At 51.0% G+C, this 59521-nt stretch overlaps 2 protein-coding genes across 2 annotated transcripts; both read right to left on the bottom strand.

Moving 5' to 3' along the window:
• Positions 1–16977: 16977 nt before the first annotated feature.
• SCN4B (sodium voltage-gated channel beta subunit 4) lies at positions 16978–34001 on the bottom strand. The gene is made up of 5 exons (XM_068555772.1): positions 33774–34001; positions 26426–26598; positions 25241–25469; positions 23608–23737; positions 16978–19205 (listed from the first exon to the last, which is right to left on the bottom strand). The coding sequence occupies exons 1-5, from the start codon at positions 33832–33834 to the stop codon at positions 19112–19114; spliced, it is 687 nt and encodes a 228-aa protein (XP_068411873.1). The 5' UTR covers positions 33835–34001; the 3' UTR covers positions 16978–19111.
• Positions 34002–46803: 12802 nt separating this feature from the next.
• SCN2B (sodium voltage-gated channel beta subunit 2) lies at positions 46804–57420 on the bottom strand. The gene is made up of 4 exons (XM_068555775.1): positions 57201–57420; positions 48432–48598; positions 47917–48127; positions 46804–47227 (listed from the first exon to the last, which is right to left on the bottom strand). Exons 1-4 carry the CDS (start codon positions 57268–57270, stop codon positions 47028–47030), a joined length of 648 nt encoding a protein of 215 aa, XP_068411876.1. The 5' UTR covers positions 57271–57420; the 3' UTR covers positions 46804–47027.
• Positions 57421–59521: the final 2101 nt, after the last annotated feature.

The raw sequence follows: 59521 nt of genomic DNA, 5'->3' as shown, positions 1-59521 counted from the left end.
TTATTATTGTTACCTCTGTGGCCACTGTTTATTAAACTGGTACATGAAGTCTTTGACATAGGCTGACTGGGCTGTTGAAAAGAGCTGAGCTAGGACTATTGAACTATGATCTTTATTCTTTGGCCTGGGTAGGAAAAGGTCTAGGGGAGACAATTATTCTCAAAGTAGAAGAAGAGGAGACATGGGGACCAGAGCTGATGGGTGAGGGCAACAGTGAACAGCCGACTGGGGAAGCCAGGGTCAGTGAGTGTGCTTTCCACACAGGCCTTGTCCCATTGTCTTCCTCCCCTTCCTTCCTGCCCTGATAGCAGCCACAGGCCAGAGATAACCTAGGACTGGGGAGAGAGAGGATTTGGGCATTCAAGGCTGACATTAAATCATGGCTCCCTAAGTGGCTGGAAAGAGGTATTGTACCTCTAAGTCCTAACTTCTACCTGGAGAACGCTGGGTGTGGTTTTTATCATTCATTTTATTTATTTTATTTTTTCATTTTTATCATTCATTTTAAAAAAGTCATTTGTCACCTGCCAGGAATGAGATGGTCTCCAAGCTGGGTTCTGAGGATATTAGCATGAATAAGTTCCTGCACTCAAAATGGTCAAAGAAGTAAGCCCCATGGACTTCCCTGGCAGCTGTATGGAGGCCCAGGTATCCTGAGGACCCTCTTGCTATAGTTGGGTCAAATCCTACATAAAATATACTTGTTAATGGCTTCCTACGTTCTTAGTAAATAATAGAAATCCTCAAAGGCCAAAAAAATCAAAATAAAATAAAACAAAACCATCAGAATTGTGAGCTGAAACTAAGGTGGATATCTGGGAGCAATAGCTAATATCTTGGGTTGCCCTGGGACAAAGACCTATATTAAGGCTGAGATCAGAACTAAACCCAGACTCACTGCAGGTAGGGAAGCTGAACCTGGGATTCCCACATGGAGCAGAGACAATTGAATGGGGTAAATGTGGTCCCAGGTGGCATCTAATGAAGGAGGAAAACATCCCAAATTTAGAGCCTCGGGATTCCCAGACAGAGATCCTCCAAACATGAGCTCACAAAGATTGGCCAACATTTTAAAAAATAAAAACCGCCATGGTTTTCTGTTTTCAAAAACAGAAAATAGAATCTCAAGAACTTTAGGTGTTAGAATTATCTATAATAATAACTAATAGAGTATTTCTATGTACTGGACACTATTCTAAGTGCTTCGTCATGTATGGATTCACTTAATACTCACACAAACCTATGAGATAGGTACTGTTCTTATCCCCATTTTAAGGATAAGAAAACTAAGCATAATGAGATTTAGTACCTTGCCTGAGGTTACATACTGGTAAGTTCAACATGAGCATTCTGACTCCAGAGTTCATGCTATAAACTACCACACTATCGGGCCTCCAATATGGTAATAATTTATAAAATATTTATATAAATTAAAAATGGATATTTTTCCACATTAAAATTTTTTTAATTGTGGTAAAATACACACAACATAAAATTTACCATCTTAACCACTTCTAAGTATACAGTTTAATGGTTTTGACATTCACACTGTTGTACATCCATCACCACCATTCATCTCCAGAATAGTTTTCACCTTGCCAAACTGACACTCTGTACGTATTAAATAATAACCCTATTTCTCCCATAACCCAGCCTCTGGCAGTCGCCATTCTACTTCCTGTCTCTACAAATTTGACTACTCATATAAGTGGAATCATATAGTACTTATCTTTTTGTGCCTGGCTTATTTCATTTTTCAGTGTCAGTTTTTAGCAGAAAGAGATAAGAAGACTTTAAAATATGAAAACAAGGCTATGAATAATGGAGGCTAGAATGATAAGGTCTAATATATCCAGTTAGAGCCCCAGCGGGAGAGAACAGAAAGAATGAAAGGGAAACAATATCCCAAAACTTAACAGCTGAGAATATCCAGAACTAATTAAAGGCAAGAATCCACAGATACAGTATATGCCACCATAGTGTATACCCATACAACCAAGGTGGAAACATTAAAGTAAATCTTCACCTAGGCATATTATAGTGAGTCTTCATAACACCAAAGATGAAAAGAAACACTTTAAAGCAGCTAGAGAGAAAACCCAGACCACTTACAATACCACAAATGTACCACAATCAGACTAACAGCAGACTTCCCCACAGCATAAAAAAGATAGAAGACAGTGGAATTGTATCTTCAGTGTGCCAAGAGATAACAGTCAACCAAGAATTGTGAATACTACAAAACTATCTTTCAAGACAAAGAAAGGTATTTTTAGGAAAACAAAAACTGAGAGTTTATTACCAACAATGTTCCTTCTCTAAAGGAACATTTAAAGTATATACTTTAGGGAGAGGGAAAAAGATGCTAAAAAGAAAAACTGAGATGCAAGAAGGAATAGTAAAGAATGCAATTGGTAAAAATGTCGATAAATCTAAACAAATTTTGTCAACATAAAATAACAATAACATCTATTTTGTGGGTTAATTTTTAAAAGTCTAATCAAAATACAGAATAACAATAGTGTGTAAGTCAGGAGAGGCTAGTTGGAGTTAAAATACTCTGAAGTTCTTAACTTTTCTCAAGAGGGGGTTTTAAATATTGATTAAAGTTATGATACATAAAGTGTATGTATTATATTCTGTTGGGCTGCATCCTGCAGGCCTACAAGGCCTGTACTTGCCCTGTTTTAAGACCAAAGAAAGAGCCCAGAGTCAGTGACAGAGACATTAATGGTTTCATGGATGGGGGAGCTAACACGTCTGAAGCAAAGTTCTGGAGCAACACCCCACTGTGTGCAGCAGATGGCAGGCAGGACATGGCAGCAGGCTTTGCCCCCGGGGGGAGGGGAAATGGCCAGTTATAGGGGGAATTGAGGTCAGATTGGCACATTAGTTACCAGGGAAACCACCAGAGGGGCACAACCCGCACCACCCCTTTGGATAAGAACAATTACTAGCTGGGGTCTGGGGCAAGTATGTAGGAAGGTCAGTCATGTGAGCAGGGTGTAAGTGAAGCAGGCACTGGTCGGGCAGGGGATGTACAGAGAGCAAGAGAACAGCCATCTTGAGTGGCTTGACCATACATATTCTAAATGGTCAAAAGAGTAACCACCAAAAGAATGGAAATAAAGTTTTTAACTTCAAAACAATCAAAACAAGAAATAGATTAAGGAAAAATAAACAAAATATCCAACAATCTCAAAAGAAGGAGGAGGAGAGCTAAAAGGAAGGAAAGCATAGAAAATGGAACAAATAAAATATACAAAATAGGATGCTAAAAACAAACATATCAATAATTACAATAAATGTTAACGTCACCAACTAATACATAAAGATAGGCAAAATGGATAAAAATATAAAATCAAGCTACATGTTATTTATAAAAGACACACCCAGAATGTTAAGTTACAGATCATTAAAACCAAAAAGATGAAAAAAGACATAGAAAGCAAGCACATAACCAAATTTAAGCTGGGGAAGCTATATAGTATTTTTTTAAATAGGGATTTAGGACAAAAAGAAAAAACTATTTTTAGGATAAAGAGAGTCACTACATAGTCATAAAAGCTTCAATTTTCACCAGGAAGGTATAGTAAGTTAAAACTTGTAAACAATAAGAAAAAAGAAATGAAAAAGACAACAACGCAATCCCTTTGTCACCACAGGAGTTACCTATCACACCAAGTCTTTATTCTGAAATAATATTTAAAGAGAAAAAAATTAAGCATTATTCTGCTTTGCCGTAGAAATCTACTTCCAGGTAACAAGATGGCTCAAGGTGGTGAGGGAAAGCTCTCTTTACAGAAAAATATAGCTAATTGATATAGATGAATGATAGAAAATCATTTTTTTGCATCTTCTAATGAAATAATTCACTCAAGCAAGGATCAATGGATGCTAAAACCATTAAGTGAAAGGTTGATGGATAACAGGATATTTGCATAATGCCCAAGTATCACCCTCGTGGATTCCTTGCTAATCTCAAGAGGAAAACTTAACTTTAAAATCAAGGGATCAGGCTGTCATCACCTACGCACTACGCTGGAATAACCAGATATTATGTGCCTACCAACGTGAAGATGAAGTACACCTCATGTTGCATCACTTAAAGGCAACTTATCAAACATGCTTAACTCAAAAGTTTACATCTAATTTCCAGTTTATAGGAAATATAAGAATTAGAGGAATAAGCTAAATGACACCATTTGGAAGCTAACAGATGAAACCAGAAGGTGGGACATTCTAAAGACTTAAGAGGGTAACAACCACATACAGGGTGTGGACCTTGATTGGATCCTGACTTGAACCAATTAGCAGGAAAAGACATTTGAGCTAAGGGCTAACTGGGGAAATACGATTTGGGTATTGGATGACAACAAGGAAATGTGAATTTCATTATAATACTATACTTAAGAAAAAATATCCTTAATTTTTAGAGATGCATGCAGAAGTATTTGGGGTAAAATAACACAAGTTATAGTTCAGGGGAAAAAAAACAGTTGAAGCTAAGATAGCAAAATGTCAAGAAGTACAAAATCTAGGTGATGGATATTTATTATTTTTCTACTTTTCTGTATATCTGAATTTTTTCTCAGTAAATAGGTTTTTTAAACTTATATAAACACAGTTTTAAAATAGCCTCAAAAACTGCTAGAACTACAAGGAGATATTGGTAAATCCACCATCATAGAGCAAACTTTTAGCACACTTCTCTCCATGATTGTTAGGGCAAACAGGTAAAATATTAGTATAGACAATTAAACAACATACTTCATATGCTTGATTAATAGACATGTGTAGAAACTTGCACACAATACTTAGAAAATAAGCATCCTTCTCAAGCACATTTATAAAAAAAATTAACTACATACTAGTCCATAAAGTAAGTCTCAACCGATTTCAAGAGCAGTATGGATACACCCAGTTTTGTGCTCCCATCAATTTCTGATCAGCCTTGCCTGCATTCCCCATCCACTCACCTCCAGGATGTCGTCACTGGCCTGGCTTCCTGCCCTGGGTGGCCCCAGTACTGGCCCCCTTTCATTCCCCTGGTTCCAAAGCCCTGGTAACTGCCACCACCTCTTCTCCTAACACCACATCGGTCTCCATCTCCCCTGGGGCCAGGGCTGGGCTTTGGCTTGGGTGGTCTTCATTGTACCCACCCGCACCCAGAGCCAGCAGACTGTACCCACAAGACTCTGCTTCCCCAGGGCTCCCTGAAAAGACTAACAAAACAGGGAAATTATTGTCTTTGGGATAAATGTTGAATAATGGGAAACAGGAGACAGGAAGGAATCAGCAGATAAATTATTCTACCTTCTTCCCCAAAATGAAATTATTCAGAGAAGCCCTAGTTCCCCAGAGACAGTCCCTGTGATTCAGCAAACAGCTGCGTGTTGCTGAGCCAGCTGTGGTCAGCTCTGTATCACATCACCTTTCTCTCTTTCCCTGCCTCGCAGCCCTTTCCCCCTAACGCCTGCTTCCCTGGGATTGAACCCCATAATAAAGCGTTAAGATTAAGTTTAACTTAGACAACTTAAGTTTTCTAAGAAACCTGGTCTAAGACTATCAAACCGATTAAGCTCTCTGACTGCAATGCTATTAAGTTATGAGACAACAGCAAACAATAATTTTTTAAATGTAAAATGCATATGTGATGTTAACAGCACTTCTAAATAATTCATAGGTCAAAGCAGAAATTATCAGGAAAAAATTACTTAAAATAGAAGGATAATGAAAAATATATAATATATATGCACACAGACACATGTACATACACATAGAATGTTTTAGGGTGACATTCAGCAGCTAACCTGAAAGTGCCTGTGATTTTACGACCTGGATTTTTTTTTTTTTTGGCTGTGTTGGGTCTTCGTTTCTGTGCGAGGGCTTTCTCTAGTTGTGGCAAGCGGGGGCCACTCTTCATCGCGGTGCGCGGGCCTCTCACTATCGCGGCCTCTTGTTGCGGAGCACAGGCTCCAGACGCGCAGGCTCAGTAGTTGTGGCTCACGGGCCCAGTTGCTCCGCGGCACGTGGGCTCTTCCCAGACCAGGGCTCGAACCCGTGTCCCCTGCATTGGCAGGCAGATTCTCAACCACTGCGCCGCCAGGGAAGCCCCTACGACCTGGATTTGTGCGGAGATGGGCCGACCTTTGCACTCGACACTCAGAGTACAGGTGGTTCCACAGAAAGGGGGCGGAGGGATCAAAAGAGAACCAGGAAGTTGTAACGTGACTAACACGGAGACTCTCACAGCTGACCCTCACCATCTCCGGAAGGGAGGGCGTGGTGAGGGGGTTGGTGGGAGAAAAGACCCGCCTCCTTCCCACAAGGAAGGAAGGGAACTGAATCCCAGAAAGATGAGCCTGACGCAGGAGTACTGGTCTGGTGCTCCCAGATCCAGTCCAGAGCTGTCTCCACGAGAAGGTCCCCATCTAAAAGCAAGCCATTACAGGGACCACGATGGAGCGCTGAGTGCGAACGTGGGCCAGGAACTGGGAGAGGCACCCGGAGGCGGGTGAGACGCAGCCCAGCTCGGTAGCGTGGTAGGGGAGCTCAGGGGAGAATTTAAGGATGGAGTGGGAAGCGCTGTAATACAGGTGTGTGCAAATGCCAGGGACAGTGACGTCTGAAATAGAGCTGGAGACCAAATAGGCTGTACGCATTACAGGAGGCGAGCGTAGCTAGAGGGAACAGCAATTACAAAGGAAGGGACAGGAAGAAGCCCTGCGTTCAGAGAACAGAGTGAGAGAGAAGGACAGAATGGGAAGTTGAAAGGAGAGACGTGTGATGACGTTGTAGTGAGGAGAAAAGAATCTGGGCTTTAGAGGCCAGCACACCTTGACTCAAAACTGTGTGTGTGTGTTTATTACGAATGTATTACATAGTTATAAAAATTCCAACAACACTGAAGAGTTAAAGAGTTAAACAGACATAGAGAACAGATTTGCCGTTGCCAAGGTGGGGCGGGGGGGTGGAGGAGGAGGGATGGAGTGGGAGGTTTGGGATTAGCAGACGCAAACTATTATAAATAGAATGGATAAACAACAAAGTCCTACTGTATAGCACAGGGAACTATATTAAGTACCCTGTGATAGGGACTTCCCTGGTGGTCCAGTGGGCAAGACTCTGTGCTACCGATGCAGGGGGCCCGGGTTTGATCCCTGGTGGGGGAACTAGATCCCGCATGCATGTCGCAACTAAGAGTCCACATGCCGCAACTAAGAAGTCTGCATGCTGCAACTAAAGATCCCACATGCCACAGCTAAGACCTGGTGCAGCCAAAATAAGTAAATAAAAAAATTTTTTTTAATCCTGTGATAAACCATAATGGAAAAGAATATAAAAAAGAGTGCATGTTTATGTATAACTGAATCACTTTGCTGTACAGCAGAAATTAACATAACATTGTAAATCAACTATACTTCATTAAAAAAATAAATAAAAATTTTTTAAAAATAAATAATGGGGCTTCCCTGGTGGCACAGTGGTTAAGAATCCGCCTGCCAATGCAGGGGACACGGGTTCGAGCCCTGGTCTGGGAAGATCCCACATGCCGTGGAGTAACTAAGCCCATGCGCCACGACTACTGAGCCTGAGCTCTAGAGCCCGCGAGCCACAACTACTGAAGCCCGCGCGCCTAGAGCCCGTGCTCCACAACAAGAGATGCCACCGCAATGAGAAGCCCGCGCATTGCAACAAAGAATAGCCCCTGCTCGCCACAACTAGAGAAAGCCCGCACATAGCAACGAAGACCCAACGCAGCCATAAATAAATAAATGAATTTATATAAATAAATAAATAACGAGTTAAAATTTCATCTTCAATTTCCAGCCCAATCCCCAATCCCCCTCATCAGAGGCAACCACTGATCTCAGTTGGATGTGTATCTTTCCAGACTCTCTTCTATACAAAGACTTAATACCTCTGTGTCTCCATTTCCTCATCTGTAAAATGGGACTAATAATAATGGCTCTTCCCTCATAGGGTTGCTGTGAGGGTTAAATTGTTACCAACCTGGGTCCTTGGAAATTGATAAGAGGCCATATGAGGAATTCAGGAAGGCTTTATTGGGGCTCATGCTGCAGCACTAGGGAGCAAAAACAAGTAACAGGTGCCCCTGCTCGCTGCCGGGGGTTGGGGGGGTGGGGAGGGGTGGCAAGCTGGTTCCTTAAATGGGGTGAGCGTGGGGGGAGATTTGTGGGTTGGGCCAGAGGGGGGCTTAGGTGGTCTGCCCACACTGTGTAGTACCCTGCTTTTGCTCCTGGCACCTTGGAAGTGGCATTTGGTTTGTGGCCTTTTTGTATCTTATCGTTCATACTTTGCCCCAACTGCACATGCATGCAGTTATTTTTAGTCCCATACAGTTTCTTTGTATTCTGTTGCTCAAGGACCCCATTGTCCAGGTGCAGGCACCCCAGTAAAGAGTCCTAGGCCCGAGGACCCAGCCTGTCTCAAAATGACTTGGTACACACATGCAAAGTACTAAGAGACAGGCCTGGTCCAGCAAGCACTCAGTATATGTTAGTGATTATCATTATTATTATTACTACTTACAACCATCCATAAATGGTTGACTACTTGTTTGTTTTTCAAATTTTACTGGATTTAAATTCTGCTACCTAATAGTTACATGTCTGTGGGAAATTTTTTTAGCTTCTCGATGCTTTGGTTTTATCACTGGTAAAAGGGGGTTTTATACCTGCCTTCCAGGAGTGTAACAAGATGTGACTATGTTGTAGGAAGGTGACTAGCAACTCAGGAACCAGATCAGTACTTGCCTTAGTCATGATTACACAGGGCTGGGGTCTCCCTCGCATCCTCCCACAGGCCTCCACACTCACTGCTTAAGGCCCTTTGACACCCAAAAGAAGAGGAGATCAAGGGCAGGACAAACCCTGGCATTTCTCACCCTCCTGCAGACAGTGCCCAGAGAAAGGATGGGGTTTGGACTAGGACTCAAACTTGCACAGAAATCACCTGGGAAATGTGTCTCAGTGCAAATTCTGATTCAGTAGCTTGGAGGTAGAGCCTGAAATTCTGCATTTCTAACAAGCTCCCTGGCGATGCTCATGCTGCTTGTCTGCAGACCACATTTTAGTATCCAGGGCCCACAACTCCTGTCCTTTCTGTGGTCCAACTGAAAGGCATCTACAGATGCATTGCCTGGCGAAGTCAGGGACCCAGAGAGCTGACCTCACAGTCCGTTCTGAACCCCATGGGGCTGCCCTGCCTCTGGGTACTCCCCGGCCTCTGAGGATCCCATTCCTTCAAGGAAAGAAGGGAAAGTCTAGATTTTCCCCAGAGAATAGACACAGCCTCTGCTCCCATGGAGTTTACATCCTAGTTAGAGAAGATATACAATAAACAAGTAAACAAATATATGTCTGCGCTTTGAAAAAAATAAAGCAGGATAAGGAGACAGTGTCTGAGCTGTGGAAGATGTTATTGTAGGTAAGATAGCCAGGGGAGTCTTCTCTGAGGAGATGGCATTTCAGCAGAGACCTGACTGGAATAGGAGAATGATGGGGAGTTCCCTGGCGGTCCAGTGGTTAGGACTCGGCGATCTCACTACTGGGGCCCCAGGTTCGATCCCTGGTCGGGGAACTAGGATCCTGCAAGCCAGCGCGTGGCCAGAAAAAAAGAAATAGGACAATGAAACCTGTGGATATCTGGGGGAAGAGCATTCTAGTGCAGGAACAGCATGTGCAAAGGTCCTGAGACAGGAGGAGGCCAATGTTTGAGGAACAGCAAGAACAATGATGCTAGCATGGGATGAGTCAGCAGGAGAGTGTTAGGAAAAGAAGATATCAAAGAGGCAACAGGGATCAGAACAGTAAGGCCTTCTAGGCCATTGTGAGGAATGAGTAAGACAAACTGGGAGGTTCTGAGGAAAAGAGTGACATCATCTAATTTTTTTGTCATTTTTTTAAGATGTCATTTACAGAATGTAAACTTCACCATTTTTAGTGTAGAGTTCTGCCAATTTTGACAAATGTGTGCAAGCACGCAACCATAGCTCTATCACCCCCCAAAAGTCTCCCTTGCCCTTTGTGGCCTTCCCCACACCCACCTATAGCCACTGGCAACCACTGATCTGTTTTCTGTCCCTACGGATTTGCTTCTTCCAGGTTGTCATTTAAATGGAACTATAGAGTAGGTGCCCCCTTAAGTCTGAATTGTTTCACTTAGCGTAATGCACTTGAGATTCATTCATCCAAAAGTATATGGAACTTTTGATTACTGACGAGTATTCCACTGTATGGATGTGACAGTTTGTTCATCCATTCACCAGGTGAAGGACATTCAGACTGTTTCTTGTTTATGGCAATGACAAAATAAAATCTCTATAAACATCTTTGTACAGGTTTTTGTGTGATCATAAGCTTTCATGCATTTCTTCTGACAGAGGTGGAGTGGAAGGAAATGGATTTACTCTCCTAACTGAAACAACTAAAAATCTGGGGGAAAAAATACACAGAATGGTTTTCAGACATAAGACATCAGGCAGCACAAGACAGTGATCCCCGAGAGAGGAGAAACAAACGAAGTGAGCCCTACAACTGCCGAGCACAGGGAGGGGGGCTCAGGCAGAGGCTAGCAGCCTCCTGAAATCCAGAAGATGAAGGTGGGAGCAGGGGGGGCCAAAGCAGATGGGGCTCACCTTGCCAAGTCCTGGAGAAGAGAGAACTTTCCAGAGGGAAAGTTCCAGAGAGCTGTAGGTGGCGCCCTCAGGTCTTTGGCATCTGACCAACCCATGTGTGTGAGGAAGCCACCTAAGGCTGAGGATGAACCACCAGAAAGGACTGGTTAGAACAATCCCTGGAGCTCTTAACAGGGCCAGGAAGAGGATCATGGCCACCAACTAGAGTGGAAAACTTCATGATTCCTGGCAGATAAGGAAGGAGGTTCAAAGGATATCACCTCAGTAGTGGGTGAGATCGGCCCTAGATTAAAGACTGCCTTGTGTCAGCTCCAGCAAGCGTTTCCCCTAATCCTTTCTGCTTGTTCTCTCCCTGGCCTCAGGTAGTTTCCTCACACACCCAACTATCAATACTCAGCTGAAGACTCAGGAAAACCCACAAATTCTAACCCACTTAGTTTTCCCAGATTCTCAGCTCCTCTCATCAACTCAGGGACAATGCTGGACTTAGCCTGGGTCCCCCTCCCGACACTGTGGCCCGGAAGTTCTCTCCAGGCAGTAAACTGGGCCAATAGAAGGGCTCATTTGTTTCTCCCTCTCAGGAACCTTCGTCCTCCACTCCCTTTTGTCCTATGATGAAAACCACCATATCATATATCTTCCCCAGTTTTTTAGTTGTTTGAAGTAGAAGGGTAAATTGTCCCTAAGACTCCGTCTTAGCTGGAAACAGCGATGACATCATCTAATTTTGTTTTAAAAGGATCGCTCTGGAGACTAGACTAAGGGCAAGGGCAACAGTAGGAAGACCAGGCGAGAGCCATCGGTGGCCTGTCCGTGACTGCAGGGATGACAGTGGTGAAAGGTCACGGAGTTCAGGATGTATTTTGAACACATGCGATGCGAGTTACTGGTAAAATGGATTCAGGTGTGAGAGAAACTAAGGCGTCATGGTAGAGTCTACTGTTTGGGGCCCGAATGACTGGGTGAATCAGGAAGACTGGGAGGGGCAGTTTCGAGGTTGGAATGAGGCGAGATCAGGAATTTGGTTTTGCACAGTTAATATGATCCTGTCTGCCAGGAAGTCATTTCTCAACACACACCCCTCCCTTCCCAGGTCTGCCCCACTCCGCTGACAGCCTCTCCTTACCAGGAACACGAGGGTGTGCTCGCCAAGGCCACAGCTGGGCTCGCCTTCCATCCCACTGGCGATGCATCCACGGGGCCTTGCCTTGGGCATCCCTTTCTAAGTATGGAGATGCTTGTGGAAGCTTTACCTGGCTTGGAAACTACTTACATTTACGGCCAGCACTTTGTAGTTTTTAAAGTATTTCACACCTACAGTCTCCTTCAGTTCTCACAAGAATACCAGTGGTAGGTGTAAACATCCCCATTTGCAGGTTACGGAACCAAGGCTCAGAGAGGTGAGGTGGTGCCCAAGGCGATTACTGGTAAATGATAGAGTGAGAACTTGAACCCAGATCCCTGGATTCTAAATCCAGGATTGTTCTTCTCCATACTTGCACTCAGGCAGTGGAAGGGGACCCTCCATCTTACCTGTTAGCACGCTGGGGGCTTTGCTTAAGCCCTGGGCTGTGAGAGCACACCCTCCCTCCCTCCCTCCCACCATGTGTGCTGCTCCTGTTACAGTGTGTACAGGTACAAATAAAATGCGGGGAAGGGACTGGCCAGATGCCTGGGGCCCTGGATTGGGAGGGTCCTGAGCCGTCTCCGACTTCAATCTCAAGTCTGCTCTGCGAATGACGTGACCCGGTAACTTAGTAGGAACCAGAGACCATGAGGCAAAGTCTCTCAATCTCTTGCCTCACCCCCACCCCACCCCTCCACCGCCCCACACACCAGTTTACCAGCCTTTATTTCCACCTGACCTCCTTTCCCTGTCGTGGTGGCAGAGGGTTGACCCCCTGTCTAAAGCCAGTCATCCCATCTGGCCTCTGGGTCCCATCCCCTCAGGTCTACCCAAAAGGACTCTTGCTGCCTATCAGCTAAGGCAGGCTTTCCCTCTCCACCACCTCTTCCCCACTGGCATTTAACCCTGCTTTTATTTCTTCCATCTTAAGAAAACCATCCATCCTCCTTCCTACCTGGGCCAATGCCTTTTCTGTCCTTCAAAGCCAAGTTACCTGAAATTATAACCTCATCTGCCAGTGCCTCCCACTGACTCTTCCACACCCTGGAATCACGCTCCTGCCTCTGCCACCTGGCCCTCCCCTTCCACTGTGCTGGGCTCACTGGGGTCACCAATGACCTTCGTAAGGACTGATCCTTAACTTAGCGATGGCCACTCTGTTCTTAACATTCCTTGCTACCTTGACCTCAAAGACATCACTTGGCCTTGCCCTCATTGCACCCATATGGCCTCCCCCTCCTTCAACCAGCCGCTGAGTGTCAGAGCCCAAGATTCCCTAGATGAGCCCACCTTCCCCATGGTCTGAACAGACCATTTACTCCTAAGTTCTAGACTCTGATTTACAACTGTCTACTATTCTGGTATCCTGGGGGCACACTCACCACTTCCATAAATGCACATTACGCCCAATACGCTGTTCCCCTCCACTCCCTTTCAGGGCAAACTTACCTCTAAGTACCCGCTCATCTGCAGGAGGAGCTTAGAAGCCATCCTTGGCACCATCTTCTCCTAGCCCCCTAAAATCAAGCTCTGTATATTCTACTCCCCTGATTATCACAACCCTTGCACTGTTCTCCATCCCTTTTCTGCCTCCATCTCTTGCCTGGGGAACCAAATCAGAAGCACAACGCTCACTGTCTCCTGTCTTGCCCTCTCAAACTCAGTCCTGTCTCTCCCCCGCTAAAATCTTCCAGTGGCTCCCCATGGCCTACAAAATACAATGCGAACCTTCTGGCATGGCCTGGAAGCCCCGCAGGATCGGGGCCTTGCTTACGCTGCCTGCTGCCCTGCTCCCCCATCTCTGGTCCCCACCACACCATCGGGGCTGCGGCCGCAGCTGAACCTCCTGCAGCTACCTGAACCCCTGTCATCTCACCGGCTGCTCTGTGTTCCCCAAAACACATTTTGCTTTCTCCTGGGCACCCAGCAACTACATTTCCCAGCCTCCCTGTGGAGGAGCATGTGGGCAGAATGATGTGGTCCTCTTCCAGACCTGGCCCATAAACCTTCCAACACACCATCTTCATTCTCACCTTTCTCATCCACCACCTGCATGGAAAAGGCTCCAAGGACCCAGAGGAGGGCAGAGCCACGAAGTAAGATGCAACGCCTCCAAGTGAGATGTGGAAAGCAGCCTGGACAGGAGACCCACAAGTGAGAAGCAAACTTGCATCGTGTTAAAAGTTTTCTATTTCAATCACAGGAGACTATAAGCTCCCTGAGAGTATGGTCAATATTTAGCCCATTTTAGTAATTGGTATTACTAAACTAGCAGCATCTAACAGAGCATCTAGTTCAGAAGAGTCCATCTGATCTCTGTGCCTGCTACCAGCTCAAATTAAGAACACTTAATTTATGTGTATTTTTGTCCTAGTTGAGTCAGTATGGCCTTAACTGGGTGACCGTATGTCCAGGTTTGCCCAGGACAGTCCCAGTTCCTAATGTGGTTTTGACACAATTGTTTATCCATTATGATGACAGTTGAATGGGGAGAGGAAGTAGGGATGAAACAGCAATGATGGGAACCTATCATTGGGACTGATCCTTACATGGAGAACTGGGACTTGGGACTGATCCTTACATGGAGAACAGCACGTTCAATAAACAGCATTCCAAGAGCGTTATAAACTCAGACATGGACCAGGAAACTTCAATATCCAACAGGTCTATAGCTGATGAGAAGGTGGCAGGAGGTCCCAGGCCACAAGCAGTACCTGAAGACAGGTGAGTGGTGGCGTGGGGATCCAGGTGATGAGTCCATTCAGGGTGAGAGCACAGAGCAGGTACTTTAGCTGAGGGCTCGGAAAAGAGTGCTGTCAGGGACATCAGCTGAAACTGAGGACCTCACAGACTTCTGCATTGCTGGGGCCCTTGACTGAGGAAGAAGAGTCTTTTAACAAGATCTTTGAGGACTTAGTGTTTGAAACCCTTTGAGATGCAGTCTTAGGTGAATCCATTGAAAAGAAGGATATGGTATGGTGAGAAAGTGTGGTATGATAAAATCCATGAATATAAGCACACACTCACACACACACACACGCATATAGTCCCAATTCCTTCCCAGCCTGGCCTTGTGCCCAGCAGCTGGAAAGAAGGCATGAGTGCTTGGTTAATCTATGTTCAAATGATTTAAGATGGACAATACGAAATGTGCATGGGTAGAGTCATTCCTGGGATATAAGCCTAAACTTCCTCCCTCCCCCACCCCCCCAGATAGCTTGTCCCCTAAAACAGCAAGCTGGAGGGACCAGCCAAGCAGGGCTCAGTGTGCCCGCATACGCCAGTCAGTAAATTGTTTTGTGCTTTTCCTCTTTAAGGTTTACCTTGTACATTTGAAACAGATTTCACCTGGGTATAAATGTTAACCTGGGGTGGAAGGGCCTGGGGAAGGAAGTGTGATGATATTTAGTGGTACCAGAATCATTGCCAAGGTCATCAGTACAGGGAGGGCCCTGGCAACGATTCCAGTATTAGAGGGCCATCTTTGCAGCTTCTCCAGAGAAGAAGTACTATTAGCACTAATACGACCTGAATGCCTGTGAATATGCCAGACATCCTTAGACTTTTTACATCTGTTATCTCACCAAGGCAGGGAACGTTTCAGACACAAGGAGACTGAGGCTTGACTGGCAAGTAATAACACTGGGCCCCAACTTCCAGTCAGCCAAAAATAGAAACCCCAAACCATTTCTATTAAACATAATTTTTATTTCATCCAAGGCAAAGCTAGATAAAACTCTACAATGCAAAACATGTTGTCAAGGCAAGACAGTCTGATCACATTCATTCTGTGCTTGAACGCAAGTCAGTGCTGGGTGTGTGCACATCTGCGCCTCCCAGGAGGCACCTGCAGATCGGAGGCCCCCCAAGGCCCGTTTGTGCTGCATTGTTTTGATCTATGGTTACATAGGAAATTGACTATGAGTATTGTTGTCATCCAAGGCAGAGGAATAAACCATGCATAAGATAGTCAAAAGCACTGTGTATCAGGTGGGAGGGTAAGGACTCCCACCTGGGACAAAGTAAAGTGAAGCAAGCTGTAGGATTTTCCCCAGAGAAGTGCCCCCTCCTGGCACTCCCTCCCCCCAGCACTCTGATGGCTGCTGTCTGTGACAATGAGATGGAGTCACGGCGTTATGGAGCCCAGGAGCATGGCTGACCTCCCCCTCTGTCTCTTATCCTTTCTCAGCCTCCGGGTGCCCCAGCGGATATAGCTCTGGCCAGGGAAGATGGCTCCTGAAACGTGCAGAACCTCCCCCATCTCAGGCACACTCAGCCTTTACACACACCTCCATACACCCCGACGTCCATGCATGGCCCCCCCACCCCAGAGTCACGCATTTCCACGCACGCACGCCGCCCAGGCACACCCTCAGCTGGCCCCATCTCAGGAGCTCGCTCTCACACCCCTCCCTGAGCTCTACCGGCCCCTCTCCCCGACCTCTCCAGCCCCTCTCCCCGACCTCTCCAGCACCCCAGGTTCATTCTGGCTGCCTTCTACCCAATTCCTGCACCGGGAGAATCGCAAGGCCTGGAATGCTCAGGTCCCACTGCGGGGTCAAGGACGGCGAGCTGGGAAACACTTCGTCTATGGTCTCCTGACCTTACTGTCAGCACAGCTGCGCGTGTCCAGGGCTCCCAAGTTCAACTTTGTGAATGGCTCTCTCTAGCCCACAGGCCCTGAAAACACCCTCACCAGCCCCTGGAGACCTGCACTTGCTGAGGGTCTGCCTGGGAAGATGGCTTTGCCCATACATCTTCTACGGCAAATTCATGCCAGTGTTTCTCCATGGGTATAATCCCGGCCTTGGCGCAAGACGGTGTTTGTTGTGGGGACTAAGTTTAGCATTCTTAGCCCTCACCTTCACTAAATGCCAGTAGAGCCCTCAGGCACTGGGGCAGCCCAAAGTGTCCCCGCTGCAGTCCCAATCACCTCTACTGAAAACCACCAAACAAAAGCCATGGGCAGGAAACTTTAAGCATCAGAGCCAGGGTTCTAACATTACAAAGACTAAAATAATTCCAAGGGAGAGGGGTGGGAAGAGAGAGACAGAAAAGAGAGAGAATGTGTGTACGTGTGCATGTGCATGTGTGTGTGTGTGTGTGAGAACTATGGGGATGGGACACACAGATGAGGACAGGACAGACTTGGAACAATCCCTCCAGTTATGATACCCGGACTCCTAGATCCCTTTCCAAGCCAAAAAAGATTTATTCAACCAAAACTTGCCAAGCCTCACAACAGTCCTGTGAGGTAGGTATTATTACACCCATTTTATAGATAGGGAAAGATGAGCCCAGAGAATGTGCATGACCCGCCTATGATGCTCTTCCTCTCCCCGCCCCTCTGTACGCCTTGGCTTCCTCTCAAAGGAGTAAGAGGAGCCCAAGACACTCTGCCCGTCCAAATGCTAACGCTGGGAAAGGAGAAGAAAGCAGTTTTGCGTGAAGGCAGCCTACGAAGTTTCCCAAATGACCGGTGGCTCTTGTCTGTCTGCTCCCAAAGCCAGGAAAATCTGAACCTGAGCCCAGGATGGGTGGAGGAGCCCGCAAGGGACAGAGGCAGATCTCAGTGGGACCCTGCAAGCCCCTCAGGCTGGGCGAGGGTCACAGACCACAGCCATGGCTGCCCTGCAGGCACTCCTGTTCCTCCTCTCCCAACCTGCACCCTTGGGGACGCTCGCTGCTGCTTTTTGGCAGGGAGAGTCCTCAGGCAGTCCCCATACACTTCGGAAAAGGGGGCTACTCCCTTCTCATCCCTCCCAGGGGCCCAGAGGACAGAGTGTCAGAAAGTCAACAAGAGAGCGAGGGGGTGGGAGCAGATAGCGGATTCCTCCATGATCACAGCCCCGGCCCCCCCTCACTTCCCCAACCCCACAGGGACAATACCACGACATGGCCTGTAAGGGGCCCACGGGAGCACTTGGCAGACGCCTCCAAGACTCAGTCGCTGGCCAGTGGGCTATTAACGACACAACTCCAGCTCCCTGGTCCCCTGCCTGACCTTGGGTGAGGGCAGCGGGACCCCTCACCAGGGCCCACCAGAGCTGGCTGTTCCATAGGGGCTGAAGCGGGGAGGGACCGCATGAGCCAGGACTCAGGAGCTAAGGCACAGACTAGCCCCACACGCAAGGCGCGTGCAAACCAGTGCGTGGAAAAGCAAAGGAAAACCGTGGGCACTCTCTCCCTGCACCTCCCCAACCCCGGGGTGAGAGCGGGGCACAGCTGAGCAGGAAGCAGCCAGAAAACCCAAGGGCCCTCTCATCCAAAGCAACAGAGTCCCCGAGGTGAAGGCAAGCCTTGACGCAGGGATGGAGATGAACACCCCTGGGCAGGGAGAAGCTGGAGGAACCCAGGGGCAACTCCTCAAGCAAGATGGCGCCACCTGCTGCTTCAGGGGAAGAGGAGCAGGGCGGAGCTGGCTGGGAGTTCCCAGCAGGGGCCATGGTCCTGCCATGCCGAGGAGAAGGGGCAGCCAGCCTTGGCAGGGCTGGGGTGAGCATTCCGTGGCCAAGAGGCCCACCTCTGCAGCCCTGATCCCCCAAGGAGAAATACTAGGAAAGGTGTAGGTGGCGCCCCAGTGCTCTGGGAAGGCCTGAGGGACCCCTGCATGAGCCCTCAGGGCCCAGAGATCAGAGGAGCAGACTAGGTGGGCTAGGACCCCCCAAAGACCAAGGTGGCAGCCCGGGAGGGTTCAGAGACTCTGAGCAGCATGGGGTCTGGGGGTGCGGGGAGAACCAAGACAGGCAGGCAGGCACCCAGGGGTGGGGGGAAAGGGGAGTTCCTCTCTAGAGGGACATGGGGCAACAGGAATCCATCAAAGCCTCTCACTGTAGGACGCCTCCAGCAGCCTCCCACCCTCGGATCCTGTACAGAGTCCTCTGGCCACTCCCACCGTATAAGGGTTAGCCCTCCACACTCAGGGTCCAGCTACTGGGGCAGCCCTCACCAACCCCCCAAGTCTCTCACAAAGAGACATCAGGAGGAAAACCAAGGCGTTCCCTGTCCAGGGTGGGGACACTGAAGGAGACCATCTAACCAGGTGTCGGGGGACGGGCTCTCCACACCGCTCCAGCCCCTCCTTTCCTTTCCTGAACCTTCCACAGGGCCCCTCCCCTGGCCAGCCCTTGTCCCTGGGGAGCCCTGGCGGGGGAGGGGGTGGGGCAGGCTGGACAGGACCCCAGTTTCTCCCCGCCCGGAAAGACTACAGTTTGAGCCAAGCAGCAGATGTCTCAGGCACGTGGGTTCACGGACACGGCTCAGGCATCAGTTTCATCATTAGAAAGCGAGGCTCCCGGCAGCTGCTTGGCCCCAAGCAGGGCTCACACTTTTGTTGGTGCTTTCTCTTCCGCCTTGGAGCCAGGTAACCCATTCTCTGTATTATCGTTCCCTGACGAACTCACGAGGCACTCCTTCCTGAGAGGAGAGAGGAGAGATGGGGGTGCTGGTGAGAGGAGGAACCCAAGTGATGGGTAAATTGTGGAGGAGGAGCCATGGTGCCCTGGGCCAGCGCTGGACCCTCTCCCTGGCCTTCTGTAGAGCTATGGTAGCCAGAGGCCAGGTTGCCTAACCTCTCTGCCTCCATATCCTCACCTATAGAATGGGTATAACGATGGCCCCTTCTTCATGGCGTTGCTGGGAGGAGTCAGTGAGCCCTTGGAACAGTGCCTGACCCACAGGAAGGTCTCAGTAAGGCTACCATCACCCAGTCACCTCAACGTGGCAGAAGGCAAGGGTACCAGGCGCTGTTCCTAGGGGTCAGTGCTGAGGGGCAATTGTCCGGCTGTGCCAACCCAGGGGAAGGGTACAGGCCAGCGGGCAGTGTGCCAAGGGCAAAGTGCTCCTCACTCAGGGCCCCGCAGGCCCTTCCTCCTGAAGCACACTGTGACCAGAGGTAGAAGAACGAGACGGAAGGGGCACAGCAGGAGTGAGCAGGGGGTGGTGGGACAGGGCAGAAGGCAGTAGGAAGGAGGGATGGTTGATGGAAGACACCCCCCAGGAGCAACACCACCCTGGCCACTCTGTGCTGGACATGCTCTAGTTTGAGTATAACGCCCCCCAACAGCAGTGCCCAGGCTGCACAGGGCTCTCCAGGGAAGACCTGACTGCTACATCACTCCCACCTTTCAGCTCATGAAAACCTCCAAGTCTTTTCCACCGCTGTTGTCGCTAAACTACATCTTAGCCTCACCCTGGGCTTCTACACCTGGGTTTGAGGCCTTCAGGAAAGACTTAACATTTTGTCCTCATCAATTTCATCTTGCAGGATTTAGTCCATAGCTCCAGCCTCTTAAGATCCTCCTAGATCCAGAAAAGGGAACCCTCCTACACTGCTGGTGGGAATGTAAATTGGTGCAGTCATTATGGAAAACAGTACGTAGGTTTAGTTTTTTTAAACTAAAAATAGAGTTGCCATATCATCCAGCAATCCTACTCCTGGGCATATATCTGGAGAAAACTCTAATTCAAAAAGATACATGCACCCCAATGTTCATAGCAGCACTGTTCACAATAGCCAAGACATGGAAGCAACCTAAATGTCCATCAACAAATGAATGGATAAAGAAGATGTGGTACATGTATACAATGGAATATTACTCAGCCATAAAAAAGAATGAAATAATGCCATTTGCAGCAACATGGATGGACCTAGAGATTATCATACTAAGTGAAGTAAGTCAGAAAGAGAAAGACAAATACCATAGGATATCACTTATATGTGGAATCTAAAATATGATACAAATGAACTTATTTACAAAACAGAAACAGACTCACAGGCATAGAAAAAAAAACTTACGGTTACCAAAGGGGGAGAGATAAATTAGGAGTTTGAGATTAGCAGATACAAACTACTATATATAAAATAGATAAACCGCAAGGTCCTACTGTATAGCACAGGGAACTACATTCAATATCTTGTGATAAACCATAATAGAAAAGAATCTGAAAAAGAATATATATGTATGTATGTATAACCGAATCACTTTGCTATACACCAGAAACTAACACAACATTGTAAATCAACTATACTTCAATCGAAAAAAAAAAAAAAACAAGATCCTCCTAGATCTCAATTTTGTTCTCCATCCAATATAGTTGCTAGGTTTCTTATATCAGTCCTAGTGTAGTTCAAGTCTTAATAATAACAATGAACAAACAGAGCCCTGTGACATACCACTAAAGACCTCTATTCAGATGGGTCTCTCTATCATCTATCTATCTATCTATCTATCTATCTCTATACCTAAGGTATAGTCAACCTGGCCAATTCCTATCCACCTAACCATCCATATTTCTTTACTAAGACCCTACTGGCCACCAGGCACCGTGTCAGGCTAGAAGGGTGTCCAACTGACATGGGGCCTGCTCTCCAAAAACTTGCAGTCTTCCAGGGGACATGCTCTTAAACAAGTAACTGCAGTACAATGTGGTAAATGATAGGATGGGGGGCATAGCAGGGAGGGACTCAACCCAGGAAGGCCCCTTCTAGGGTCAGGGAAGGCTCTTTGGAAGTGTCCTTTAAGCTGAGACCAAGAAAGATGAGCAGGAAAAGAGGGAGGAGACACTCCAGGCAGAGGGAACTGCACCCACATGTGAAAGCCCAGAACTGATCATGAGATGCTGCCTCACACCTCCCTTCTTCTTGGGAAGAAGCCACATCTCTGCTGTTATGCAGGCTTTCCTCGCTGCTCAGAGAACCTCCTCGGGCTTCCCCGTGGCCTGTCTCCCACCTCCCCACCCAGTCCCTGTGCCCACCCAGGCCAGACCCTTTCTTCCGGGTCCTCTGATGGAGCCAAGCCCTGCAAGCCCTTCCCAGCTCCCCTGCAGTCAGAGGAAAGCCAGTCTCAGCCTGGACTCCCAGGTCCTCAAGGGTCTGTCCCAACCCCCCTCGCAGGTTTTTCCTCCCCTTCCTCCCTATCACACCCCCCACCCCCCACTCTCTCAACAACAACAATAAATGCCTTGTTCTCCAGAACATGCTCGTTTCCCAGACTCTCTGTCTTTGCTCTCAGTGTTCCCCACCCGGAACACCCTTCTCTTCACCCTCCCCAGGGCTTAAATCACATCCATCTTGCAAGGCTGACCACAAATGTCTCTTTGGCCAGAAATCCTTCCCTAGTATTCCACCCTCTCCTGAACCCCTGCGGCATTCTCTCACACCTCTACACCGGCCCTAATCCCTCTGCCTCATGTTACAATGATTTGTGTACATGTCTTCTTTACTTAAGGGCAGAATCTCATTCCTTCCAGAATTTCCTGCAGCACCTGGCACAGTACCTTGCACACAGCACCTCAAAAAGAGCCACCGAATGAAAGAACGACTGACTGAACTCTAGATCCACCCCATGAATCAGTAGGGTATGGTGGCAATGGTTGAAGCTTCAAAGCAAACAAGTCAGGATTCAAATCCCAACTCTATCACTTATTAGCCTTAGGCAAGTCACTAAACCACGCTGAACCTCACTTTGCTCAACTTCAAAATAAAATTGTACATATTTTATTTAAAAAAATGCCTGGTGGAGTACCTAACACATGGTAGGCATGCGATGAATGACAGGAAGTATTACTACCTATAGCGTTCTCCTGATCCAGCTGTGTGCTAACAAGAAAATGTTAGCCTGCCTTGTTTTTGATGAACTTGTGGTGGCTCCCAAGGATCACTGTTTTCTTTTCTAAGTGCTTTTAAACCATATGTTGAATAACGTGTTCTCCAAATTTGCTCGCCATCAATAGTAAGACTGATTGTTAAAAACAGAATTTGGTCCAGCTCCATGCTCCTGGCCCCTGGCCCCTCTCAAGATCTCCAAAACCCTCCCAGCCTCTGGCCACGATACAGGCAGACAACCCAAGAGTTCATCATCTCAACAAGTGCCTCCCTGCTCCCCCTCCCCCTCTGCCGTTCTCTAAAGTCCCTCCTTGCCTTCAGCTGCCTTCCCTTCTTACCAGTGGAATTTCTGCCCTTTCAAGCCTAATTCCTTCTTCTCAACAGAGCAGAATGAAGCCAACACCAACAGAGCATCTCCCCCTTCTCTCTTCCTCTCCTTGTTACTCTCACCCTCTCTGCTCCAATGGCAGGCCTGCCTCATCTCATCTTTCTTGCCAAGAACACAACTTTCAAATGCCTTTTGCCTGCTCTGGTTTTGCAACATTCGATTTTGGAGCCTGCCTGTTCTGGCAATTCTGGGCCTGGGTCGCACTCTTTGTACCTCCCCATCTTTCCTCCCCTTCCTCTTACAGATATCTGATTTATACCTGAATTTATCCTAGGGCTTCCTAGGCGGCCATATCAGCCTTTTCAAACTGTTTTTATCTCCCTCATTAGGATTTTCAGAATTTCACAATAAGATACTCCCATCACCCTAGAAGGATCTTCCCATTTTAGAAATTCTGTACATGGAATCTTATATTTTCCCTGATCTCAAAAAAAAAAAAAAAAAAAGGCATCTTAAAGCCTTTGGTAGGACTTTAGATTGAGGTGGTACAAATAGAGAGAGGTTAACGGGATGGGCAGGAAGACAGGGGAATGAGGAAGAGCAAGTGGGTTGTATTTATGTTCTCAGTGAAGTCAGTATATTCAACAAACACCTACTGGGAGGATGGGGAAAAGGAAGTGAGATTAGGAATGGGGCTGGAAGATGGGAGGAGGGTGGCAGGGATAGGAAAGAGAGTGGGAGACTTACAAAGAGAGGATGGGATTAGGAGACAGACGGAAGGATGAAGGCAGATAGGGGTAGATGACAGTGGATGAGAAGATGCTGGGAACACCCATAATATGAGAGTGGGTGGTGGGCTGGTGGGAGGACAGGAGTCAACTCACTTCTTCTCCTGAGTCTTCTTGATAATGAAGGCGATGAACTTCTTAACCAGCAGGATGAAGATGAGGAGCCCAATGACCCCGCCCACAACGGCCAGGATGATGAGTGTCACTGTGTTGTCCACTTCTTCCACTTCATGGCCAGAGCAGGGGGAGAAGGGGGGTGGAAAAGGGGAGCAGGAGTCACCTGGAGGACCATGGCAGCCCAACAGCTCCAGAGCCTCCAACCTGGGCATCTGGGACATGCCTACCTCAGGCAGGAAGCAGGAGAAGCTAGAATATGGCATCCATCAGGCTAAGGCATAACAGGAAGACGGCCCTCTCCCCTGACACTCTGCACATATGCCCTCCCGCAGACACCCACACAAGTTCTGGAATAACTCAGACTCAGGGACCACAGCACCCAGGTTTGACTTGACCCTCAAACATGAGACTTTCATTGCCTCTTTCTAGGTCTCCTTTGCCCATGCAGAAAAAATTGAGAATCTCCCTGTGACATCTCTTATGTGATCAGAAGACACTGGAGCCAGGTAGTCTGGATTTCCATGGTCACTTACTAGGTGGTAACCTAGAACTGGTCACTTAACTCTTCTAGCCTCAGTTCCCTCAACTGAAAACTGAACCCCTGACTTCCCAAACCTTCTCCACCCACGGTCTCCGCCATCTCTGCTGAGAAAACTCCATCCTTCTAATTGCTCAGGCCCAAATCCTTGGAGTCATCCTTGACTCCTCACTTTTTTCCAAACCCCCGTATCCAATCCACCTGAGAATCCTGATGGCCCTAACTTCATAAATTCCAGAATCATGAGCATCTCCTCTGCAGAAATTCCACACCATCTAGGGAGCAGTGGACCCCCAGGCACACAAGAAACACAGCACGATCAGGATCCTTAAGCAGGTTTCCTTCCTTTTTCTCTGCCTCTGCACCTCCCTAGCCTTCCAGGCTCCCCCCTCGAAGATGCCCACCCAGCCTAACTCCTCCAGCCCTTTCCCTAAACACCTCCAGTGGCTGGGATCATGTGACACCCTCATCACATGCTTCCTCGTTGTCTGTTTCACCTGTGTCGGACTGAAACCCCACCAACTGGGACTTAAGCTCCAGAGGGAGAGATCATTCTTATCAAGCTGTTACCTGTGCCTCTACATGCTTTGCCCCTGTTTCAGTTATGTGTTTAACTGTCTTCTGTCCTACCCTGACCTGTCAATTCCTCGAGAAAGAACACTGTGTATCATTCATAGCACTTTTTGGTTTGATGCCTGGCATCCAATCGGCTGTCGCTAACAGAATACACAAGAGTAGTAATAATCAGCACATACGGAAAACTTTACAAAATACTTCCAAAATACTTCCATGTAGCTTCTGTAACTCTCACAACAACCCTAAGCGAATGCAGATTTTACAGATGAGGAAAACAAGGCTCAGAAGGCCTAAGTGTATATCACAAGCTATTCAGGGGCAGAATAAGTATTCAAGCTAAGTTATTCAAGCTTCCAGATGTAACTCCAGTAGCTCTTGAAAGCATAAAGCGAAAGAAAACACCAACGTGGTGCATTTCATCATTACACTGAATTGGGTACCCACCCCCACCCCCGTCCTTCCAACTTTACTGCCCTTGTCCCAGCCCTTACTGCATACGTTTATCAACAACTTGGAGGAAGATGGTGGCCTGGTGCTGAAGATAATTCTCCTTGGGGTTCTTCACGTGGCAGGTGTATTTGCCCGTGTCGCTGAACTCCAGGTTCCTCAGCAGAATGGAAATATTGTTCACTTTCTCCTTCACAGAGCCCTCCAGAGTGATGCGATCATCATCTTTCAACTTCACCTTGGGGTCTGACTTCTCATTCTTCACAATCCCATCTATGAGCTGTGGGGGGAAGAGGGGAGCAAGGAGGTGGCCAAGAAAGAATCAAGGTCCTTTCAAGAGTCATGACATCACTCCAGCCCACTCCTTGGGTATCTCCCTGCCCAGGTCCAGGAAGAGCCCTCGCCCGGTGGTTTCCTTCCAGTATCGATAGCTCTGCCTGTCTAACCTGGATTTTACTGGCTTCAGGCTAAACCCACTTTCTGTCATTAAGGTCTCCCTAGAATGTAGCATGCTTTTACTGTTCTCTTCATAAAAGCCTTTTAAGTAACGAATCCTGCAAATACCACACTCGTTTCCCTCTGTCACTCCCCCCAGCCTCTGCTGACGCCACATCCATCTGCCTGAATTCTGACCCTCCATCAGGACGTGGATCAATCCCACAGCACTGTGCATCGGTACCCTCTGAGTTCAGGGTACATCCAGAGTTAGTCTCTTGTGACTTCTGGTCCCCTACTAGATTGCAGAGTGAGTACTCAATAAACACCTGCTGGCTGCTCCATCCCCACCCGTGGCCACAGCCCTGGCCCCTTCTCTTCTCCAGCTTGCCCTCCCATCCTTCCAAGGCCTGTTCCCCGGCCCTCCTCCGATTTGGACTCTTCTCATTCCCCCTCTCCAAGTCTTCCAAAGGTCTTGTCTCTCCTGTTTTTTACATTAAAGTATTAATTTTTGCACAAGCTAACCAAGTTTCAGGTATTTCTTCAGACCAGACAGAAGACTCTAGCCAAGAATTCCAACAGACCCCAAATTCTGGCAACACAATCTAAGCATCCTTCCCACTTAGATCCTTCTAGACAGGCTCCGAAAAGAATACTGGGAGAAAAGGTGACAAAAGGTCCTGGGGACCATCACCGTGGGGTCAGTCCAGAAATGACCAGAGCCTGGGATGGGAGGCAGGGGTGAGGCGACAAGGAAGGGAGGAGGCTCTGAGCTGTCCTGTCCCTTCCCCGCCTACTTACAATCTTGAATATATCACTGCTGTTGTAGGACCACCAGAAGCGCAGGTTCTGGAAGCCAAAGCAGCTGGTGAAGGTGCAGGGCAGCAGGATCTCCGTGCCGTTGACAGCGTAGATGGTAGTGGCCTTTCCCACAGATACCTCCAGCGACAGGGACACAGGGAGCAGGAAGAGACCTGTGTGAGGGGCACCACCTCCCTTAAAACCCCATCGGAACCTCCAGGCTGGAGCCCTGGAAGGGACCTCCCCGATAGGGTGGAGTGGCTTGGTCAGGCAGGGAGGTCTCTATCACCCTTGGTGTCAATATCAGGAAGATGGTTCTGTTTACTTCAACGTACACTGCCTGGGCCACCGCCGTGATTCCTTCTCCCGCTTGGCCTGAGCTGGATGGACTTCCGAGCCAGTTAGCAGCCCTTGTGGCATTCTAAGTGACCACCAGGAGTCACCCCAACCCAGGAAAACCAGGCCCCTGCCTCCGTGCCGCGAGTCCGCGCCCCCTAACCTGCGGATGCGGTCCCTGCATCACCCGCAAGTGCAGGACCCGCGCCTCCCGTTCGCGCTGCGAATTTCCCCGAGGGCTGTGCGCGGCACCCCCGTTACGTTTTCGGGATTGGGGGTGGGGTATTGGGAGGCTGAGGGGGTCCCGTGAGGTGAAGAAGAGGAAAACGGCCATCGCGGTCCCTGGACACGGCCCAGCAGCCACTCATCACCGACCCTGGCGGCTCCCACCGGCCCCAAGGGGCGGTGAGGCAGAGGGGCGCCTCCCGCTGGACCTTGCTTAACCACCGCGCGGGACCCCGAGAGGAGAAGGGAGACACGGCGGACCGGGATGGCATCCGGCGGGGGGGCGGGGGGGGCGTGCAACAGAGCACGTCTGGGCATCGGTCGGCAGCAGCGAGAACCGAGCGGGTAAAGCAATAACGCAGAGAAAGTGAGGGCGGAAGACACTTTGTGGAGGTCGACTGCGGGCAACCGGGTGCACGCAAGCGGGGTGCCTGGAGAGGGCGCTGCACACTCCGTCCCCTCCTGACCCGAAGTGGCCCATCCTCCCCCCCACTCCCCGCAGCCCCACTGCGGCCTCTTGTCCTGGGAACATCCCCCGAGCCCCACACCCCCGCCCCTGCTTCTTTCCCACACCCTCGCATCAATACCACCCCTGCCACTTGAGCAGGTGGCAATCGTGAATTTCCACTCGTGGCCTCCGGGCCCTGCCTCATGAGTTCTTGTAAGGGAACCTGGTCCTCCTGTCCTACAAAGTCCTTGAGGATAGTCCACCGTACCTCAAGGTCATGGGGAAGAGGGGTGTCGGAATTAGAGAGTAGCTCTCCTTGCCCCTAGATGAAACTGGCACCCAGGGTCACCCTGGGTGAGGACTCAGAGGGAGTCCTTCTCAGGTTTCCAGTGACCCTGAGAATAATGACCTTTTCCTGGGCCGGAATGCTTGCTAAGGCTATGTGTGAGTAATCTCATATCACCCTCACCTCACACCTGTAAGGTGGTCTTATTAATCACATTTTACAGGTGGGAAAAATGAGGCTCAGAAGAGCAAAGTGCCTTGTGCCTTGGCCAAAGTCATACAACTTCTAGAGGCAGTTGAAATCTGAACTGGGGTCTGACCCCAGGGCTAGTGGGCAGTTGAGAGCATCCATCTGGCTGCACCAACTCCTACGCCAAAGTTTCCCCGGCATCTCTCCCCAGGCTGTAATTTCTCTCAACTACTTGGACCTCCAGCCTAGGGCTCCCAGAGTGTAAGAGCTAAAGGATCCAGACTGATCCATGTTACAGACACTAAGTTGCCACTGCCTGATTTTAGAGACAGGACAACCAAGACCCCAAATGGGAGGAAACTTGGCTGAACTGACTGGGTTTAGTGGCTGAGCCACTTGAGAACCCTTCTCGGGCCAGGTCAGCTCCCAGCTCGAAAGGCAATTCCCAGAACTGCTCTGGTTCCCAAGACAGCCAGGGTCAGTCTTTGTTTTAAAGGCCACCAACCTTGCTCTTTCTGCCATCCTCACTCTCAGGGAAGGACCTCTTTTGTCAAACTTAATTCCCTCATGCTACATCATAAACCAGCTCCCTCTTGTTTTGCCCACATGAGATAACGATGCCTGGTGCCACCTGGGCAATGCTTTTTAAATAGGGGAGGGGGAGTTCCCCGGCGGTGGGGAGCTAAGATCACACATGCTGCGCGAAGCCAAATAAATAAATAAATAAATAAGAGGAGCTCCAAGGAGAGCTGGCAGCCCAACTCTGCCCTCAGGGCCCCCCTCAGCTTCTTCACGTCCACTTCACTTCTGAAGGCAAAGTGGACTGCTCGTACCACGAAACTCAGAAATAACACCCCGTGCCCAGGATCCCCTGCCACTGTCAACAACTGCTGATCTTTACTCAGCAATTACTATGTGCCAGGCACATTTAACCTTCACATCCATGCTATGAGTGGTGTACTGTAATACCTCCCTATAACAGACATGGCAACTGAGCATAGAGAGGTTAGGCGACTTACCTAAGGTCCAAAAGAGACATTTCTAGCATCCCAAAGCCCCAAAGCAAGAAAGTCCTTCCTTACATCCTAAAACAGCAGGGCTTGCCCACCTGCTGGGTTCCAGTTAGTGCTGAGAGGTCACTTCAATTAGCCTTCATTCTTTGATCAGCTCCTCTGTGCCAGGAATTGTTCTAGAGCAGTGGCTTTCAAATTCACAGAGCGTCAGAATCACCTGGAGGGCAATTACAGCTAGCTCTGCCGGCCCCACCCTGGGAGTTTCTGATCTAGCACGTAGAATGGAGCCTGGAAATTTGCATTTCTAAGAAGGCCCCAGGGAATGCTGTGGTCAGGGATGACACTTTGAGAAGCGCTGTGCAAGAGGATTTCTACCTGTTAACTCCAAGTTTTATTAGAATGCCAAAAGGTAGGTATCATTTTTCTCATTTTACAGGCAATGAAACTGAGGCTCAGAGAGGTTAAGTCACTTGCCCAGGGCCACATAATAAATGGTGAATCTGAATTGAGCACCTATTATAAAATAGGACAGGCTATATTTTACATGCACTGTCCCATTTAATCCTCATAATCATCCTATGAGGTAGTTAGTTATTATTTTTATCCCCAACATACAAAATGAAGAAAGAGGCTGAGAGAGATTAACCTGCTCAAGGCCACACAACTGGTGAGTGGAATAAGCAGTGTACAGACGGCACTCTGCTGTCCCCCCCTTTGTGACGGTGCCTCTCCAAGAGAACAGTGCTGTCAGGGCCAAGCTCTCCTTAGCACTCTTGGTTTTCTTTTTATCTCTCCCCTCCCCCAACCCCCTGCCCCAGAGGTCTAGGGACGGGAGCCAGACATGAGATTCCGCCCTCCAGCCTAGAAGATGGCCTTCTGATCGGAGACCCCAGCTTTGCTTCTCACCCCCTACCGCCCCCGCAAACCAAGAAGCAGAGTGCAGAGCCGTGACGGGGAAGCTCTCGGGAGAAGGCAGCTTCCTGATGGCCACAGCGCTCCCTCGGGGCCTGAGCACGTGCTCCAAGGATCACCACACCGCCAGCCTCCAGTGCTTGGGATCCTGGGGAAGGTGGCGGGGAATGCGAGTCAGGGGCCAAATCCCTCTCCCCAGCCTCAGCCAGAATGGGCTATCCAAGAGCACCAAAGATACACATCAAAAGTGAAATTATTTGACTGCTTTAAATAGAAGCAAAAAAAAAGTCCAGAACGGAGGAGAAAAGTATTTCCTTAAGGTCTGTCTGATGACAGTGCACATTTCTGCCTGATTAGTGTGTGCCTATGTGGATGACTTAACTCTAATACACTCGGGACTCCCCGACTCCCAGAGTGAAGCATTGCCATTTCCATCGTAGCCTGGAGGGGACAAAGGAAAGGCAGAGACGTTTCCACGGAGAAGTTCAGAGCCCTGCCCGAGTTAAGGCATCAGAGAGGCTGAGCAAGCCTGGCTTCTCCACAGCACGCCCCCCAAGCAGGCAAAAGTCCTGCCGGCTGTGTCTGGGAGACTCGTGCACAGGAAAGCCCAGGGGCTTGCCTCTTGTACCTTCTCCCCTGTGAGCCTGCGCTGGCGGGAGAGGAGGGAGCAGGGGCAGGTATAAATCCACTAGAGGACCCTGAGAGGTACTTCAGCAGGATGACCGAGCCAGGGTGGATGGGTCAGCAGACACAAGGCAGGCCCCACTCTGCCTGCTGACCTTGAGAAAGTCAGAGGTGCCATAGTCCCAAACCAGGGATGGCTGTCTTTCCTACCTTCTGAGCTTGGTATAAAGCTAAAACATGAGCTTATAAAACACAAGATGGGCTTCAGTGAGTCCATCCTCTGGCCTGGGCACTCTGCAGGTAGAGAAGGATAGTGTTTAAAGGGAGGGAGAGAGACAGTGCTGGCCCCCATCACAGGTCTAGATGTAACCAAGGCACCCCAACTTAATGACCAGTGTCAGTCAACAATACCTCCAGGCCATTCACACGCTGTTTTATACTTTCACCTTGTATTACTTCTTGGAGGTAATTATTTCCATGTGGTTATTTCCTTAGATAAAGAAGGACTTCCTTTGCTTTGTCCCAAACTAAACTCTTTAGAATTTCTTGTGTATTTTTCAGATTGAGGGCCTCTTTCTGACATCGTGGGATTGATGAACAAGTCCTCCTACTCATGATATCGTGGAATTCAATCCTAAGCCCCTAAGCCTTGCCTTTGCTCACTGAAAGACCCTAACCATTGAGCTACTCTCAGAGCAGCCATTTTCTTTGCTATTTACTGATCGGCTCCCTCCTATATCATCTGGGTGCTGCGGTTTTGTCTAAGGATTGACTCAGGCCTCCCATTTAAAGTAAAAATGTATTTGGTACATGCAAATGTTACCATTAAATACACCAGCAGGGATCTCAGGGCTACCATCAGACCTTCCAAGGCAAATGCCAAGGCGGAAACATTCTGCCACCTTTTCCCACATCCGGGGACAGTGACACCCACCTTGGGGTGGGGGGAGGAAAGAGGGGCAGCGTGGTGCCCTCTCTAAGTTTAGCTCCCAGGGCTCTCCTGGCAGGGCAGGCGGAATCACAGCTGACTTTAATAAGGAAGCTGATACACTCTGGACCCCGGGGGAGTCAGACAGGCTCAAAGTTAGAGCTGGGAGGCAGAAAGTGGGCCGAGGTCAGCAGGACAAGACCCCTCCTGGGGTGCAGGCCCTCGGGGCCGTGGGGTGGGGGGGGGGGGCAAGGCTGAGGCAGGAAGGCCCCTGGACCCAGAGACAGAGGAAAGATTTCAGCTCCCTCTCCCTAGGCAAGCTGCCTCCTTCCGGCCCACACCCAGGGGCTTTGCCGGGATAGAAACATGCCCCTGAGACAACACTGGATGCTCAACAAAACCAGCTTTGCAAACAAGTCCAAGCAGAGTGCCCACCCCTCCTCTTGCAGGCCACGGAACGGGTGCGTTGGTTCAGCCAGCCCGTGGCTTATGCAGAGAGCCCTACACCCACAGCAACAGGGCAGAGTGGGAGGATCTGTACCTGGGGTCTACCTAGCATGCTGGTCCCACCAGCCACGGCAGGCATTAGGGCTTGGGAGAACCCACAGGCCTGCATCTCCAGAAGAAGAACAAATCCCCGGTCCCAGATTCAAACCTGGGGTCTTTCTCCATTTCCCCCCTTTCCCATCCTCTTCTCCATGAACTCCTTACTTACCCTTTCCTTTTCCTTCCTCTGAGTGGGACTCAGCACCCTCTCCTTAACTGCCTTCTCATTAAACAAGCCCTTAATAAATACATACCAAGGGAAAGAGGGTGGGGCAACATAGCACCCTCACAAGTGATAATTACACAGAGATCACAGTAATTAAGCAAATCAGGGAACAGGAAGGGGTGGGTAGGACACATACATTACCAGTTACATGCTTAGGAAGGGACTGGCACCCATTTTATCCTCAGCTTTGCAGTTGAGGATAAAATGGCCATGGCCACAGTGGGAACTCGGGCTGATCAGGGACGGGGTGAAGGGCAGCTAGTGTAGAGTGGCACTGTGCCCAGCCCATGAAGAGGAGCCTCAATCCTCACAGAGGCCCACTTCCTAGGATCACTGTGAAACCAGCATATCTGTGCCTAAGGTACAAGAGAGAAGACCAGTGGCTTCTATCCAGTTGTGCGGATGTAATAAAATCAGTGGCTCCTGAGTGCAAGACAGACTCTATCCCCCCCTCCTCCACCAGGTGCCAACGTGACAGGTCTGCACACAGTTTACATTTGCAGAAGCAGCAGTGACCGCCCTTAAAGACTTCTGTCTCCCTGTTTTCAGCCCAAATGCCTACATGGTGTGCCTGACCCGATGAGGGGGCAGCTGCCAAAAGCCAAATCTGACAAATATAAACAGGAAGCGGTGCGGGTGCCGGAGATGGAGTCGGCTTACACTGAAATCCAGCTATGATTTATGAGGCGATTACATTCTGGACTAATAAATATCATTCCCCAATCTGTTGGAGTTTGACTCTCAAAACTATCGTGTGCATATTAATAGATAATAATCTGTTCCTTCTGTGTCCTCTGGATGTGCCCCCTCCGTCTTCATACTCATCCCAAAAATGAAGAGCCAGGAGCAGGTTAAACAGGTTCCCCCCCACCCTCATGGAATCTTTACCTAAGAAGAGAGGTAAGATCCTTCCTAAAAGGGGACTTGGGGAATTCCCTGGCGGTCCAGTGGTTACCACTCCACGCTTTCTCTGCCGAGGGCAGTCGGCGCGGCCATAAATAAATAAATAAATAAATAGGGGCTTGAACTGTCCTCCAAGTCCCTCCAACCCCATCCAGTCTGCAGGGAAGGCAATGGGCACTGGAGGAAGTAGAGAGCAGAGGAGTCAAACAGAAAAAGGACCAGGAGGAAGGGGAGCTCCCCCACCCCCAACTGGTGCACGCTACTGCCTGGACAACAAGCATCCAAGTTGCAAACGGCTCTGGGCAGAGGTAGAAACCAGCATCCCAACAATCACACGTTGAGATGCAAACGCACCTGGCATCCCCTACGCCCAAGGCAAAGACACCCTCCCCCAGCACGCTTAAACCTCCGAACTCCGGGCCCCAAGATTCAGCTTTAGAAGCCCGGGGCTGAAGGCACCACAGACAGCAAAGAACTAATCTCGGGGCTGGCTGGCCGGATGGGGCAGGGGACGGCGCACGGTCCCCAGGGAGCTCAGCAGTCCGAGCCCCGCGTCCGGCAAGAAGCGGTAGCCGCGATGCTCATTCCGGGCCGCACTCCAAAGCCCACCCCGTCCAAGGCGCTGCTCTTAGAAGTGTCTCCTCCTCTGGGGGAAGGTGGGGGAAGGGTGGGGGGGGAAGAGGCAGAAGAAACCAAGCCAGGGCTGCCTTACCCAAAAACCCAGTGCCCAGCCATCTCGCCCGGGCTGCGCCTCGGTGCCCAGCCCCGGGCATCGTGCTGTTCTCCGCGGAGCGCACCAGGGGCGCGGGGACAGGGTACCCAGGTCACAGCCGCGCTCGCAGCCCTCGGTCTGCAGTCGGCCCCGAGGCTGCCGGGGAGCTCTGCGCCGCCGGCCGGGGCTCGGGAAAGTTGGCGCGGAAAGGGCGAGGAGGGGGAGGGAGGGAGAGGAGGAGCCGGCTGCGGGAGCAAGGGGAGGAGAAGGAGGAGCCCGAGGAGGAGGACAGAGAGCAGGAGGATCTCCGAGCTAGTGCAGAGGCGAGCGGCGCTGCTCCTCTGCTCTGGAAGCGCTCCAGCCGCAGGAGGGGCGGTGGCCGCCGCGGAGCTCGGGGCCTCCCCGCCTCGTGGTCCCCGAGCCCCGGGAGCCTGCCGCACCGCCCCCCCCTCCACCGCCACCACCACCCCTGCTTCCCCTCCGGCTCGGGCTGGGCGGCTGCGGCTTCGCACTGCAGGGCCGCCCTCAGCCGCGCGCATCACCCCGTGCGCTGAGCTGCCAATTAGGAGGATAGTTTGGGGAGGAGTAGAGATGGAGCTTTTCGGGTGTTGGAAGGCTGTGATGTTCTGCTTTGGGGAACACGAGTAGGGGAGCGGCTCCCTCCCCCGGGGCCGCGAAGGGACCGCTCGGATGCCCGCAGCCAACACTGCAGCAGCCGGCGGGCGTGTGCGGGCTTGCCCGCCGCGGCCGCCGACCCGCGTGTGTGCAGCCTCGCGGAGCCCCGCTGTGCAGGGTCCCGGGAACACGGCTTCCAGCCGTAAACTGCCCCCGCCAACCGCCCACCATCCTCTCCCATGGCTTCATGGACTCCTCGAAAATCATGATGCTCCTGGTTACGGAATCGGCCAGACACCGCCGATCGGGTCCAAGCCCCGCTTCACCCTCCAGCGGCGCCGCTACTTCTCATTTTTCCCACCTAGGCCACCACCTCAGACCCTCCCCTTTTACCCCCCTCCAAGGGTGTCCTGAGTCCTTCAGAATCCTGGAAGACTCCCTTGGCCTCGCCTCCCTTTTGGGGTGGGGGTCGAGGAGTCCAGGGCAGGCCTCTGGGCTTGGGGGTCACAGCCAGGTCCGAGGGCTTTTTCCCAGACCCTCTTGAGTTACAAGTGAGTAGTGCTATTTGAGGTGGTTTGGTAACTCATGTCTGATATCCTCCTCAGCAGCCCCTTCCCAACCATCCCAGCCCCCTCCCACCACCACAGGTCCTGGCTGAGGTCCTGACCCTCCAACCTTTGCCTGTCTGGAGGCTGGTTCAGACCTGGAAACCTGCTCCCACTTCATGGCCTGACCTCTGCTACTGCCCCCGCACCGCCCACCTTCTTAACCTGGGGTCCCTGGTGGGCTTCAGAGATCATGGACCCCTTGAGGTTGTACTGGAAATGCTGAATGTCTCTCTTTTTTTCCAGGAGAGAGGCTTGCTCAGTATAGCTGTGAGAGTGGTATAGGGGCTCTGGAGTTAGGCACTGGGGAATCAAGTCCCAGCTCCAGCATTTATTGTCGTATGACCTTGAGCAAGTTATGCAATCTTCTGCAGAAGCTTCATCTGTGATACGGTGAAAGTGACGATATTCACCTCATGCAATTGTTAAGAGCGATGCCACCCTTAGACCTGGGCAAAGGGGCCTCAGCCCTGGGCTCCCGAGTTTGGAGGGCCTCACTCTGGCCCTCCTCTGGCCCTACGCCTCCTCACTGGAAAAGTGGTTCCTGGGACAGAAGGGAGGGTAGTCTATACACCTCCCCTTCTAGACCATGCTCCGAACATCCGGGACCCTGGAATTCCCTGTTCACATGACCCGATTCCGAGCAGGCCTCTTCCCCGGGTCAATCCTCTCAGGAGCTGCCCATGCCGGATGTGCACCCACAGGCCAAGGGAGTGGGCAAAGGGCAGCTGTTTACAGAGGGTGGGAAGTGGATGGCACTTGACATGCAGGTGGAGGGTTCCCAGGCATGCATGAGAGCCCCTGTCCCAGCAAGACCAGGGAAGAGTGGGCCAGGGAATGGCTTTTGGGCTTGGCCTTAAAATGAAGACTGAGGAAAATTCATCAAAGGTGGAGGATAATAGATGAGTTTTAACACTCTGTTATCTTGATTCATAACTTATATTTAGACATATATGTAATTATCATTTGTGCAGTTGCCCCGGGCCTCACAAACATCAGATGTGGACCTATGAAGACTGGATGAGATACTATCACACGTAAAAGTGCTAACAGAGTTCTAGGCATAGGGTCAGCCCACAGTACATTTTAGCTCTTGTTATTCTCAAAGAGGTCTGTGGCCCTAAAAAGCCTAAGACTCTTCCTGTCTCCAAGTTTGCACGTTTACCCCCTCCTTCTCCAGGAGGTCCCAGACACTAGATCCACAGGGCCAGACATCCACACTGCCTACTTTATTTTTACAGCAGGGGTCATGTTTCTCAGAGCCGGAGGTTGATTTGAGACAGGAGGTGAGCCAAAAGGAAGGAAAGTGACCCCTGCCCAGAGAAAGGGGAAGGGAGGGGACAGCACTCCCTGGATATCTTTAGACCCTGGTGACACGAGAAGGTGCCAGCTTCCTCCGTGCCCTCCATCTTCTCAGCTGCCTCGCTGCTCTCACCAATTCTTAGAGCCAGAAGGGTCCTTAGGAAACCCACACGCCTCCCAAATGAAGAAACAGGCCCAGAGAGGTAGAATGTGTGGCCCAAGGTCACAGAGAAAGTGATTCTTAAAGTCAGAATTAGAACTTCCCCCATTATTTGATTCCCTCCCTCCACACCCCCAGCTTTCCTCTAAAGAACATCAGGAGGGCTCCACAGTTGGGCAGAAAAAGTGCTTGAAAGATGCATTAGCGGCTAGAGGAATTCTACATTTAGAGAGCACTTTCCTCAAAAATTCTCAAAACCCTTGTCCATCGATCAGAAGGACGGGCACTTTGGCTCTTTCTCCTCCTCCTGCTGGAGGTCCCTAGAGGGCAGGATGGTGGTTTGGACACAGCCCCCCGCTGTGGCCAGCAGGCTGGATTCGTGGTGGTGGGGTCCTGTACACTCAGGTCTTGGGCAGCCTGGCTCAGAAATACCTTGAAGAGCAAGTTTTCAGGGATGCAGAGAGGGACTGGACCCTGAGCCAAGGAGCTGCCAGGAAGCTGTTCTCAGGTGGGAGGAGATAGGGCCTAGATTTAAGGGGAAAGGAGATTTTTCCAGGGGGATGGGTGTGCGGGGGAGGGCTCAGGTTCTTTGAAGCAGTTAGTCCAACAGTCCTCTCTGAGACCAGGCAAGCCTCTCGGTTCCTGCCCTCCGCCTCCACCCTGGCCCTCAGGGGAGCAGGATGGGAGCTAGGAAGGAGCGCAGGTATGAGGTTCATTGTGTGGTGGGGAAGTGGCACTGGCAGAAATGGGGGCAGAGCTCCAGCTCCCAGCCTCCGGGAGATGCTTTTACCCAGGAAGGTACTCAACCCTGGGGGCGGTCCCACCTTCCACCTCCACCGGGGGCGGGTAGATGGAGGAGTCCATCCCCTGTCAATTCTCAGAAAGCTAGCCAAGACCCTGGCAGGGGAGGAAGGGAGAGCTCCGGCGAGGTCTCCAGAGCTATTCTGAGAGGAGTTCCTTCTAAGTAATAAGAGCCTGGCAGGGAACCTCCTCCTCCTCTGGCTCCCCTATTGCCCTTGCCCTTGCCTGCCTTTCCGCCTCCCCCATAAGCCCTCGCGGCTCCTGTCGGGGCATTGCAGGTAATGGAGCTGGCCGACCACCGCGCTGACCCGGCTCAGAGAGGCAGAGAAGAGGGGGCTCTGCAGGGATTCCCCCACCCCCCCGACATGCCCCCACCTCCCAGCCCCTCTCCCTCTGACCTCAGATCACTCAGATCGACACCAGGAGCTTATAACCCAGTTATAAACAGGGCCCCAACCTCAGGGCACTGGAACTGCAGGAGCCGAGATGCTCTGCATACAGTAACTTAAAGTTGAATGCTCCCAAATCCTTCTGCCTCTGGGGTTGGGGTTGGGTGGATGCTACCTGGCCAGGCGTTTGGGAGCCTCCTTCTAATGCACCTGTTCCCTGCGCATCCCGACTCACCGTTCCTGCCCTCCAGCTCGGTGCTCACTTGCCTCAGCCACAGTCTCAGCAGCCACTGAAGTCTGGCAGGTGCTGAGGGGGTTAACAGGGCAGCATGCACCCAACCAACCCGCAGGCACGTGGCTCAGCAGCCCAGCAAGGAACCAGTACTGGCCACCTTGCCCGCTGCTCCCCAGCCCACCTCGCATGCGACTTGGAGTAGCGATGAACTCTTCCTGAACCCTCCTCGCCCATCTCCACTTTCCCTGAGGGCTCTGGGCGCAGGCAGGTAGGCAGTCACCTCCTCCATCCCTCCCTTCCTCTTTTTCTGTTTTCTGCCAGGTTCTTTCCAAACATCCTTTCAGGCAAAGGGGGGTGGGGAGCCCCAGACAGATGAGCTCATTGGGAGGAGGAGGGCAGAGGGAGGAGGGAGCTAAAACATTCTGACCACGGAGATGCTCACTGGACAGTCCCAAGCTGGAGAGGGGCATGTGCCCCCTTCCAGGAGCAGGCATCTGCTTCCCTCACTGCAGCTCAGAGATGGGGTGAGTCCTGGGCATCCCTTTATTCTGGGCCACTTTGGGGTAGGGCGTGAAGCCCCATGGCAGGGTCTCAGACACCCTACCCAGCACCCCAGAGCTGTGTTTACCTCTGTGTTTCATGGATTACCATGCCCCACTGTTTGTCCATCATGGGAGGATGGGGGCTCAGGAGGGCTGGGGGTCGGAGGCATTGGGAAGGTTTGTCATTCACTGTAGGGGGACTGCCTAGTCAGCTGAATGGCTAGATGTCCTCCTGGAACCGTAGACCTGGTCCTGCCGCTGAACTGGGCACTGGGACAGACTGACCAAACCAGAAGCGTAAAATGGTGCAGAGCGCCAGGCAGGGCTCCCCGAGTGTTCTGGTCCCATCCACTGTGAACATTTTAGTGTGAGAGCAGTGGATCTTGCAAAGTGAGAGGAGAGGGAGGATGTGGAGTAGAAGAGGAGATATGGCAGGGGCAGAAGGTCAGGAGAGATGACCAAGAGGAAGGGAAGAAGCATGGGAGCAGGGGAGAGTCTGCCTGGAATGAAGGGGAACCTGGGGAAGCTGGAGTGAGACACAGGCCGAGGAGGAGGGATAGGGATGGAGACAACTGGTCAGCAGGTGAAGAAGAGGTTTTATAGGTTTTCAGAAACCAGGAGAGGAGAGGGTGGCCAGCGGGAGGCCAGAGCTGTTTGCACAGAGCTGTGGGGTCAGAGGCCAGGCCAGGCAGGAGGTGGATGTTAGAGACCCACTGGGAAACCTTTGCCTCTGCTTCCAGACACTTTTGCCCATCTCTGGCTGTCCACGGTCATTTTGAGATTGGCTCCCAGTCACCCTTCCCCCACCCACTCCTAGGTCTCTGGGCCGCAAGAGGCCAGTCCACTGCCCTTTCCCATTCACTGCCTGATGTGATTGATGGCTTTGGCCTCACTCCACCCTGGGTTTGAATTCTCTGCTATTTTCTAACTGTGTCACCTTGAGTGTACACATAACTTAGTATAACAGGTCTCCTCATCTGTAAAAGTGAGAAAAGAATGCATATTTGGGGAGTTGTCCTGAGTACTGTCAGCTGATACACATTGAATACTGAGCTCAGGGCCAGGTAGAGTAGCTACTCAGTAAATGGTGGTCATCCTGATTAGTCTAGCCGACTGTCACTCACCCTGCCACCACCCCGGCCCCACCCTCCAAACCCTTTGAGGCTGGATATGAGCCCGCCCATCCCACAGCCCTTCCCAAGAGCATCAGCTCCTGTGGAGAGCCCACAGGGTGTGAGCGTGCTACGGGGCAAGGATGGGAAGGCTGAAGACTTTGACAAAGCTGGGAGGGTGAAGGGAGGAAAAGGCTGAAAAGATTGTCACCATTTTCTACGGTCTTGATTGAAGGACAGGGGAAGCTTTGCCCCAGCTGGAGGGCCAAAGATACAAGTTAGACTTGGCCTGATCTTTGGAAAGAAGTTCCTGAGGGTTCCTAACTCCAAATTTCCACCCTCTTCCGGCCTATTTCTCACTGTGAATAGGGGCTCGCCACCTACTCTCTCTCCACCACCATTGCTAAGTCGGGTAAAGATGAATAGGGCAAGCAGGTAGAAGAGTGCAGAGGCAGCCTGGGGTAGAGCGTGACTGAGTAACAAGGCAGAGGGACAGGAGTTTGCCCATTCATGTGTCCTGTTTATCTTCAGGCAAGCAAGAGTTAATCCTACTTCTATCATTTGAATCCTAAAATGAGGGCTGCAGAGGGCCATTGTCAGTAAATTTAGACAGCATCTAAAAGTATGCCCTGACATATGAATCTTCTCGACAACACCCCCAAGCTATGCTTGAATACCTTCCGGGATGGGGAGCTTATTACCTCAGAGAAACTCAACCCTCTGCACAGCTCTGACTTCCATTGGATCAATATCTGCCTCTGTCCGCCAGCCCTAATATTTCGCCCTGGGGCAGAATGGGTCAAGGCGAATCCCTCTCCTTGTGGCCACAGCCCCACCCGCTGTATTAGCCATCAGCTGTGACACACACTTCCCCTCCAGGAGGAACACACCCCCTTCTTTTGCCCATTTGCCCACAGGAGGGTCTCAGTCTGTTGAGGCAAACAGTTCTAGTCCTTATGCCACCTGTTTACAGGGAATCTGTCGCAGTTGAGAAGCAGAGGCAGCTGCAGTTGGGATAAAAGTGACTTTGCCAAGGCTGTAAGGGACAGCCCCTCTCATGGACTCCAAAGTAGCCAAGCTGAGCACCCAGTGTCCACTTGCCCCCCTTCCCAGCACCTCGTGGACTCTCAAAGTCATTATTGCCAGAGAAAAGGAGAAGCTGCTTTACAGTTTACCTACTCCCAACTCATCTACTCCCACCACCTCCCTCCCACTGTCTTTCTCCCTTTTCCAGACAGAGGCCTCCTCAGCCCTGCAGAGGAGTGGGGTCCTAGGCTAATCTGTTTTAGGACCAAATTTATGGGCCATGTCATGATGCCAGGATATAGTTCTAAGTTGAGCTTCCTTCCCCATGGTCCTCTGGAGCTCTCAACCACTGGGTGGCCAGAGCCTGTCCTAAAAGGTGGTTGGCGCCCTGCACATCAGCATGGTAGCAGGCAGCCAGGAGTGACTAGAATCTGGCGGGCTTCAGGGTCAATTTGACCACGGCCATCTGAGAAGAGTGCCTGCAGAGCCCTGCCAGCATGGGCCTTCTGAGCCCCTGAAGTGCCAAAGGAGGAGGGCAGGAGACCTCAGTGGGGACCCACGCTCCTGTGCACCCAGCTGCCCAACCCATATCCCACCAGGCACTGTCCCAGCTTCCTCTCACCTGAAGTTTTTTAGACACAACACCTGCAAGATGGGAGGGGGACAAGTGGCCTAAGACGGACCATATACAAACCAGCATGAGGAAAGGCACTCTACTGAGGTGTGGAATGGGACTTGGAATGGCGACTAAAACCAAGCTCTGTCATTAGCCTACTGTGTGACTTTGGGAGAATTACTTTCCCTCTCTGAACCTCAGCTTTCAAAACTGTGCCCTTACAAGAAGCATGGGGGCCTCTTTTTGTTCAACTCAAGCCCACTGGGGAGGGGCAGGCAGGAGCCTGGGCTGGTGTGGGCTGCTGTGCCGAGCTATGCCGAGCGCTAGGCTCAGACTGGGTGTGGACTGTGGGAGGAACAGGCGGCCTGGATCCAGCCGGGAGATCCTGGATTGTCCTTGACTCATCATGTGGCCTTAAGCAAATCACTTCCCCGATCTGGTCCTCAGTTTCCCCTTCAGGATAATCAGGAGACTTGGCCAAGTAGTCTCCGGGATCCCTCCCGTCTCTGATGTTGTAAAGATCTACTCTTCCCCATCCCCCGCTCCTTTTGGGCCTCAAAACCTGTCCTAGGGACTCTGAGAGGCTCCGCATACAGACTACTATTCGGGGCAGCCCGCCATGGGCAGGCCGATGGCTGTGCCTGAGCCCCGCAGGGGCTCCGGCGGGAAGCAAAAGAGCGGTGGGAATGGAGAGGCACCAGCACCTCAGGTGGGGGACACAGGAAGCCGGTGAGCAATTCTGAGTTGCAGCGTGGGAGCTAGCCCTTCCCGCACACGGCAGCTCCTTCCTCAATCAGAACTACCTCACCAGGCCCCAAGCAGGCTGGGCCCCAAAACATCAGTTTAGGGGAGACACCTGAGCCAAACCCAGTCCTCCCAGAAGCCAGGCCCAGCTCCAAAGTGTCCTCCAAGTGTTCTGGGGGAAAAGCCTTGGACTGAGTTAGATGCTGTGTCCACCCGGAAGGAACCAGCCAGAATCCCCAGCACCTGAGTCCACATCCCCTGCCTCAGTTTCCTATCATCTGTTAAGTAGGGAAGCATCCTCTCTGACATCCCATCCTTGGAAGGACTCAGGGGCTCCAAGGGCAGACATCCTTTTAAACCAAGGTACCTTTGGTTCTGTCAAATACCAGCCACCTCTGTTCAACGCTGCCACCTTCTATCTGGCTTCTTTCTCGGGTAGCAGCTGCCGGCATTAGGACTACAAATGTTAGGCTACTCCTAGAATATTCTAAAGTGCATCTGACCACTAAACCACTGGCGAAGGTCTCTGGGTTACCAGGGAGCAGGCAGAAATGACAAAGAAACCATGAGAAAAGTAGAAACCAAGCACTTCAGCATTTCCTTGCATTCAGAAAGCTGAGGATTTTCTTATAGGGTGAGCCTCCTAGGCAAGGGTGTGTGGGTGTGTGTGTAAGAAAGAGAAAAATGCAAAGAGATGCAAAAACAGAAGGCAAGAGAGAAAAAGACTGGGCTGTCTGGGAGAGCAGAGCCCCTGGGCCAGGTGGTTGCCTTTGGTCCTGAATTGAGGGCCGGCCGATTCAGCAGCACGTAACTAGGATAGAGCAGTTCACAGATGGGACATGAGCGACCTGATTCTTCCCTGCAGCCACCCTCATCCGTGAAGTTGCATGAGGGCAGACTCTGCACCAGCTGTCAGCTATTTCTCTTGAGCCCAGAGCAGATGAAACAGATGTCTGCCTAGTCAGACACAGCTTAGAAACGGGGCAGGAAGGATGGCCCATCCAACCACGGAAAGAATAGACAACATCGGCATGACGGTTAGCCTTGGGGGCATAAAGGGTTGTCATCTTCCAGAAATAACCAAGAGCCCTCCAAGAAGCGGGTGTTTAGCCCCAGGGTGCTTTCAAGGTGGATGGAGTCCGCCAGGATTCTGGGAAGGCAATGAGGGAAAAAGAGGAAACATCTAACAAGAGGGGAGCAGAACGATCTCATCCTTGATGGGGACCCAGCAGTGTCAATGGCATCACCAGGAAAGGAACAACAGGACTCCCTGTGACAATCCTGGCACCGCCTCAACTTGCCCCACTCTGCACCCCTGAAAAAAGTCACACTCAAGGGATGTTCAGGGGAGACCATCTGTTTATTGCAGCCAATAAATCCAAGCAATGAGACAAACTGCAACAGAAACTGTCTGCTCCCCAAAGCAGACACATCACAGCAGCTGGGTCACAGAGGACCATTTCAGTTTCTCTCCCCACCACCTCTTCCATTACCACATAGCACATAAATCCTAGAAAGTGCATAAGTAGTTGTGTTTTCCCCTCCAAGTGCACAAAGAGCAACAAGAACATTCCATAATTTGCCTTTGGTGAATCAACTCAAAACACTGAGAAATGATTGTTTCCCCCTCAACGTAACTTTCGGGGTGGATGTAGTGAGATGTTTTATATTTGTATATATAATATATCTCTACCTATATATAGACTATGTACAAACGCATCAGCAAGCTTCAATAAAGGAAGACATCAGCAAGAGGCACAGCAAGAGACACAGGCTGTCTATCCTTAAGACGTATGTAGGAAGAAAAATTTCTCCATTCATCACCCGTTCCAATTGCACCAAGCCATTCCTATGGCCTGGGACTGTCTTTTGGACCTGGCCAGTATTTTTAATTGTCCATCTGCTTAACCTGACCTTGCAAATACTTACCAGCCCAACCTCACCAAGGAGACTCACAGGGAGAAATATGGATCCAGCTTTTCCTTTTTATAAATTGGGAATAACTGTGATTAGTCCAGAGCTAGGGGGCAGATAGCTATTTCCAAAGCCAGTTCCAAGGCACCTCAAGGCATTTCAGTCCTGAAAAAATGTGCTTTGTTCTTATAAGCTAAATCCCATGGGTTGGCCAGCCCATCTCTCTTTACAGGGGCCCTTAATTAGGAGAAAGGGACAGATAGGGGGTTCCAAGAGAACAGGAGAGGCAGAGGCAGTTGAGAAAACCAGCAGACTGAACCCAGCAGAGCGCAGTGATGGGAACATGCAGCCAGAAGTAGGGCTTGAGCCCCACGGTGCAGGAAGAGGTATACACTAGAAAGCAGGGTGCTGTGGAAACATCTCACCAGTCTCCCACCTCTACTCACAGAAGCCCCATTTTGTTCCCAGCCTCATTGCCCTGGGGGAGGCAGCTCTATGAGGCCTCTGGAAGAGACTCTAAGAGGCTCGGGCAGAAAGTGCATATGAGGATGGGTACCTGAGACAAAGGTGGCTCCTGGCCCACCCCCATCTGCTTGGGCGCCTGAGGCCCCTGGAGAGGCGTTGCTCTACCTAGGACCCTCTAGGTCAGGGCAGAGAAAGGAAGGAACCCAGAAGTCTTGGGCTTCTTTATAGAGAGTTAGGACTTCTTGGAATAAACCTAGGGAATCTTGCAAACAATTTCCCTAAATGTTATGAGTCCTGGAAAAAGAAAAGTTCCCAGCATCCACACAGATCCTCACTCATCCTGGAAGAGGGGAGCACTTAAGAAGTTGCCAAAAAGTGAAATCTGCAAGCTGCAGACTTGTTATTACAACCACCCTTGGTCTCAGCTGGAACGAGTGTGCCCACTACCCATCTCTCCCCTCTCAGCTGGTTGGCTCCAAGGATGGGCAATGTCCACCCACCCCAGGCATCCTGGGGGCTTAGCCCACCCCCATTGGCAGTGTGTTGATTGGCAGTTAGGTACTGATGAGTTAGAATTTCCAGGTGAGCTGGACTCCTCCCACCCAGGAGCTCTCAGGCTGGTTGCCCACCCTCCCCTCTGTGCCCACTCTGTCTGGCCTCTCACCCTCTTCCCTATTGTATCTTCCCTCTTTCCTTCCTTTCCTCCCTTCCCAGGGCCCAGATTCTGGAATCTCTTCCTTTTTCTCCTACTCCAGCCCTGGAAGCAGTGGCTGCAGAGGTGGAATTAGATGCACCAAAAAAAAAATTCATCTTGGTCCCCACAGTGCTGACCTAGCAGTTCCCAGCTCTGTTATGGCTTTGTTATGGCTTTGTGTGCATCCCCAGTACCTGGCCCAGTGCCTGGCACATAGGAGATGCTCAATAAATGGATGTTGAGTTGAAGGGAATTAAACTGAATCGCCCGTATGCTATTGCTCTCTCCCCAGAAAGGCCATGTGCTGGGCAGAGGCAGAGAGGGGTCCCAGAAGCTGTCAGAGTCCCATCTCTACCCCCTTTCCCCAGACTCCTGCCCTGGGCTCTGACCCCCTGAGCCCGGGGAAGGGCCTGAGCTCTGAGAAAGGCTGGGAAGTGCTGCAGAGGGTCAGCCTGGGGTGGGCGTGGGGCATTCCAGCAGCTCTGCCCTCCCACTCCCATCACCCCATCCCTGCCTCAGTCACAGCCTGGAGGGGCTGGGCTCCGGGGAGGTGAGCAGGGCTGGAGGAGCTCACCTCCCTCTCCTCATCTCCTTCATCTCTCTGTCTGCAAAGGCCCCTCCCACCGGGCAAAGTGCGGCTCTGTTCATCCAAACTGGAGACTGAGGTACCAGAGGAGAAACAGGCCCCTCGGTTGTGAGTTTGAACCTCAGTCTCCCGGTCTGTAGTATGGGTGACTTGGCTAGCTGATCTCTGAGGATCTTCCAAGGCAGTGTCTCTCTGTCTCTCTCCCGCTCCTGAGGCTTGAGCAATTCCCTCTTCATGTGAGTAAAATGGCAGTGAAAGTTGGCTCCCCACAAATGCTACTTTCCTCCCCCCCAGAGAGAGCTGTCGGGGCAGGGGAGGGTGTGACATGGCTCCAGATGTGACATGGCCACAGGATCTCAGAGGCTACAAGGCTCCCCTCATGCTTCCCTCAGGGCCAGAAGCCAGATGAAACCCTGCTGAGGGTAACGGGGAAAGTCTGAACAGAAGCCCCAGCGAGGCCCCCGCTCTGCACACCTACTCCTCCGACGTGGCTCCCACCCCCTCCCTCCTTATCTCCGCACCTCAGCTGCTCCTGGCCCAGGTGATGGCGGCCACCCTGGGGGAGAAGGCAGTCAACCTTGAACTCCATTTTACAACGGAGCCCCCAGCCCCTCGTCCCTCAGCTAACTTTGCAATTGTCTCCTGTTAGTGGGTAACTGCAGTGAAAAATGACCACCACCTGGAGAAACACGACTCCCCGCCCCCCATGGCCTAGCTCAGCAGCCCTTTGGTACTTTTCTTGCCAAAAATCCCAAGGGCTTTGCAAGCCAACAGAAACCCAGAGGCTTCTGTGGTAGCAGCTATCGAAGGAGAAAGGTGAGAGCAGAGCTCCCTGGGCCAAGGCTTGTCTCCAGCTGCCTCCAGCTTCCTTCCCTTCAAGGCCCAGGAAACGCACGATCATCCTTTCAACACACCCCCAAGTTATAGGAACCCATCACCACCCCCATGACAAGGCTGCCCAGGGCCAGGAGCAGCTCAGGGAGCAGAGGCATGCCACGCCCCAGGCCTTCTAGAGGCAGCCAGCAGAGCCCCGTCCCACCTGCAGGTCCCTTCTGAAGCCGCCACCAGACCAGTCCACGCACTGGGCAGGCTGGACAGCTGGCCTCCTCCTCCTCCACTGCCCACCCCCCCCCTCTCTCTCTGCGCCCCTCCCACAGGCCTCCTGCCTCTTCTCAGAGGCTGGCAGTTTTGAGCCCGCTTCTCCCTCCCCCCAGGGCCCACACATCCCAGACGCCAGGGCAGGTTTCTCGAATCAAAGAGAGGTGAGTCTCTCTTGGTGCAGGGTGGCAGATACGAAGGGAGGGGTTCAGGAGGTCCCAGGTCAGCCCTGGGGTCCTGGTTCGAGAGAAGCACACCAAGAGAGGGCAGGCGGGGGCACACTGTGCAGGGCGGAGAGTGAGAGGGAGACAGGACGCAAGGGAGGGGCTGCAGGGCCGGCCGCCCGCCCATTACTTGGTGCCATCGTCCGCGTTGCCCTCTCCATCCGTCTTGCCCTCCTCCTCCGTCTTCAGGTCATCCGTGCTCAGTTTCTGCTCTTTTTTCCTCCTCACACACTTTACTACCATCAGCACCAAGATGACCACAGCCAGAAAGCCCCCGACGGAGGCGCCCACGATCACGGCCACAGTGGAATCCCGCTCAGGGGGCTCTGGAGAAGGAGAGGAAACAGACCCGCTGAGCCCTAGGGCTGGAAAAGGGAGCCTCGTCCACTGGCCCCTGCTCCCTGCAGTAGGTGTGGGGTGGTCCTGACTTTACTCTCCTCCGTGGAAAGCACTCTAGTCAAAGCCAGAAATCAACCCAGGCCATGGACCTCTAAGCGCCCCACCCACCCCATAATCCCAGGGCACCTAAAAGCCCCAGGGGAGGGCAATATAATGCAGTATCAAAGAGGATGGACTTTGAGGTCAAATGGACCTAATTTGAGTCCTGATTGTACTATTTATTAATTGTGTGACCTTAGGTACCTTACATAGCCTCAGTTTCCTCACCTGTAAAATGGGAATAATCATAGTACCTCCCTCATAGGGTTGTATGAGGATGAAGTGAGATATTGCATCTAGAGAGTTTAGCCCTAGCTATAACCGAGACATAGCAAGTGTCCAATAAATGAAAGCTGCTCTTGGGATTCTTAAGATCGTGATCATGCTGGATAGCATCATCAGGACTCTCTGAGACATAGTCCTCAAGGACTGGAAGGAGTAAAACAGATGCCTTCCACCCAGCACATGCTGTTGCTCCCACCCCTCAGGAGGGCACAGCCTCTCCCAAGGAGCCCCAGCTAGTCCTGCTGGAGAGTAGCTGGGTGGGAACGGGCAGGGCCCCCCAGCAGCCCCTCACCTTCCATGAGGACTTGCAGATAGATCTTGCCGTGGCCGCGGTGGCGGTCGGGTGGGTTCATGATGTAGCAGTTGTAGGTGCCCTCATCCTCCAGCTGCACGTTTCTCAGTGTGACTGACACGTCATACTTGCTGGGGTTCCCTGAGAACTCCACGCGGTCTCGGAACCGCTCCAGCTTCAGGTTAATGATCTTCATGCGGAACTGGAGAAACTGGGGGGGCCGGAGGCGAGGGACAGGATAGGGGGCTGGATGAGCAAGGAGCTGCAAGGACAGCAGGATGCCCCTCCTCCGATGCCCCCTTTACCTGGAAGAGAGGCAGTCACCTCTAGATCTCTGCCACCCTCCCAGGGCCACCCAGGCACGACAGCACACCTCTGCCAATGCCCTCAGGAGCAGATAGCCCACCAGGGTATGCTAGGGTCCTGGTACAGTGCAGGGGCAGGTGGTGGGAAAGGGGAGCTTCACGCTGTGGGGCTCCTGCCTCCCCCACCCCTGCCTCCATCTGAGAACTCACCATCTCCTCGGAGCAGTTACTACACTCCTGGTAAGTCCAGTTCAGGGAGAACTGTTTGTGGTTCACGGTGTAGCAGGAGTTGAAGGTGCAGGACAGGCGGGCATCAGAGCCATTGAGGACGTTGAGGGTGGTAGGTACTGTGACTTCCATGCTCCTCCCTGGTGGCACTGTAGACAAAGCCACAAGCTGGTGAGGATTCTGGCTGACAAGGCCAGGGAGGGGGCAAAAGCCTCTGCACCTGGTGGGGAGCGGAGCAGAGCTAGGACAGCTGGCTGGGTCCCTTATGGCTGAAATTAGGGGGTGGGGTGGAGTGGGGTGGGCAAAGCTCCTAAGCGGTAACTGATGTGGCCCTTGGGGTGGAGAGAGAGCACATCGTCTGTCAAGCCAGGGACAGACAGATGGCCTCAAGCCTTCCCTCCACCTGGCTGTCCTGCCACAGGCCTGTCGTGGTCACCTGATGGCTTGGACAAGGGGCTGCACAGTGCTGGCCTCGGTTTCCCCTTCTTCCCACCACTTTCAACCATCTCGGCTGAGCCAAAGCCCTTCCAGCTGAAGATGCAGTGTCCCCTGGGGGCAGGCAGCCTTGAGGACAGAAGCAGATTCAGAAGGCCTCGCTCTCTATACCGCAGGGCAGAGTCAAGCCGTATGCCCAGGCCAGCCCAGCCCAGCCCCCTTCTCTTCCTCAGGCTCCTGGCAGGGACAGCAGATGAGCAACGGGAAGGAAGAGATGCCCCAGAAGAATAGGCACAATCCGAAGGGATCAACTGATGGGTCTACAAGGACAGGAGTCCCTTTTGGAGATGCCAGGCCTGGACACACCACGGCAAGGAGCTGATACAGGCTGCAGGGACAGCAGGGTGCAGAATCCTCTGGGGAGCGCTGGACCTGGTCCAGGAGCCCTGGGTGTGTGGCCTGAGAAGGCCCAGCCCACTCTGACCTTCCAAGCAGGGCAGAGGCTAGGGTGAGGGGAGTGAGCCAAAGCCCTCCCAGCTGAAGCTGCAGTGCCCATCCCACCCCCCGCCCACAGAGGGGCAGAAAGCCTTGGGCACAAGATTTAAGGGGGTGCCCATCCTCAGGGTCATGCAAACACTTCCTTAAATTTTGCACCCTGGGCACTGCACTCACCTCACCCTAGCCCTGGGCTGAATTCTAAACTTCTCTGCCAATATGGTCAAAGCCTCATCCCAAGAGATGAATATTCTTTATAAAGGAGAAGCAGTAATGCTCAGTATCAATCATTCATTCACTCATATACCAAATATTTATAAATCACCTCCTGTGCCCCAGGCACTCAGTCTAGGCCCCAGGGATTATTGCTATGATGGAGGCAGGCAGAGGTACTGTAACATGGAGCTTATATTCTAGGGAGGAGGACAGACATTAACAGGGAAAAGAAATGATGTAACTTTAGGTATTGATTCACAGGCAAGGGCTGTAAAAAATAAAGCAAGGTGCAGGGTGTGTTTGACATCGGGTGGTCAGGGAAAGCTGCTCTGAGCGGTGCCCTGTAGGTGGCCCCCCCACTAAAGTGAAGGAGTGAGCCATTTGAAATTTTGAAGGAATCCAAGGCAGCAGAACATCAAGAGGAAAGTTCCAGCAGTTGGAATGAGCATCACACATCGGAACACAATCAGCAGAGTGATCAAGGGGGCAACTGGAGAGAGCTGAGGTCCCAGCGTTAGGCCAGGACCAGGACACTATTCTTCTGAGTGAGAGAAGCCACTAGGGGGCGGCAGGGGGGCAGCTAGGAGGCACGGAGACCCCATTAGACGTGGTTCAATCCCAGCTCTGCCTTCTATCGGCTGGGAGAACATGGGCAAGTTCCTCCATCTTCTGAGCCTCAGGCCCCTGCTCTGTAAAACGCAGCTGATGATACCTACCTCCTGGGGTTATGGTAATAATTAAATAAGATAAAATATGTAAAGCAAAGGGTAGGGGAATTCTCTGGCGGTCCAGTGGTTAGGACTCGGCACTTCCACTGCGGTGGCCCAGGGTTCAGTCCCTGATCGGGGAACTAAGATCCCGCAAGCTTCAAGGCACAGCCAAAAAAAAAAAAATACAAAATAAAAATAAGGCAAAGGGTAGCCTAAATTGTCCTCAAGTTCCGCCCCCTAAGCAGGAAGGGCTTCTGGGGCAGTCTCCCGGCAGGGGCACCTTGGAGCCTGACCCCTCAGGGCAGCCCCTTGGAATTCCCCCGGATTGCACAGGGCTCGCGTTTTGCAAAAGATTTCATTGTGCAAAGCTGCCCGGCCCCACCCCAGGGGCAGCAGCACTGCAGCCTGGAAGCAGGGATAGCGAAGTCCTTCCACTCAGCTCATCCCTTGGGATGAGTGGCCAGGGCCAGTAGGCAGGACTTAAGAACAGGAGATGCTCTGAACTGCTGGCCAGGGAGGTCAGGACCCAGCCCTAGATAGAGGCACAGGCACACGGCCCCACCTGCAAGGCCAGGCTTCCAGGTGTGTTCAAGTGCTCAGCAGGGAAATATGAACTGGAGAGGCTGAGCGGCACCCCCAGGAGAACAAAGCCCAGTTCCTATCTCCTCACCCTCACAGCGTTATGAAAGCACTGAGCACAGCGCCAGGCTAGGAGGAGGTGTGCTGAAAATGCCATCTCCGCCCCCGCTCTGCAGAGGCGGAGGTATCTTCAGGGAAGGAGCCCGGCAGGGCCGTGTCCTGAGCTTACCTCACATCCCAGGAACACCTTGCTTCCCTAGCACCTTCCCTGGGAAGTTTCGGCGACCTTCCCAGGGCACCTGAGCAAAAGGAGCCTCCAAGTGGCATTAGGAAGTAGGTTCCACACATCTGGCTGACCCACCCCTGCCTCTGTCCCGCCCCAGGCCACAACATCACTCCAGAGACAGAACTTGAACCCTACCAGGAGCTCCCTCCATCTTGAAGGAGCTAGCGCTCTGCTGTGCGGGAGGGCAGGGCCCTGGGGAGTGAGGGGCCTTTTCTGGCCAGCAGGAGGGGGGCACGCTGAGACTGTGCAATCCGGGTCCTTCCCCGCATCCCTACGGCGCGGCCTGCAGGAGGCACCAGGCGGACACGTGTGCCCTCTAGTGGTCAGAGAGGTCAACCGTCAAGTCCCAACTGCAGAGAGAGGAACAGGAGCCACCAAAGCAGGGGGAACCTCAGGAATTGTAGATCCAGCTCCATCATCTTACCAACGAGGAAAGTGAGGCCTGAGAGAGACACACAGCAGGTAGGGACAAGCCGGGTCCCGAATCACGGTTCCTGGCTCCCAGTACAGCGCCCACTTCCGCCTGAGGACTCCCGGGGTCCCAGCTCAGGGCAAGGGCCTTAGGCCTTTCGCCAATCCAGGCCCTCATTAAAGACGAGGAAATCATCATGCAACGAGGACAGAGTTGTGAGCAAACTCCTGGGCTCCTGATGAACTCTGCTGCTTCAGGAAATTAGCCGAATCCACAGCTAGGGCCACAAAAGGACTTCATAGTAACAACAAGGTGCTTACTGTGTGCCAGGCGCTGTTTACATACCCTACAGATATCACCTCATTTAATACAACAACCCTATTATCACCCCCACTTTCCAGGTGAGGAAATGGAGCACAAAGAAGTTAAATGAATAGCCCAAGTTCACAGCTGGTAAGTGACAAAGCTAGATTGGAACCCAGGCTGCCAGGCTGCCAGGCTCTAGACAGCAGCTTGAGGGGTGGAGGCTGGGTGAGGGGGTGATTTTTGTTCCAAGGGGTCGCAGGGCTCAGTCCTCCTGCTGTCTACATGGCAGGTCCGGCCCCCATGTCAGCCCCCAGCCAGTCAGGCTGGCCAGAGGGGTATGGTCTTCTTTAAAGGAAACTCCATACAAGGGGGGCTCACAGTCTTCCTGGTTGTCCCATTTGGGACCAGGTCTGGAGCCTGAGTCTCTGATCTCCAACTCACAGAAAGGAAATGATTCAACAAGGGTACCGTAAGGATGTGGCTTTTGAGCTCAGTTCCAAAACTTCACCGGTGCCCAGGCCCCCTCACTCTCTCTAAGGCGTATCTGGGCACCTCAGGCCCCATGTCATACACTTTTCTAACTGGCCCGTCTTGCAGAGATCACAAAAATTTGCTCATCTCCTGTCAAACACTATTTCCTACAGAAACTAGAAGTTAATTCTCTTCACGCCTCTTTCCAACCCTACAGCAACCTATGAGGTAGGTTAATTTTCTTCTTGGTTAAAAAAAAAAGAACGGAGTTTGTCTAAGCAGAGAAATTAGTCCCCACCCTTCTGGAGCACGCTGTGTCCCAGGGCAACCCCTGCCTCCCAGGTGACTGTGACACGCAGCCCAACTCCTGGGCTGCCTTACCATTCAGACCCACCGCCTCAGGTCTCCCTCCCAGGCCAGGCCACCCCCATGCAGCCAGGAGAGCATCTGTCCTTGTCACCCCTCACCCCCGATCGCCATTGGCTCCCTGCTGCTTTCAGGATCTCGTCCAGGCTCCTGGGCTTCGGAGCCCTTTGCCAACTGGGACCATCCAGCACCCCAGCCTCATTTCCTGTCCTGCTCCCAACCCTTCACGCTTCCACCACTCCAGTGACCCTGGAGTTCTTACTTTTCTGAAAACGCCGCCTTCTCCCACTCCTCCATGCCTTTGCACGTGTTTCTGCTGCAGGTTGGGAAGCTCATTCACCCTGCTGCCCCTGAGCCCTCCTGCTTACCCCACAGATCCCAGCTAACAAGGCATCGCCCCCGTGGCAGCTTCTCCAGTGCCCGTGCCCTCTCCCCAGACTGGGAGGTTTCTGTCACTTCCAGACCGGGAGGCAGAATGGCATAGTGGCCAAGACCAGCGCTCTAGCACCGTGGTCTGATCTTACGAAAGATGGTTCACCTCCCAGCACCTCAGTTTCCTCATCCGTAAAATGGGAGACAACAATAGGCCCTACCTCCTGGGGCTGTTGTGAGGATTGAATACTAAAACATAAAGCTCACAGCAGTGCCTGGCACATGGTCAGTCCCCACCAAAGGTTAGCTGCTAACAGCACATGGGATGCTGCATTACTATTTTTTGTTTATGTTCCCTAGTCCCTCGGGAGACTCTGGGGAGCTGATTCTTATTTATCTTGGCATCCCTGGACCCAGAACAGCATGTGACACACAGTGGGCACTCGATAAAAGTCTGTAGAGGGAAGGGAAGGCGTTTTCCCCTGTGTGTCCGTGTGCAGTGGGCCTGAGTGAGGACCAGACTCCACTTTTTCAGCCTCGCCTAACATAACCCAGACTTTGGTAACCATGCCAATGACCGTGGAGCCAAGAGTTTTGAGAAAAACTCTAAGGAAAACCAATCATTTGGATTGCTTCTAACTGAAAACTAGTCTCATGTGCTTCTGTCGTGTGTACAGCAGGTTGGCCAGCTGTCCCCTGTCCCTTTGTCAGCTCTGTAGTCATCCTCACAAACCCAGGCCCTGTCTCAGCCCCCTCCCTTGTCACTTGTGACATCCCTCCATCTTGGGGACTGATGCTGCTACAACCACCAAGGTTCCATTGTCCACTTGAGCCCTCGGCCTTGGAGTACCAGGGCATGCCTCATCACAGCACCAATCAAGTTCAAGTTCAAGGTCCCTACTCCTGCACCCTCCCCCCATCCAGGTTTGCAGAGGCTTTAGCTTCCTCCCACCACTGCCTCACAGCCCCCATGCCCTGACCTCTTCACCCTAGATTCCATCTTCCTCTAAGCCACACCCTGGGCATGGTCCCCGAGCCCCCTTGCTTTCTTCACTTAGATAAGGCTCTCCCTCCTGCAGGAAGCTCTCCCTAACTCCCCAAAGAGGTTGCCTGTCCTCCATCCTCATTTCCTTGCACACTGGTCACTCACCCAACTTCCCTCTTTTTGCCTGTACTTAAGATTCTTTGATCCAAATTATTGTTACTATAGAAGCATCATTTCTTAAATATCGGGGGCAGTAGAATTCAGTGGTTAAGAATGGGGTGAAGCAAAAATAAACTCAAAATGGATTAAAGACCTAAATGTAAAGCCAGACACTATAAAACTCTTAGAGCAAAACATAGGCAGAACACTCTATGACATAAATCACAGCAAGATCCTTTTTGACCAACCTCCTAGAGAAATGGAAATAAAAACAAAAATAAACAAATGGGACCTAATGAAACTTCAAAGCTTTTGCACAGCAAAGGAAAACATAAACAAGAAGAAAAGACAACCCTCAGAGTGGGAGAAAATATTTGCAAATGAAGCAACTGACAAAGGATTAATCTCCAAAATATACAAGCAGCTCATGCAGCTCAATAGCAAAAAAACAAACAACCCAATCCAAAAATGGGGAGAAGACCTAAATAGACATTTCTCCAAAGAAGATATACAGATTGCCAACAAACACATGAAAGAATGCTCAACATCACTAATCATTAGAGAAATGCAAATCAAAACTACAATGAGGTATCACCTCACACCAGTCAGAATGGCCATCATCAAAAAATCTGCAAATAATAAATGCTGGAGAGGGTGTGGAGAAAAGGGAACCCTCTTGCACTGTTGGTGGGAATGTAAATTGATACAGCCACTATGGAGAACAGTGTGGAGGTTCCTTAAAAAACTAAAAATAGAACTATCATACGACCCAGCAATCCCATTACTGGGCATATACCCTGAGAAAACCATAATTCAAAAAGAGTCATGTACCACAATGTTCATTGCAGCTCTATTTACAATAGCCAGGACATGGAAGCAATCTAAGTGTCCACTGACAGATGAATGGATAAAGAAGATGTGGCACATATATACAATGGAATATTACTCAGCCATAAAGAGAAACGAAACTGAGTTATTTGTAGTGAGGTGGATGGACCTAGAGTCTGTCATACAGAGTGAAGTAAGTCAGAAAGAGAAAATCAAATACTGTATACTAACACATATATATGGAATCTAAAAAAAAAAAATGGTTCTGAAGAACCTAGGGGCAGGACAGGAATAAAGATGCAAACATAGAGAATGGACTTGAGGACACGGGGAGGGGGAAGGGTAAGCTGGGACGAAGTGAGAGAGTGGCATGGACATATATACACTACCAAATGTAAAACAGATAGCTAGTGGGAAGCAGCCACATAGCACAGGGAGGTCAGCTCGGTGCTTTGTGACCACCTAGAGGGGTGGGATAGGGAGGGTGGGAGGGAGGGAGATGCAAGAGGGAAGGGATATGGGAATATATGTATATGTATAGCTGATTCACTTTATTATACAGCAGAAACTAACACACCATTGTAAAGCAATTATACTCCAATAAAGATGTTAAAAAAAAAAAGAATGGGGTCAAGTCAGACAACCAGGGGTTCAAATCTCAGCTCCCCTTAAACTACTGTGACCTTACTGGGCAAGTACTTAACTTCTCTGTGCCTGTTTCCTCATCTGTAACGTGAGGTTCATAATGTATCTGCCCCATACGGTAACCAATTGCCGTGAGGACTAAACAAGATACACAGCGCGTGGGCACGTGAAAAGAGTTCATAAAGGCTAGCTATTATTGAGCACTTGCTATGTGCCAGACTCACAAAAAACCCAGGCAGTAGGTATTCTCCAGTTCACCCAGGAAAGAACTGAAGCTCAGAGGGGAGTAACTTGTCGATAGTATGAAGTAAATGACAAAGGTGGCTTTAAACCCAGATCGAGTCCAAGGCTCATGCTGTCTCTACTGCCTGAGCTTCCCTAACACTCCTGCTCTGTTGTTAATATGTTCAGTAACTCAGCAAAGCTCCTAGGCCTTATCGTGTAGGCTGTCAGGGGCCCTGGACTGTCTCTAGCACTCCTGCCCAATATCCAGCACAGCATGCCAGAGAAGGAGAGAAAAAGAGGGAGAGAAGGAGTGAGAGAGAGACTTTGGGATGGGGAGTATTCCCACTGACAGCCGTTGGACTGGATCCTCAATTGCTATGCCAGCAATGAGTAAGTTTAAGAGCAAGAAGGAAACTACCTATAAAGCAGGCTTGCAAGTGACTCCCTAGCCCACCTACCCACCAGGAAGTCCATGAGTGGCCATGTATGAAATTAGCATTTGGATCTCTTGACAGTCTGCAAGGTGGAGCTGGACAGTTCGGAGACATGATCCAAAGGGCCACAACCACACTCATGTGTTCCTTTTCTTTCTTTTTTTTTTCTGATCCCTTCACCTGACCCCTCCTCCACTCCATCTGGCCCAAGCCAGAGAGCTTCTCCATCAGTGCCTGCTTCAGCCGTTCTCTTCCCAATGCAGAGATCATTCCTCAAGCCTGCGTCCCACCTACGCCTCCACACACTGCAACAAATCGGTGGTACAGATTTCCAGGAAGCCAGACCCAGACTCAACTTTCTGCCCCCCTACTCCCCCGTACACTCTTTTCTGATATCCTAAATCCACCAGATTCCAAAGATCAAGGTTCACAGAAGAAGCCCCTTAAGGGAGCATCAAGTCCCAGGAGATTTGTAGCAGCTAAAAGAAAAAATTCATGAAGAGGCTCTGCACATCAGCCTACCCTCCGCCCCCAGCCCCCCACATACGTCCATTTCAGGGAAATCCAAAGAAAAATCACCTCCCTTGACAATTGACACCTCCGAGGAACGCTCAGATCCCCTGACCCAACATTTCTGCGACCAAGTCGTCCCAGCGTTATGCAGTCCCCAGCCACGTCTCCCCCCATCCCCGTGCCTCCCTTCCCAAGGACAACGCCGAAGGGAGGTTCAAGCGATGTCTTCTTTCCTGCCCCCGGCCCCCATCCTCCTCCTGTTGCGGCTGCACTTCTGGACCCTCAGGAGCATGCAGATGTGCAGTCTAACTTACCCAAAGAGAAAAAGAGACTGAGCCCCGTGAGACTGAAGGCAGGGCGAGGTAGCCAGGCATCTTTGTGCATTTTCAGAGACTGAGATGCTAGTCGGGTGGGATAGGGGAGAGGGTGATTTGAGGGGCCGAGGGCTACAGGGAAGGAACGGTTAGATGCTAAAAGAAAAATGCACGGATGTACTTCAAAGACACATACAACATTAAGGAAGCTTTATTTCCATCTCTCTAATATGGCCGGCTTGTATGTTGCTGCTAAAAAGAGAGAGGGAGTGTGGAAGGGAGAGAGAAAAAAGTGGATGGAGTAAATTTTGTGGTTGGTGGATTTCGAAAAGCAGGTGGGAGGGCATAAAAAATCTGTCTGCAAAGAGCAAAGTTCCTCGGAAATCTTTACCCTCCAAAACCAGAACTAAAGCATGGCCTGCCTTTCTTCTTCACTTGGGTGATTGTTGGAGTTGGAAAGTTGTTTGAGGAACCCATTTATTTCAAAGCTGCTGTGAGGGTTGAATTCTTTTTGTCATTTAAAAACACCCAAAAAAGGAGATGCTAATTTTTGTTTCGTTTGAAAAGGGTTCGGGGAAGTGAGTTGGGAGACTTTCAGGAAGTAAGAACTTCCTCATTTTTCTAGCATTTCCACTGAAAACAGAACAGCAGATTGGTGTAAAAATACCTAAGAGCTCTTAAAATCATTTGTAACATGAACTTTTGGGGAATCCTGATTCAATCAAATCAACAGTAAAAAGACATTGTTGAGATAATTGGGAAGAAAATAAATATGGACTGGGTGTTTTAGATTATATTAATGAATAATTCTTGATTGGGGGGGGCGTTAAAATTTTTTTGTGGTTGGGACTTCCCTGGCCATCCAGTGGTTAAGACTCCGTGCTTCCACTGAGGGGGGCGCGAGTTCGATCCCTGGTCGGGGAACTATTATCCCGCATGCCCCATGGTATGGCCAAAAAAAAAAAAAAAAAAATTTGTGGTTATGTTCTTTAACATCTTTATCTATTATACACACTGGAGTGCTTATAGGTGAAATGATACGATGGTTGAAATTTGCTTTAAAATATTCCAAGAAAAAAAGTGGGAGGGAGGTAGGTGACACAAGACCAGATGTTGAAACTGGTTGTGTCAACAGATGTTGAAAAAGGGAGAAAACAATAGGCTAGTATCACAAGTAGGAGAACTTGCGGTGGAGTACCCACGTGGCCCTAAGCAGATAAGGTGACCCCCACTCCTCTGGGGAGACATTTGAGGAGAACACAGGTTCTCATGCAGCCACTACACGCGCTTGCGATGGGCCACGGATGCACCAAGGAGAGAGCCACCCACATCTTAGAGCATTAACTCTGTGCCAAGTCTTTAAAAGTCTCTACTTAATTGTAAGCCTGGAAGAGGTGATTTCTTCTCTTTTTTTTTTTAATTGCAATGAGGAAACAGAGGCCGACAGGGCCTAACCCACTCAAGTTACCTAGGATAGTTAAGGGCAGAGTCACAGCCAGGACTCAAGCTGAGGTCTGTGTGAAACACTGGATATGTCCAGTATTCCACATCGCCTGTTGCCAAGGGGAGGAGGCACGACACCTTCCCTTGGGTTGTTTAGAGACACAGGGAAGAGAAGACTGGACTAGATGAAGCAAGGGACCTCTGCGTGTGTGTGTGTGTGTGTGTGTGTGTGTGTGTGTGTGTGTGTAAAATAAGGTGCTAAGAGGCAGCATGGAGGAACCAAATGAGAGGCCAGCACAGTGCTTGGTTCAAAGCAGACACTCAATAAACAGGTGCTGCATAGCTGCACGGGGACACCCTGAATGAATGAATGAATGAATGAATTTAGAGAGGAGTGGGACATCGTCCACATCATCGTGAAGGCAGTAAAATCTAGCTGAGGCCACTGAGGCTGTCCTAGGCTGGAGAGGAGTGGAGTGGGCCAAATTTGGGTGGCAGTTGCTAAAGGCAGAAAGGCGGAGAGAAGGCGTCTGTGCTCCTCCACACCAGAGGTGGTTGTCCATGCCTGGATCTTGCACAGACTCCGTCGCCAAAGTTCCTCTGTCGCTCCACCAGAGTCTGGCTGCAGCTGGCTCATGCATTCACAGAGCTCACAGCCCAAGGGAAGGAAAATCAGAGAAGAAGAGATGGGGCAGCCTAGGGAGACAAGTGTCGTCCGGTGGCCACAACCCTCAGGCCCCAGGCCTCCTCCGCTGTCAGCAGTGGCCTGGCTCCCAGGTGTGCCCGGAGAGATAGATTGGCAGCAGCCCGTGCCCTGGCTCCCGCACAGCCCCTCGGCCAGGTCTGCAGCACCATGTCAGCCCGAGAGTTTTGGTTTG

Source organism: Eschrichtius robustus, chromosome 11 (genome assembly GCF_028021215.1).
Source record: "Eschrichtius robustus isolate mEscRob2 chromosome 11, mEscRob2.pri, whole genome shotgun sequence".
Taxonomy (NCBI): Eukaryota; Metazoa; Chordata; class Mammalia; order Artiodactyla; family Eschrichtiidae; genus Eschrichtius; species Eschrichtius robustus.
This window is presented reverse-complemented; position numbering and strand designations above follow the sequence as displayed.

What these genes read in the sequence shown, in the direction of transcription:
- SCN4B (XM_068555772.1), bottom strand. Translation starts at nt 33,834, where the DNA reads ATGCCCGGGGCTGGGCACCGAGGCGCAGCCCGGGCGAGATGGCTGGGC. An exon ending in GCTGGGCACTGGGTTTTTGG is followed by an intron (nt 26,599 to 33,773) that starts GTAAGGCAGCCC and finishes CCCCTCACACAG; the next exon opens with GTCTCTTCCTGCTCCCTGTG. An exon ending in CCTCCAAGTTGTTGATAAAC is followed by an intron (nt 23,738 to 25,240) that starts GTATGCAGTAAG and finishes CTGGCCATGAAG; the next exon opens with TGGAAGAAGTGGACAACACA.
- SCN2B (XM_068555775.1), bottom strand. Translation starts at nt 57,270, where the DNA reads ATGCACAAAGATGCCTGGCTACCTCGCCCTGCCTTCAGTCTCACGGGG. An exon ending in CAGTCTCTTTTTCTCTTTGG is followed by an intron (nt 48,599 to 57,200) that starts GTAAGTTAGACT and finishes CTTTGTCTACAG; the next exon opens with TGCCACCAGGGAGGAGCATG. An exon ending in GTAACTGCTCCGAGGAGATG is followed by an intron (nt 48,128 to 48,431) that starts GTGAGTTCTCAG and finishes CGGCCCCCCCAG; the next exon opens with TTTCTCCAGTTCCGCATGAA.